A 72089-nucleotide genomic window follows, 5' to 3' on the forward strand; every position below is an offset into this window, starting at 1 on the left:
CATAAATAGTTTGTTACGGGAAAAATAGTCTGCATATATATATATATATATATATATATCCCGACTATTTTTCCCGTAACAATTTTTTTCATCTATCTATCTATCTATATCTATATATATATATAAATATATATATATATGGGTTTTTGAAGTTTCAAAAATCTTCCGTAAAAAGAAAAATGATCAAATTTTTCTTTTTACGGAAAATATTTTTGCAAATATTTTAGCAAAAATATTTGGTAAAAGAAATATAGTAAAAATAATTTAATAACCAAAATATGTCCCTATATAGATATGGGAAAAATAGTTTGCATATATATATATATATATATATATATATATATATATATATATATATATATATATATATATGGGTTTATGGGTTTTAAATCTTCTTAAATAAATAAACAAGAGAAGAAAAATGTGATTAAAAATATTTGGTAAATTACAGAACTAACTAAAATATAATTACAAAATAAATGTAAATGTATATATGTGAAAAACATTTTTATAAACCTAATTAAATGATAAATGAATACACATACACAATACACAAAATTTGACATTAAAAAAGAAACGTAAAAACTCAACTGAATGTGAATGAAAATGAAACGCTGTTGTCATGACTCTGCTCCTGTTCTGTCCCATGTTTTGGTTTCTTCCGCCTCCCTTCCTGTTTCTTTGGCACACGGCTGGAGCCAATCTACCTCTGATCACCCTGATTACAAGAACACCTGGACTCCAGCAACGTGTGCCAGATCGTTGTTCTTCCAGTTCCTGCGTTTCTCCCGTTGTTTCCCTTTCCCGGTCATTGCTCCTCTAGTTCCTGAGATTTGGACTCCTCTTGTTCCCCGTGTCCTCGTTCTCGTGGCTCTCCATGTTTGGTCTCTCGTGCTGTGCGCTAGCTTACTTTCCTCGTTCTTGTGGCTCTCCTTGTTTGGTCTCTCGTGCTGTGCGCTAGCTTACTTTCCTCGTTCTCTTGGCTCTCCTTGTTTGGTCTCTCGTGCTGTGCGCTAGCTTACTTTCCTCGTTCTCGTGGCTCTCCATGTTTGGTCTCTCGTTCTGTGCGCTAGCTTACTTTCCTCGTTCTCGTGGCTCTCCTTGTTTGGTCTCTCGTTCTGTGCGCTAGCTTACTTTCCTCGTTCTCGTGGCTCTCCATGTTTGGTCTCTCGTGCTGTGCGCTAGCTTATTTTGGATTTTTCTATGTTAAACCCTGGTGTCTGAGTTAGTGTTCTGTTTCTCCCAGTTTCCATGTGTTTCCTGTTCTCTTTTGTAGTTTATTCTCGGTTCATTTGTACATTCAGCTTTAGTTACTTTTCTCCCGGTTCGGTGACGCCTTCAGTTGTGATTCTGTTGTTTGTTTTATTATTAAATATTATTTCTAACTTGCTCCTGGCTGTAACTTTCACCACTTGCACTTGGGTCCAGTTCCACGTCCTCAACACGTGGCTTTTGCTCCCTCGTTCCCTTTGATTCGTGACAGCTGTGTTGTCCCACTGGTTCACTCTCCTGCTGTCCCTCTGTGCATGTGTCAGCGCGCGACGTTGAAGCACTCGAATCATCACAGGACAGGCTTGGACTTTGGTGGAAGTGTATTGTGTAAGTGCGGATGTAAACAAACGTCTGACAGCAGCTCGCCAGAGCCACAGAAGCCATGAAAACAACGCTCTACTCCCAGCACAGTTGAGCAGCAATAGAAAACAGCTAGCACGTCGCTCGTCCTCATGAAAGTGGCGGCTTTTGTACAAAAATTAAATACCGTCAGCGCTGGCTACAGTTGAGCCTCCGACGTCGCACCACCAAGACTGAAACGTAAGAATGTGATGACATGTGCAGCACGCAGCGAAACGTCCCTCAGCAACGTAAAATCACCAAAGACACCAAAGCACGACGGGGGAGGAAATCAGAGCGAGAGGGGGGGCGGTACAGTGAGGCAAGTTGCTTCCAGATGTTTCCATCCACAGAATATCATATATATATATTGTTTTTTTTTTTTATCAATAACAGATCATACATTTGATTCTGGTGTCTAGATTTGTACAGTTCCTCCGCCGCGGGACTTTTATCATCTGTGAGACTACAAGACAGCGGTGATCTCTCGTTCGGACCTGTGTCTTCACAGCGTCCGTCCACAAACATCACAGTCGCTTCACCGGAGGCGCAGCTGAGGAGTCCGTCTCAACGCGTCGGGTTTTTGGTCGAGGAGGCAAAAGGTCTCTCAGCAGAGGGAAACAATCGAGGTTTGGAGCGCGACGGCGGCGAGGGCGAGCAGGCGGCCGGCGGCGGGGAGGGAGGCCCGTCCTGACAACTGGTCCTCGCACTCCCCGGGGCCCTGGCAGCTGGCTCGCTCGCACAGGACGCCGCTGAAGCCGGGGGAGCAGTGGCAGCGCTGATGGTGGTGGCATGTGCCGCCGTTCTGACAGCGGAGCATGGCGTTGTCACACACTCGAGCTGCGGAGACAAAGCAGAAAGGGCAGGAGAGACAGGGCGGGTGATTAATAGATGGCTGGGAGAACATCAGCCGACGGGTTCAGGGGGCACAAGCTGCCGCTTCCCTTCTCGTCTGCGTCGCTCCTGAGAGCCCAGCAGACGTTTCCTCTCAGGGTGAGGCCAAGGACGCCGGCGCCGGAGTGAAGATGATGCTCGCGAGGAGAGGAATGTTCAGTCTGGCTTTTTATCCTCAGGTTTCGAGGTGGTCGAAATCCAATAAAGAAAACGCACTCCAGAGATGGCTGAGGCATTAGCAAGGATGGCTCGCCACGCTAACATGGCTAGCATGTCATTTTACTTACGAATAGTCAGTGTCAAGTCATTGGTGTGTTCAAGTTACTGAAGAAGTCGGAACTTGGAGCTGACGTCGCTTCGGAAGTTGACCAAGCTAGCGATAGCTAATGCTAGCACGGTCCTCATTGTAGATTGTATATTTAAATTTAGACTTTAGAATCATTTCAACATTCAAATATAAACAATATTACAGGAGCTCCCCTCATGTTGACACTCCAAGCAGCCATCTTGGATTGCGAACTGGGAATTTCCCAGTTCAGAGGAGGCTTGACTGAATTTAGGTTCCAGACCATCGGAAACTCAAAGTCCACTCTCCAACATAATTTATATTATCAGCCCTTCGAGCACATTTTTCCACACATTTCTATTCACTCTTCCCAGATAACTCTACTTTCAGCAAAGTATAGTCGACAATTCCGTCCAAGAAACAACAGCTGGGATTTAAAATATAAGCGAGACATCTGTTGGTTGATCCGGAAGCTAGATACGTTCTTCGGCTGCCAAAGTTAGCACCTACTTCTGGTACAATATTTTAGTTTGATCACTTTATGAGGCCAGAAAACGGCAGCATCTGAATTATCCAGTGTTATTATATAAAGATAAATATGTGCAACAAAGCAAGGACGGCTTTTGTAAAAAAAATGAAAATAAATAAATAAAAAATTCACTTGGACTGGACTCTATCCCAGCTACGTGTCGTGGGAGCAGGATGTGGGAGGAAACCAGAGTTCCGAGTGGACGCGCCGTGTGCAGCGGGAAGCTTCCCTTGTTTCAGACACCAGAGTGTATCTTCCTTTATTGGACTTTTGTTTTGGAATCTTCTGATTGGCGGAGCGTAAACTAATATCCACACTTTGCGAAGAAAACTCACGACTCAATTATCTGAAGAAGCCGCTGCGCTGGTGGAGGTGAGATCAGAAAGAGGAAATATTTGCCCAGAGATTTCGCTGTAATTGGATCTCCCTCCCTGCATAAGTAGTGATCACATTTGTTCTCCAGTGGACGGGCCCCTGCATGAGGACGGATGCGGCCGAGACAGTCCTCTCCTGTTGGTGGACCAGCATCACCTGAAGGTGGAAGTCTCACTCTTCATAAGTGAAGCTGGAGAAGAACATTTTCAGAGCTCAAGTTTTCTCCAGGAGCCCTGGTTTCCTCCCAAAGTTCGACAATGGACAGAGGTTTACTAACACAAAAGGGTCGAGTGTAAACGGTAGTGAGGAGTCGATGAGGTTTCATGAAACAGTGTCCTGATTTTCAGTGGCCACCAGATGGCGCTGTCTGCTGTAACATGTTTGGACTTGAGCAAGTAGTTCAGTGAAACCAAGAGCGCCATCTAAAGTATCAACCCTGCAGTGCTGTTTCATGATACCTCAGCGACCAGGACTAGCAAGCGGCTAGTGACCTGTCCAGGGGACTCCTCTAGCTGGGATGGAGTCCTGGTATCCACTAGCAAAAACAAAAACTGACTTCATTCTAGCTCGGGAATGCTAGTTGTGGAATCATTTAAGATACAAGGCGGCGTCAAGTTTCACGTCAAGCACTGAAACAGGTTTGAGTCCCAAAGAGACTCGTGAACTCCTCGAGTTTGGGTTGGTGTTTGGTCTAAATGACATAAACAAGATAAAGTGAAATTTATACTGTATACTATCACAAACTTGGTAAGTTAACTGTCGGCGGAAAGTTTGGAAAACACTCTATAAACTAGGAAGGAGCAAAGACACCAGTGAGTATCGACCTTGACAAGACACGAAAAACATCTCCTCAGAACTTGATGAAGTGTTGAAATATTTATTGCAATTTCACGTTCAAAACTGTCTAGTTAAATGGGAGAGTCCAAAATCGCCTCGGTAGAAAAATCGTAGAAAAAAAAAGTAAATATAAACATCGTATCAATTTATTTTAATGAGTATTTCTATTTGCATTTTGCAATTGTGGTTCTGTTCCCTGCTTCTAGCGAGTTTCATCTCTGTTTTGAACTTAGATTTGGTCTCCTTCTGAGCTTCACAGAGTTCTTCCAGCCCAAACACTTCCTAGGTCGGAGTAAAAGACTCGGTTCCTCGTTCTGTCGTAGCAGAAAAGCAGCTAATATGTTAGCATGCGGTTCCGAGGGTTAACCTGGTAGCAGCTCACATCCAGTAGTAGAACCTCCGTATAGTTTGACTTCCAAACGTCAAACATCTTCACACAGGGTTCGTCGTGTCTCGGAAGGACTCGTGGCTGAGGCTGAGATAAATGACCTCACAGGCATCAATGGCACAACAGCCAGCTAGTTAGCTTCGGTTAGCGTTGGCAACTGTGACCGTTCTGAAGCTTCGAGCAGTTGAATCACAACTTACACAACTTACTTTCCAGACTCATCAGGCCGAGACCCATCCTGAGTGAAGCGCCGGCTTCGTCCCTACAATGATTTAATGTGTTTGCAGACGGGTCGATGGCGATCGCATTATAACAGCAAAGATAGCGCCGTCTTCCAGGCACTCCCCTCCTTCCCTCTCGGAGCCCCGCGCCGCTCGGCGGATTCCTCCCTCCGTGACTCCCGCCGAAGGAATAATGAGTCTGGCGACCAGCCACGCCGCTTTTGTTCCCAGTCTGACGTCAAAGCAAATCACGGCATAGAGATTAGCTTTCTCAATCCCGCGGACCAGTGTTCAGTCATCTGAGCTTCCATCAACAAATGTGTCGAACAGTTGATTCTGGATTATCACTAATTCACAGGCTGTGCAAGCGCAGCCTTGTGCGTGAGCGAGTTTTGGGAGGAGGATTTGCCAACAGGACAAGTCGTCTGGTGTGGAGGTGGGTTGTACCTGGATGAGTCTGAAACAGGACTGGCTCTAACCAGAGCACAAGTTTAGTTTTTGCCCTCTGTGACGCAAGTTCAGCGACTCACTCAGGTGTGTGATTCCAAGAGTCGTCGGACTCGAGTCGCGAGTTGAAACTAGCTATAGCAGAATCTTTAATTCTGGTGGAAATGATTCAGTGACGTAACACAACATCTGAACATCAGGCGGCTCAATAAGACTCGGACCCTGGAATCGCTGTGGTTCTGTCGCCCCCTACAGTCCTGGAGTCACGTTGGGAAAACTCCCCCCCACATGGGAGCATGCGGAGGCCTGTAACTCAGACACGTCTAGCAAGCGGCGCCGCGTCAGTTCGACAGTGTCAGCACGTGGATGTAGTGCGGCGGTGGCGCTATAATCATCTTGTCAGTGAGCAGGTCCTCTCAGAGAGAGATGTCAGAGAAGATGGTGAAGATGATGACATCATCGCTGTCAGTGTTTCAGCAGCTGCTGTCATTCTCAGCCATTGTTTGAATGAAAGTAATGGTGAAGTAACAATCATTGATAACTTAAATTATGTTTGATATGTATTGTACCTTTTTCATTTTATAAGGTATTTTATAGAGAATTTTAAATTAAAATATATTTATGAATTTGTATCTTCAGTACAGATTTTTTTTTAGATTAACAATGAATCCGATTACATTATTATTATTGTTATTAATGCTTACTTAATTCAGAATTTGTAAAAAAAAATGTTATAACTTAAAACAACTTTTAATGTATTATTCAATAACTACAATGAATAATGATGTTTGCACTGTGCTTCATAATGAACTATAAAAACCAAAAAAATATATTCACTGCATAATGTATAAGTGATGTCTTTTATTTTATACAAATAAAAATACTTTGGATAAATATTGTTGTTCAAGCAAGTCATTATGTTAATAAAAATGTTTTCTTACTTCCCACAGAGCAGTACTTATTTATTCAGTATGTTATTCATCTGAGTCGATCTCGAAGAAGCGCTGACCTAAGGCTGATGTGGAGGAGTCTCCATGGACCATGATGTTTGCTGATGATATAGTGATCTGTCATTTTGAGGAGTGTGCAGGGTGGAGACAACTTTGATGCCACATCACAGGGATGCAGGGATGAAGCTTTACAGGCCAGTAGAGGTCGCTGTCATGATGTTTTAGTTTAGAGACTGAGGAGGGTCAGAGACGAAGATACTGAGGTTGTCTTTGGAAGTGATTCGAAAGCTCGTGTGGAGACAAAGTTATGGAGGACACATGGTTTGTGGAGACGTGTGGAGTGGGGTTCACTATGAAGGAGGACATGAGTAGGATGAAGGTCGGTGAAGGTGGAGGACCTGAGGTGGGGAATGAGAAGAAGAAAAAGATTTGACTGAACCAATCTTTTTGAAACCCGAAGTCGAGTGTCAAGACGTCCACCGTTCATAATTCTAGACGGCGAGTTACGGTAAAAACAGCTTCAATTAACCATAACAAGCCTCTGGATCTTCTAATGATACGCGCAGAGACAGAGGAGCGTTTCTTCAATTACACCGGATCGATATCTCTTCCCGTGATGTCAGGGTAAGGCGAAACCTGCGCTCCCCGCTCCCCTTCCCTGTTATCATATTAACGCTGCCTTGATCATTAGTCATGACTCCGACAACTGAGCCCCATAGAAATTGTCAGCTTCACCTGCGCCGGCACGTTATCCAACATCTCAGCCAGACGCGAGTCCAAATTGTCTCCTGTCCAACAAAAGTTACCGTGACACCTGAAGTTGGAGCCAAGGAGGAAAGAATGAAATAGTTTTGGGCTTTATTCATATGGTCATCTATACGTCAAGAGCCGTTTCTCACATGCTCATCATTTTTAAAATATCCTGCTCGGTTTGTAAAACTGGACTTGGATCCCTCTGCTTCTGTTTGCTGGACTCTTTCTTAAGTACATGACGGAGAGTGAGAGCTAATTCTCTCTGGGCTCCGGGAGCACTGGTGCAGACGCGCCTTTTCTGATCACTAGACACGATATCTGGGCGCGGATTAACTTGAGATAGTTTTAGATGCATCTGCATAAACCCCTCCCCGGAGCCCCGTCTCTCCCGAGCCCCTGCTCCTCTGTGAAAGTTACGTCCCGAGAGAGTCACGGCGGTAACTAAAAAGAAGGTTTGATCAGAGAGATTAGAGCGACGGAGGACCGGGTGGAGTCTTCCCCGCAGAGTTCCCACAACAAGAGGTCGGTCTTGTCAGTGCCGGGCTGATAGGATGCAGGATGAAAGGCCCAGCTTTAGGGGAACAAGACTCCGTTACCGATCCTCCAAACAGCCGGTCGATAGCAAATGATTATGTAGTGTGGAGCTTAGCGTCATGCGGAAGTTCCGATGGAGGGGAGCTTACCTTGGTTACGGTTGGCAACACCAAGAGACGAGGCATTCGCTCGGTCTGTGTGAACATGCCGAGATGAGAGCAGTTATTCCACTGATGTTGGTTCGGTTTCCATCAGACCAAAGTACAAGAACAAGAGAGTACTTACGCACTGGTCCGTGGTTGCTGGGGATACCTGCAACAAGGAGGAGAATAATCAGCATCAAACCTTGCAGTTCTTTCAGAGCTCCTTGTCAATCGCACTGGGGAACGTTACGATTCAGGGGTTCAAAACTTATGGCGCCAGGGTATAACTGAAGGGGGTTTCCTGGAGAGATGCAGCTGATGGTTCCTTATGGGGTTACCATCCGTCTTGTTCAGTAGCTACGAAGAAAACACTGAAATAAAGTGGAACAATTTTTGCAGTCTGTCCATCTTCCGACTCTTTCTTTTGGTCACTCTTGAACAAGACTGCAAGACGCGTGAGCGCCCCCTACGTGGGGAAGGATCTGTTGTCCATCCTGGATTCATAAAGTGGCTCATACAACATTGATAATAAATTGAGAAATCGGGATGAAGAAAAAAAAAAGATCCTGTCACTTTGCAAACAATATGCCTTTATTCATTTTTGGGGGATTCTTTGGGGGGGCGGGGCCTGGCAGGCGTTCCCAAGGAACTCTCAGGGGGGGCTACAAACTTAATATGTCTGAAGAATATTGTGGCTTTGGATCCACGTGGGCTAAATAGCAGCATCTCTTCTTTATTTACATGTCAAAACCCTTCTAGCTCAGCTCAGTCCAGACTCAATCCCACTCCCATTGATCTGAATGGCAGTTTCCCCCTCTAAATACGTCCATAAAAATGCAAGAGGGAGACAGTCGTGAACCTACTCGGTAACAATCGGGACAAACAGAACAAATTCACGCTCGCTATATCAGATGATTTTACATTTAAAACGTCAATTTAAATTGAATGAATGATGCTGATCAGGAGCTAAAGCTAATACGAACCTACGCGATGATCAAAGAGACGAAATGATGCGAAACACGTCACTGTGTTTGTCAGAAAACAAAGATGTTTTGGTCACCAACACTGCCTTAGCTCAACAAACCCAATCTCCCTTTAGATGGTGGCAGCGGACGTTGCGCTAACAATCGACAGTCAGCGCATGAAAATCCCTTGATTTTCGGAAGCCGGCGGCTTCTGGCACGTCTGAGCACGCAGCCGCGCTCCGGATTCCTCCCAGCCACCCTCTGTGATTATGTTTCAGCAGGCCTTTTCATGTCGTCTGCAACCATTTCTTATTTCATTCTCCATTTGGGGCTGTCACAACAGCTGTTGACAAGCAGATCCCGCTGCGTCAGAGGCGGGACATCACGCCGGCTCTCGCTGGAAGGAAAGGAAGCCGGTGGAGGAAGTGGAAAACATGAGCGGCCCTTTCAAAGCAAAGCACAATCCGCCGCCTGCTCGAACTCTCGACCCTTGAACCCGCGCGGGAACACGAGGCGAGCCCAGGTTCTCGGGGAAAGTGGACTGTCAGGATAATTCTTCTGCTGATTCCTCTTCCGCTCGCCAACCTTTCCTCATCTTTCTTTAAAGAGAAGCCGGAATTCTAATGAGGGTTCGCCCGCTCAGGCGTGGCTAACGCAACCATGCACAATTCCTTGCTCAGATGTGATCCGTTAGATTAATATTATATCGTCTTGTACACTTAAGCGAAGAGTCCACTGTTTTATCAGTGCAGCTGTGTGGAGGGGGTTAAACCCGGCCAGGAGTCTGAGCGACTCCTGTTGTTTTATCCCACAGTTGAAGAGCACGGAGCCCTCCGGTGGTCAGCAGCATCACTACACATAGAAGACTGCTAGCTTAAAGTAGGTCACAAATAGTCACAATAGTGATAAAAAGGCAACGAAAGACGCCATGTAAAAAATGCCTTGAGTTTGGAAAGATGAGGCTTTTGCACAAAGACCATCGCCAACACAAGTGACGTCACGGACCAAAACACTTCTTTATAAAATAAATAAATAGGAAAACTGAGGACGATTTCACTATAATTTCAGTTGGTTTTAATGCAGTTCCAGTTGTTCTATGAAAAACATTTGCTTTTATTTTGGTTGACGAAAATAATTTACAATTGTAGTTTTGTTTTTTTCGGTTACTATAACATTAGCAAACACCAACGTTATCAATCTCATGAAGACAAGTTGAATAAGGAGTGATGCCCAAATGTTTTTTGTCCAGGAACAGTTGGTTTTCTCTGCATTTGTGCTCCGCGCAAAAATAAGAGCCTTGTCCAGAAACTCACCTAAGTCACAAATGCATGGTGTGGAACCCCAGGCTTGTTGGTACTTCTTCTAAGCGCTGTTTTTTAAAATAAATATTGTAATGTCCGGAGGATTCAGGGAACAAAAGCCCGGCACCTCACCACTCTGGCGAGATCTCCAACACACACGCATCCTAAAAATAAACTGGTGTTTTATCTGGGACTTGTGAGCTCAAAGTTGTTTTGGTCACCACGTACAGTGAGTCTGTTGCCTCTCGGGTGTCAAAATAAAAGAACCAGATGGAGCCGGAGTCACAACTCAGGGTCCGCTCCCAAAAAATGGCCGCCTCCGTCCACTAAAAACTTCTACCCCAACTCACTTCTCGGCCTCCGCCTTTCCTCGCAGAATCTCCTCGGCAATATTGGCCGAGGTGAAAGGTGTTTCTCTTATTGTCCCGCCTGAAAGCATCACAAACGGACGCGGGGATATCACGCAGCATAAATCAGGAAAAATGTCCTGCACCTGAGGGACGGTGACGCCTCTCTCATGCGCGCTCCAAAACAAGTGCTAATATTGCTTTTGATAATAAATCGGCTTCATTAGTTGGCAGCAGGTGTGGCCAAGTGTTGGGTTTTTAATAATGGCCTGTCAGTCTCAGCAGCCAGTGCCACACGGCGGGACGCTCAATAACACGGGAGTCACAGGAGGAGAGCCTGCAATATCGCCCCTCCCTCTCCAGCGTAAACCTGCAGATATGTTAGCATCCCTGAATGTATGTTCCCGCACACCAATGAGATTTATCCTGACCCCGAGAACAGGAGACGAACCGGCGTCAGAATCTTGGGATCAACAGCAGCGTCTCTCTCATGTCTGGCAATTGGAGTCTAAGCGAGCATCTGAAGAACCTGCTGTCAAACCCGACAGCCGGCCGCGATGACTGTGAGGCTGAATCAGATGACGAACGCAGGGCCAGAGGACTAGATCTTCCACCATCTGGCCCGGCCTGGCTGTCCACCACCACGGCCCCGATTGGCTGTATTAGATTTATGGAGGCAATGAGCCCCCTGCCTCAGGCGTGGGATTTGATGAATGTGACTCAACTCCCATCCAGGATTATAATGGGGATAATGCAAAAGAGCACCTTCTGCCTGAGATGGCACCAGAACCCTCACAAGTTGCTCTCGCTCCGGCAGGAATCTGTCGTAGGAGTCCAACGAAAATGGGCTTGAATGAGAATGAAAGTGTTTGGTTGCCATGGAGACGCCACTTGACCTAGCGTGGAAGCGAGGAGGAGAAGACGAAGAAGTGATGGAAGTCAGTCAGGAAGGGAGGACGCTGCTGGACCTGGCGCCGGTGAAGAGACACTCTTTCTCCAGCCAGACTGCCCTGGAACAAACCGGAGCGGCGTGGCCCCGCCCATTATTGGCAGTGCCACGAGGAGGAGCGGGGCGTGGGCGTGCGCCATTTGCTACAAATGTCTCATTTCAAAAGAGGAAGGACGCTCAGCAGGACTGTTGTCTTACAACTGTTCTGGCTCAAGTTATTTCAGAACAAGTCATGGGTTGTGTCTCATATAATGTTTCCATATATGGTGACATTGGCGTCCACTGGGGGGCTCCTTGGAGCGGAGAATACGGTTCTCCTGAAAAACTGCATTGCGGACTTGAGGAGTCACTGAGAGTCTTCTGCCTCAAGACACTCACACAGAGCCCCCTAGTGGTCCCCGTGCACCAGACTGTGTCGTGAAAAGGGGGAGGGATGGAAAGGGGGGATGATACAATCTAGTACTCGGAAAGTTTAAGTGTCTCGACGATGGGAGTCGCTCCGACTTTTGGCCAGGTTTAATTCCAGAGGATTCTGTTATTAGCCTATCAGTTTCTGCAATAACAAATAAGTCACTCCCTATACCTTAATCCAGGAAGTCCTTTTTTAGTGACCAAAAACTTTTTTTGGGGTCGGCTGTCAGTGAGTTTGAAGGTCAGGTCAGGCGCAGGAGCGCACACTTCCTGCCACGCTGCCCTTCACGTGATCATCCAAGCGAGTGAGACAAACAGGACCCGAGCCAAGTGAAACAGCATCTGTTTATATCGCACTTGGCAAGCGACCCAGCCAGCCACACCAGCGCGCTCTTGTTTGGCACAACATTAAAGATGAAGAGCTGAAGGGAAGGCGCTGGCTACTCACATATATTGGCGGTTCCTTTGGGTATGGGGAGGTAGGAGCCCACGCTCCAGGCTCTTCCGTGGTAGTGCCTCTTACAGCGGCTGCAGTCTGGTCCCGTGGTGTTGTGCTCGCACTCGCAGCCCAGCTTCCCCTTGTCGAACACGCAGCTGTTGGCGTGCAGGTTGCACTTGCACCTGAGACGAGAGAAGACACGGATCATTCCCAAAATACGAACAGCACAGACGACCACAACCCTGAATGTTGTTATTCCAGCCCCTGAGATGACGTTCCGCAGGTGACATTTAAAAATGTGATCAACCCCGTGGACGTCGGCGACGTGGTGGAATTACCGTCTGATTGCAGCGCTGTCCTTTGGCTCCCTTCATTACGACCCCAGACCCGGAAGAATGATCGGGATTCGAGACGAAATACGCCGATGACTCCATTAATTGATAGGTATCTGTCTTTTCATTATTGTGTGTAAATTGCATTTCCAGTAGAATAGGAGGCTTCAGTGCAGCTGAAAGCTTCAACAGCGATATCATCGGCCGCCGCTTCCTCCAGATGAGATCGGAAACTTTGACGGGCAGGAATAAGCAGCGGCTGTAATTAAACAGGGATATTGTTTTCGGTGTCTGGCTGACGTTTCTATGAGGCTGTGAACGAACGTCTCCTCGCGATTCAGGAGAACATCCCGAGCAGAGCCGGCTGGAGAAGAGCGTCTTCCAGCCTCCGCGAGCATGTGTTTGTTGTTACAGCGGTTTCCTGTTCCATGTAAGGTCCAAATATAATTCTCCGTATTTGATTCAGCTCCCCAGGGGGGCAGAGGTTACAACGCTGCGACCTCAGCATCTTGTGTGGGTGACAGTCCAGGGGCTCTGGGGCCTTCTATTCAATCTGACACCCGAGCGGTCTCCGAGGATTTGCGCGGCTCACGGTTTCATATCGTGGCTCAGTTTGTTATTATGACCTGCTTCCGCGGGAGCTTTTTTTTTCCGCTCTGTGTCTGACGCTACACGAGACGGAAGACGGCGGCGGCAGTCGCGCACGCATCCGTCCTGATTGACTTTTTGGACGTTTCCTCAGCTCCCAGGCTTCATCTGTTTCAGGGAGAAGCCCAAGTCAGACCAGGTTTCTTTATCTTCCCATTCGTCCTGCATTGAACCATCAATCCATCCAGTGTACACAGGAACATTCACTCATCCATCAAGTTAAGTCCAAACACATCCATCCATTCATCATCTGCTTCTTCATCCCTACGCTTCCACTACAACTGTAGGAAAAAAATCAGGACCATCGGGAGGAAACTCCTCTTTACAAAACTGCTCCAGTTCAGCGATATTCGTGGGATGTCCGGTGTGTAATACCACGACGTCTCGATTCTTAACCATAGGGCTGAGACATGGTTGGGCCGCGAGCGCCTCCTAGAGGACTGCCAGAAGTGATTTGTTTGACACCTCGCGAGGGCCAAAACTGTGCCATTATATTGACTTAACAGCAGCAGATTTGAGATAGTTACCAAATATGGAGAAGTAGAGAAGAAAAGAAAAAATGATCAAGAAAGAAAGCCTCCACAAGAGTAAAAAAAACGGTTCATGAAAGCAACTGTCAAAGCAGTTTTTAAAATTAATTCGAAAATTTTATGACAATACCTTCAGTTGCACTTTACTTATATCTATTTTGAAAAATTTAAAAAATATTTTAGGATTTTTAAAAATTGTTTTATTATATTAATTTTATTCAGAATCTTATTCACAACATACAATTTTATCAATTTTCTCAGCAGTTAAGTGTATTTTTATTTTTTTTTACTTTTCTTCTCTAATAAACTTGATCAATAGGACTTGCACCTGGTTCTCCTGATGGTTGGACTTTACAATGACAAATAAATCTTTGCGATGACACGGTTTCATGTCATTTCACAAGGTTTTAAATCAATTACGGGTACGACTTGAATGGGCTCCGGGTCCATTTGTCCTGGAAAAGTTGGGCCCTGAGATCAAAAAGGTGAAGAACCCCTGAGCGAGAGGTCGCGACTCTGGCTGGGCCACTGCAGAATGGGCGTCTTCTTCATTTGAAGCCCTGCTGTCCTCAGTTTACGTCTATGCTCAGGGCGGCTGCCATGTTGCATCACCCATCCATTCGTCCATCTCATGAAGCAGTTTGTCTCCATCTGTTCCCAAAAATTGGGGCATTGAATCTCAATCCTCTAAAAAATTCGAGAGGCAAGCAAAACATTCAAGACTTTTTATATGTGCCCCAAAAGTCAAAGAAAACTCAACAAAGAAGTCACTGAGCAAAGGCACCGCCTCCTTTTCACATTTGAGTTTACAAGCGTCCTGTTTTCCCGGCTGCCTCGCGATAGCCGCCGACATACGGGAGGCAGGGGAGAGCAGGTCACAGCCTGAACCGCGGATCCCCCAAAGTCCTTCACCTTCTAATCAATTAAGTCCCTGCTCTATAAAATTAATGACTGGGTGTAGCTCCTCTGCCGCGCACACAGCGCTAGCTCCCTGAAGTCAGGAGCGGTGAGATTTGACCTTCCGTTTAATTAAAAACCAGAAAAATCTGGATCAACTGGCCCGAGCAGCGAGGTAGCGCGAGACACGGCGGCTCTCTCTTGGGGGGGGGGGCGGATCGCCGGGGTGCCGTGCTTTTGCCAGCGGCATTGTCATATTAAAATCAGGTTGTTTTTCAGCCCCATGTTTGGGGAATAGAAGCCAGGCCCATTGCAGAGACAGATTTTCCGGGGAATGAAGACGGCACCAGCTCGGCGACAGCTTCGTCCTCACCGGTGGGTTTGCTGTTTTACACGCAGGAGAGCACATATATTTTACCCACTTCCTGGGATTACGCGCTCGACTGTTCGCCTCACGAACAGAGCAGGTAATCCGGTGCAATATCCACCCGACGCTACACCAGCGGGAGACAAATGGAGTCTTGTGACGGGCAGAAAATCTCCAGTCAGATTTTCTCAGAAACATCGCTGGCAAGAGATCTAACGTTGAAGTGAAAAATAAAATTCATTCATTCATTCTCCGCAGATCATCACCAGCGACAGGTTGCCACCCCTCAGAGGTAGAGCTGTTGAGGCAGGTCAGGTCCGGCCCGCGGGTCTGGAGTTTGACACCGAAATAAATCAGCTTCACGGCAAGCGTTTTCAGTTATTTTCAAGCGTTTATTTATGAGGAGAATCAAGATGAATTCACTGAATAAATATGATCCAAAAATGACCTGAGCTGTTATTAAATCATCCCGCGTGGGGTCTGGACAAATTTGACCGCCGACAGTTCAACTGGAAACCAGCTGCCATTTTTGTGACCATGAAGTCGGCCGCTTCTCTCGCGTCAATTAAGCTATTCTCTCCCGTGTTTAAACACTTTTCCGCCCCCGGAGCTCATGAAAACATTTGTCCAGCCTGATGTTCCCCGCCGCTCTCTTTAAAGAGGTGATCATTAAAAAAGCTTTTCAGGCTGAGATCAGGCGAAGTGAGCGTTGCGTTTCATCTCTCCAGATTCCTTTCAAGGGCAGAATCCATTTTCATCGCTTTTGTTTGCAGCCTTGTGTTTAAAGGCAGTGGTCAGTAGCCAGTAGGCTGAAGAACATGTTCCACCACTGAGCCTGGCTGAATGGTCCCATGGTTCCTCGGGGCGTCCACCTAGTCTCGTGTACCAGGTCTGCCCGAATCGTAGCTACCAATTGTGCGCCATCTTTCTGTTGCTACCTGAAGCTCAGTGAATCCAGGACAATGTGGTACGGCTCCGTCTCTTGAGGACAAGACCACGGTTGCTCCAGAAAATACATGACCAAAAATCGTTCTCCTCTTTGCAGAGACTGTCGCAAATATTTATGACTGGACCTCGAACTCAGGGACACATGGAGCTCAAAACGCTCCACTGGACGATGAGAAAAAAACAACCGAGTTATTTACACGCTATCTTTTCTCCGTTTCCTCCGGTGTTCCATATCAACATATTCCAACTGTTCCAACTACAAAGGAATGATGTCGAGAGGATTGAAAACGTAGGAAACTCATTCCTGAGGCGGACAGCTAACTCTGATGGACGACCCTCATCCCTCCTCAGAACACTCTGGTTCTCACGTCTCTCCAAAAACTCGCAGATTTGAGAGGAGAGTCTGCCCTCGGGCTGTCCGATTGCGAAACCATCGGCATGCTAGCTTCACCTCGCTATCCTTGGATGACTCTTAACCCGCTTCAGTGGATCAACGTCGCAAAGTTTTTCACCGTTGTTCCATCACGAAGCTAGCGTTGAAGACTCCCACAGACCAGTCCCTCACCAACCTCTGGTCAGAACCTGTGATAAGCTCCCTCGCTGCATAAATACAAGTCGTGGAAAAACTTCCCGCACGATTCACCTGGAAAAACATGCTGCCGCTGACAGCTGGGGAGAACTGACGCTGGAATCTTTTCAAGTTTCAGATGTGTCTCACCAAACCTCCAGCTGACAAAGAAGCCTGACACGCTGCAGCGCCCGCGCTTTAGTCAGTTTATCACGGATCAGCCTCACGTGGAATGCAATCCCTTTGTTTAGAGTCCTGGCAGGTTTTTTTTCTCGAGTCAGTCTAAAGTCAAACACAAATTTAAGTGCAGCAGAAACTTTCCTGCGCGAGGCTGAATGGCCTTTGATTTGACCCCGTCCGTTACTTCAGCTTTAGCTTAACACCACTGAGCTAGCTACTTTGTACTCATTGAGAGTGACAGTGTGAGATTGTCTTTTTAAGCTCCAACAAATCATTGAAACCAAGGTTAGCTCTAAACCAATTACTCACATCCGATACCGATATTACAAGCTTGCGTATCGGCCAATACCAATTCGATATTGTCTACTTGTCACTCAAAAAGTTGTTAGCAAAGTTTAGGGATGTTTAACACTGAGACCATGAAACTTTGATGTTGCTGCTTTAACATTTTTAAATGGAGTTTTTCATGTCATAAATGGAAGTGCAACACGCCAATAACAATGAAACATAAATATGAGGTGAGACCATCCTAAAGTCAAAAAGATTAACGCCATGTCATGCAAAGTGAAATTGAGAATATTTAAGATAAAGCATCAAATGGGTTCTCGAAAAAATCTGATACTGGATCCAATAATTTTGACCTGGATCGAAACCGATTCTGATTCAGGCCGATACCAATAAGTATCTGTTACGTTGAGGCTCACAAATGGTGTGTACTGTACTGTAAGTGGTAAATGCTAGAGAAGCTAAGCCTGCGATTGCGACCACTGTTTAGTCGGATCTTAGTGTTGTTTCATGCGCTGCATGCGCTTGAAAAGTGTTGTAAGACATGAAATACTTGAGGAAAAAGGCAGTAAATGTCACACCTTTGGGACCAACATCACACAGACAACGTGAGAACGCAGTTCTTGAAATTTGGGGATGTGAGGACTATGCTAACTGTAGCCTAGCTCGCAAGTGCTAGTGATATGAAGTTGAGGGAAGAATGAAAAACTATGGAAAACGTCTGGAATTTTTTTCCGGATGAAGAGCGAACAAACCTGCTCTAAACATCTCATTATACGCGACGTATCCGAGTCACCAGGCGTGCAGCTTCACATCAGTCCAGTCACGAGTTGTGACCTCAGTCAAGTCGATCCGAGTGGAATTCATGTCTTCGCGAATGATTATCTTTTGACTCTGGTTGTGTAACCTTGTTTACTCCGCGCAATGAAGCCAAAACGCCTCATTTGTTCTGACTTGTTTGAACGAGGCCAACTGTGTTTATGAATAGTTGTTTGTGTTTCAGTCGCTGCTCAAGTTGGCGATGAATGCATTCGTGCATTCATGACACAGAAGTGGCGGCGTTCCACGGTAATTGGAGGCCCTCCTCCTTACACTCAGATCCAGGACGCCGTGGGTCTGAAAGGAAAAGCGGCAGCGTCTGTGCACGAAGGCAGAGCGGAGACACACAAAAACTTTTACAACGCACTGGCACGTCTTCAACTTCCTGCGTTGGAAGCGGCGTGGAGATTTCGTTGAGAGCCACCTCATTAGAGTGCGCTGCTACCGTGAAATTGAGGCGTCCGATTAGGCCTTGTTTTTGTCTCCGCGTGCTGTAGCCAATTTTGTCATTCTTCCGGGTGTAATGCAATACATCTCCAGCAAATTGTTTGCTCTCCGCTGAAATATAAAGTAGCCCCGCCAGGGCTTCTCCAAATTGTTGCTGAAATATTAGGAGCGGATCATGCAATAATTCTCCCGCCTCCGACGCCGTGTGCACGTGGAGGGGAATTAGAATTTGAATGTCGGGGCCTCGGAAAAGCCGTGATTTGTTTCAATGACAGGGCCAATTACGGCGCTGCAGCGCGGTCGGCGGTATGCGGCACGGTAATGTCTCCCACCGCCTTTCTTCTGGTCCTGCTGGAGGTGGCGCCGCGGCGCTCAGTCAAAACTCAGGTGAGGCATCAGTATGGAAATGAGAGTGGTGATGCCGGTGCAAATACAGAAATCTCAAACATCTGTGTTTGCTGGTGCCCAGCGGGCCGCCGCGGCGAATCCAAGACTGCGGTGATGTTAGCTTAGCTCCTGGACAAATCGGTGCAGGCGGAACGGAATGATTGTGAGCATCAGAGGAGCAGTCACCGCCTCAAGGAATGGCATATCTTCCCAAGCGACTCACCGAGGAGCAGCTGGCGGCAGGTAGGAGGCGCCATCACTAATCTGTCTGCGGCCAAGTCGACTACTTGAACTGCAAGGTTCAGGTACAAAAGTCGAGGTAAAAAACCTTCTTGTTCATCCTCACACACCTCCTTTCTATAGACAGGAAGCAGCCAGACGGAGAAGCAGTTCTCCAACCACAAGTTCCTCTGGTTCCTCTTCTCAGTCAAGCTTCTCCAATTCGCTGATGACACCACCTTGTTTTCAGCTGAGCGCCCTCCACTCTTATGGGTTCTCCACCAGATGAAGAACATCAGCTCCTTTGCTATAAAAGCATTCTCGAGTCATCCGAGGAAAACTCCACCACAGAAAATGTAAGTCGAGTCTGTGTGGTGGCTAATCCATCATCACCTCCTCGATCATTGATCTGACCAGAGAGGAAGCTCAAGTTCCTTCATCTGACTGAAGACGTTCTTCAGCGTTTAACCTTTTTGCGATTCCTCCATTGCAGCACGACCACTGGCTTCACTGAGAAGATCTAGTTTGAGTCTCTGCCGGCTCAACCCTCAGCGAACCAAAGCTCTCAAAGAGCATCTAAAGATGGAAGCTGCCCTGCATATCTGAGAGCTTTCCATCCACAGCCACATTAAACCTTCACCTGGCTCCTTCCCTGAAACAGTCCAGCTAACTCTGTGCGTACTGCTTTTGCCGGCGCTGCCCTGCGGAGGCTGGTGAAGTTGACGTACCTTCTCTGACACCGTACGACAGCCGGCGCCTTAATGAGCGCTAATTAAACGGCGGCGACGCGGCGATGACTGGCAGATCACACCGCAGCGCGTGACAGACATCTGCTGGAAGAGAAGTGAGCCGGCGTGGGCACAACTTGGTAAAGGCAGCGGAGGGAGAGCCGACAGAAGCAGCTCCCGGGGTCACGACCGCGTCGGGTCTGTTGTCCACCGAGCTATCGTCTCCTGCACGTATTAGAGCGCCATATTGCTTCTTATTGAGAGATTTAGTTCTCACTGTTTCGTTGTGAAACTTTAGACTTTCGGTCGAAAACAGCAGCGGCACAGATGGTCTGACGTCACTGTTTGAACGTCCACATCAACTGTAATTGAATTAAAGTCAGCGGCTGACCGACCCCAGGACTTGTTTGCCTGCTGTCAAGTAGAAGCCTCCGTCCATCTGTCACTCCCGACTCTGAGACAGTGTTGACCCTGCGCAAAAGGCCTCTGGATTATTTGGTGTTGGTCATGAGGGGGTCATGTGATCCAGTCGGCTTCTTCATGACTGGTGAGTGGTACGAGGTATTGAACACTGTTATGGGAGCTCCGCTGAGCTAAGAAGCCACTGAATCATTCTATTTTTTTTAGCGTAATTATAATTTCTAAGAGAATATATATTTTTTTATTTCAATAAATGTTCATTTTTCCTCTTCATTGAAACCGATTTCAATCCAAAATAAAATATTTAAATTAAATTAAGCAATTCAATTATGAGCTGTCATATCTGTCATGGCTCCGCTTCCTGGCTCCAAATCCTGGTTTTGGTTTTTTCCCCTCTGTTCCTTTGGCACACGTCTGGAGCCGATTAACCTCTAATGACTGGTCTACAAGAACACCTGGGCTCCAGCAACGTGTGCCAGATCGTTGTCTTTGTTTCCTGCCAGTTCTCCTAGTCCCTGTGTGTTTCTACGTTCCCTGTGATGTTTCCTCTGATTCCTGTGATTTTGGACTCCTCTCGTTCCCCTGTGGTAACTCCTGGTTCTCGTGTCACTCCCTGTGTTTGGCTTCTTGTTCTGTGTGTTAGCTAGCTCGTTTAACTCCTGGTTCTTATTGTTTCGGTCTCTTATGCTAGCTAGCTCATTTAACTCCCGGTTCGGTGACGGTTCTCGTGTCTCTTCCTGTGTTCGGCTTCTTTTGTTCTGTTTGCTAGCTCGTTTAACTCCTGGTTCTCGTATCGCTCCCTCTCTGTTCAGCTTTTTGTTTTGTGTGCAGCTAGCTCGTTTAACTCCTGGTTCTCGTGTCTCTCCCTGTGTTCGGCTTCTCCTGTTCTGTTAGCTAGCTTTTTGGATTTCTCTGTGTTGAACTGAAGTGCCTGAGTTCGTGTTTTCTTCCTGTTTTTTCCGTGTGCTCCCTGGTTTCTTTTGTAGTTTCCTCCCGGTTCGGTGACGCTTTCTGTTTTGACTTTTTACTCATGTTTGTGCACTTCTGTTAGTTTCGTTACTGTTTTTACATTCTGCGTTTGCTCTGTTTCTTCCCGGTTCGGTGACGCTTTCTGTTCTATTTTAGTTTAATTATTAAATATTATTTATAATTCCCTCCTGCCTCCTGTGCCTATAACCACTCGCACTTGGGTCCTACACCACGTCCTCTATACGTGGCTTTATCTCCCTCGTCCCTTCGTACCCGTGACAATATCATCATCATCTTTATAAAATAAGAAAAAAAAATCCCCGTGATCACATCGATTTTTTTAGTGATGAAATTGTGCATTACATATTTATATTAAATATTTTGTTTTTGCTTCTATTGTGCTTGTTCTCTGTTCTTTTATATGTATTATTATAATATTATTACTAACATTTGCTTTTCTAACTCTAGCTTTTCTCGTATAAATGTATTGACGTATTCAATTTTAATGTGACATGGCGTGCAGAAACACACACACACACACATATGTTGTTGTGTGGTTTCTCACGGCCATCACCCTTTCCCCAGCCTCTCCCCCTAAACCTAACCCTCCAAAACACATGGCAAACATGAACCAGGACTCTGAACCAAACTGATACCCGACAGTAATGACCCGGTTATTTTGAAGTCTTCGTCCTTAAATTGAGGTTTCGACCTGTGGGGACCGGCAAAAGATCCCTACGAAGGTGCAAGAGCCCGACAAGGCCAGTGGATTGGTCCCCACCAGGCGGCATGTACAAGTGCACACACACACTCAGGCGGTATTGAACAATTCTGCCGTAGCGTTGTGTGGATTTTCTCCGTACTGAGCAGAAATTCCTCCGCCATGTTTAACTGACGTTAAAGTAAATCCCAGCTGTGACGGACGCCTCACTCGGAGTGAAAGAGAATCCAAGTTGATCTCCTCTATCGTCCCAGAACTGTTACACAACAGCAATTTTATTAAAAAAAAGAAAAAGAAAAACAGCTTTCCAGGCCTCAAAGCCGGTGATAAGGCGATGGCCGGAAAGCCACGGCGGATCTCTGGGAAGTGATGAGGAAAAGCTGACACACAGAGAAAAGAGGGCTGTTTGCCTCACCTCCGCCGCCGCCGGCCTCATTATGCTATCGATTGAAAATGTTATTGTGCGTCGATAAAAAACAAAAACCTTGAACTGCGCGCGCTCTCCCACCTTTCACGTCCGCCCCTCCCTCGGCGCTCGCTTATTGAACTTATTGATCACATGTCTGCTTGTTAATGAAGACCCCGGCGCTGGCGGGCGGCGGCGCGGTCAGAGCTGCGCATCTGTGGGGCGGCAGCGGGGCCTGGGAAGCAGCGGCAGCTAATCCGTACCAGCTCGTGTTCGGCTCCCCTCTGCGCTCCTGTCCCTCCGCTTCACTCAGCCTTTCAGTGTGGACGCAACAGAACTCATTTTAGATCTCAAGCGTTGCTATGGTCCTGTGTTGTGTATTGCAACTGGAGCTCCCACGCATCAGCCGTCCATCACTGTGTGGTCCTCTGCTGCAACTGTCAGAGCGTAAAATGAGCTGCAGCAGCTGAGGAAATCAGTTTTCTTCACAACAAATATTCTAATATTTATACTTGAATATAACATAGCAAATATTTTATTGCAAAATAAATACATAAATAAATTAATGTCAATAATGTACCAAAAATTAAATAAATATAAATAAAAAACTGAAATAAGTTTTCAGGAAAAAAAAAGAAAGCAATAATAAGAGACAATAAATGAAAATAAATACTAGATTCTCTTTATCACCCAGTTTGAATAATGTCATATTTTGTAATGGATGTACTTTGCGTTCTGAAATTGAAGTTGAATTCTCTGCATGTTCCGCTGCAGTTTGTGGAGCATATAATTCCCCAAAAATTCACAAACCAAAATGAGCTTCTGAAGTTTTGGGAAGTAGTAATCTACAAAGTATGTATTAGAAAGAATATTGAGAATGATTAAAATCACAATTAAAATGAGCAAAAAAAAGATTGAAATTAATAAAGAAAAAAACGTGAAAAACTAGATAAAATTTTGCAGTAACACACTCAGTAAAAAGAGTTTCATATTTTATAAAATATCTGAGGAAAGAACTGCGACGTATAATATTAAAGCTGCATCTTTGTTAGCTACCGAGTTTGACTATTAAGCAATTGAAATTGAAATGAAAATATATATTTTTAAATATTTAAAGAAAAAAAAATATCGGTCAAAAAAGACGTAAAATAAGAAAAATAAATAAATAATGCACCCTTGAAATTGAATAAATGATGAGAAATAAAATGAGACAATAATTCTTCAGACTAGACGAGGCTGACTGACATCTGGAGGGAATCCATTTCATCGCTGGCGTGGTTGGAGCTGTTCCGCTGCAGCCAGTGGAGAGTCAAACCTTCTCCATTCTGTTCTGGGATACATTATTTATCGTCGTGTGTCGACCTCTGTTCTGATGTCGCTGAATATTTTACACGAGCGGAGACAAGGAGCTTGACGCTGCTTCCCACCCAGAAGTCAGAGGGTTTCCAGATCAGCAGTGTGGTAATAACATGGTAATAACACAGTGAAACAGTTGGTTCTCAGAGAACTCGGAGCAGCAAGTCACCAGGTCGAGGAGGAGCTGTGCAGGTCGGACGGCTGTGACTCGGGACTGGGGAGATCCAACTCGTCTCCACACTCAGGTTGCCACCACGTCCTCGCCATCCTTGATGTCGCGCCGCGTCCCCACAGGACCAGCATTTAATCAGCGGCAAATGCTCTTAATTGCCTGATTAGTCTCCCACCAATTAGCCGACGCACTAATGGTTTTTAATCTGCCGCTGACGGCGCCTGAATTCCAATTAGTGACGAGCAGTTAAATTCACCCAGGGCTCGTCTGACGGGTCATTAACAAGCTAGCTATCCTCCCGTAAACCAACGGCATCTTCAGACCCTCCACGGAGCAGCCGGCTGGTCTTTACAGTCGCCCAGTGACTCGTTTCCTCGAGTCTTTCCAGTCACACTGTAAATATCTGGGACAAGAAACCCGGGGAGATTCAGCTGGAAAAGACTCTTTTAATCCGAGTAAAGCCAGTAGAACCGTTCACCTTTCCCCTGACTCGGACGCGCTGCTTCTGAGTCCGTTTCAGGGGAACTCTTTTGCTTTGCTTGTTTCCTGTTCATCTTGCAATATCCACTCAAGGTTAAAAAGTGAAACACCTCAAGTTTCTTTGTGACTCAAGGGTTAACGTAGATATGAGTCCTTCAGACCTCGGACCATGTTTAACCGAAGCGGCAGCTTCGGATTTCTGCTTCTAAAGAAGCTAGTTCACAATGAAACGTCATCTTAGCGGCAACATTTATGAAGCTCTATTCTTTACTGACTCAAAAGATCCGATTCACTTTGTTTGAGATGGTACTTTACTCGATTAAGTTCTTCATTAGCTCATCTCTCTGAGGCTTTTATCAAGCCTGTATGAGGGGTGTATTTGGGGCCACGGTGATTCATTAACCCATGAGTCTTTGAAGCTACTCCTCTGTCTTTATGCTGATGTCGGCGTTGAACCCTTCACTGGAGCTCAAAGCATTCAGTCCCTTCCACAGTCAGGTAAAGGACACAATAGCGTCTTTCCACCTACTCACTTCGCCACCACCTGAAAGGAAGCAAACTTTGAAGGCCAAATGGAGTCTAGAACTTTACTGTAATTATAGTCTTTTTTTCGGGGCGAATCTGCTGAGCTCGGAAAAAGGAGTCGCCACCTAAAGCGCCTCTAGTTGCTGAAGGGTGGAACCAACCGATAACATCCTGCTTCACTGATACTTTCACTCCAGAGGAGTGAGTGGAAGAGACCCGATATTTAATAAAAGCTGAGTCATGTTTCGACCGTAAAATTGCTCATTAAATGAGCGGCGACGGTTGAGAGTCTTCTTTTCTGAGACCCAGAATTTCAATGAAAAGGAGGCTGAAAGCGAGGCGGTCTTACCGTCCCTGCACCTTGATGTCCGATATGGCGTAGAAGTATCTGGAGAGGTTGTTCTCGTCCACCATGGTGGCGCCGGTGGCTGGCTTCAGCAGCCTAATCCTCAGGTCGGTGATGGTGAAGAAGTCCCTCAGGTTCTTGGTGGTATCCAGCTGTCCGTACAGAGAAGCCATGTTGTGTAGCCGAGGCCCGGCGAACAGGGCGAAGCGGTCCTTGATCTCGAAGCGCACCGTCTTGTCGTTCTTCCACACGTAGCCTCTGGAGTAGTCCTCGGTGCAGATGATATCCAGCAGGGTGCGCTGCGTGAGGTCGCCCACCGTCTTGGGCTCCATGGTGAATCCGTCCAAGCAGTCGGTGGCGTAGAACTGGTAGGGGGTCCAGGTCCGACCGTAGTCCAGGGACTTCTCCAGGACCATCTGCTCGGGCCGGCCCGACTCGAAGGTCAGCACGATGTCGTCGGTGAGCTCGATGGTCTTGTTCCAGGAGAGCGTGATGTTGACCTGCAGGGGTTTGGGGTACTTCTTCCAGGACGTGGACTGCCAGAAGGTCGTGGGGTTGCGGCCCTCGAAGTCGAACATGAGTTCCGGCGGGTGAGCCAACTCGTCGGTGCTGGCGTCACATTCGTTGTTGCACATGTACGGGTTCTCCTGCGAGGACCAGAGGGTCACTTGGTTAGTCACTGGGCTTCTGAAGTCATGCAACCCTTCATACTTGCAGTAAACTGAACCAACCGCGGCGATTCACATTCCGGTGCGGTGGTCTGCATGCGGTGGGATTAGAATCCCGATGAGCGTCTCTTACGACGGCCTCAAAAGGGACATGCATTTTTCATGGGTGCGTTCTGTGGCGTCGGAGGTTTGAGCGGAGATGGAGCCGCTCTCGATCTGGTGTGTGTGTGTGTGTGTGTGTGTGTGTGCGTCTTTGTGTACTCCGGAGGGGCAGAGGAACGAAAGAGAAACCCAAGAAAGAGAGAGGCAGACGCTCCGATTGACATTCTTCTCACCTCTGCCGGAGGAACAATGAGGTTAAGTGCTGATGAGATTCAGATCAACTGTAAAGTGGTTCGATAATCTGCAATCATCTGACACTCTACACGCAAAATTATCCAAAGGTGAGAAGAAGGCAGCGGCCCTGGGTTATCGCTGCAGTGTTGCCGAGCCGCGCGGAGAGAGATCACCGCCAGGAATACTGATAAGCAGACGCCATTAGCTTTTATTGGAGAACAGTCACTGTCTTTTGTCTTCAAGTGGACGCCTTCGGCGGAAGACGCCGTCGTCGCTCAAAAGCCGAGTTCCAACTCGTCGCTTTAAAAATAAAAAAGCGATAACCTCTGATTCATAACCTCGAGTTTTATCTCCATGGGCGCTTTTTAGAGCAAATCAGATATGGAGTTCATGTATTCATGCTTTATCTTCACTAAGGCGCAAAAAGTAAAACTTTTACGCTGAGAAAGTTAAACCCGGTTCATGGTCCGAGTGACTTGCCGCATCATTCGCTAAAGTACTGGATTCAGAAAAGTTTGGCAATATTTTCAGACTCATGTAAGAGGCAGGTGGACAGATCTGAAGAGCCAGTAGCTTCAGGTGCCACCTTGAGCAACACCTGAATCACCATAAAGCCATCTGACCCTCACTCGAGAGCAAGTGTCCGAGACTATCTCTCAACACTGGAGCCCTCTGCTGGCCACCTATGCAACCACAGATATAAAAACACTTGTCTCTCAATAATGTGCTGACTCATCTCACTAAAACCGGCCGAAACCATGATGTCTGTGGATGATATAGTGGTTTAAAGTAAGGCGGGAACCATTTAAATATTTGTAAAGCACAGAGGTGAGGGAGGTGAAGAGAAGAGTGTGGACAGGGTGGCGATGAGGGACGTGAAAGAGGATGTAGTCTATGATGTATGTTTGGAAACTTTATGAACACCTTAAGTGTCCTTAAGAGTCCTGGTTTTATTTTGTCCTTTGAGTCCTGGTTTTGTTTACCTCCCTCCGTTCTTCCTGTTTCTTTGGCACACGGCTGGAGCCAATCTACCTCTGATCACCCTGATTACAAAAACACCTGGACTCCAGCAACGTGTGCCAGATCGTTCCTTTCTAGTTCCTTGGACTCTCCCATTGTTTCGCGGTGAGTCTTCTGTGTCCCCTGTATTCCTCCTCTAGTTCCTGAGATTTGGACTCGTCTTGTTCCCCGTGGTAACTCCTGGTTCTGGTGGCTCTCCTTGTTTCGGTCTCTCGTTCTGTGCGCTAGCTAGCTAATTTTGATTACTCTGTGTTAAACCCTGGTGCCTGAGTTTAGTGCTTTGTCTCTTGGTGTTTCCTGGTGTGTTTCTTGACTATCTTGGTTCATTGTGTTTTCGTCTCCCCTAGTTCCCTGTGGTTTAAGTTAGTTTTTTCCCGGTTCTGTGACGTTTTCTGTTTGGACTTTTTAACTCATGTTTGTGGACTTCTGCTAGTTTGGTTTCTCCCTTTGGACATTTAGATTTTGCTCTGTTTTCTCCCGGTTCGGTGACGCTTTCAGTTGTGATTCTGTTGTTTTGTTTAATTATTAAATATTATTTCTTACTCGCTCCTGCCTCACTGTAACCTTCACCACTCGCACTTGGGTCCAGCGCCACGTCCTCAATACGTGGCTTTCGCTCCTCGTTCCCTTGACCCGTGACATAAAGCTTCTCACTACTGACCCCCCTTGTTGTAGTTGTGACCACCGCACCCGAGACTGAGACCAAACTCAGTCTATTAGTCATACAAATACATTTCTTTTTTACTGCAAAAGAAACATAATTTTCCGTTTGGTCTCACTCTCTCACCTTTTGTCATTGGCCTTGCTCTCAACTCGGTTTTGGCCCCTCATACTCTCAGATGAACCCATGTCTCACATTCCTCGCTGTCCGTGAAACATCAAGTGAGATTGTCTCAAATCTACTCTGCTTTTCATGGACTGACTTCCTGTCTGACTGACCGCTCTCTCAGTGGTCAGCGACGAAACTACAAGTGCGACGTCATCTATGCCGTGCCATGGCGCTTCTACGATATGTAGCGTGACGCTTCCATTCACCAGGGGTCAGAGCTTGAAGAGTCATGATGAAGATACTGAGCTAGAGAAGTTCACAAATGTGTACATCAGAGGAACATGTGGAGAAGTTTGGAGGTCACAAGTGTTGGAGATCGAAGACCTCCAAAAGAATCTCCATCTTTTTTCTTCACATGAAGAAAGATTAAATCCACGTTCAGTTCATCTTTAACACGGACTACGCTCCTCCGTTGAATGTCCATGCGAAGACAATCCATATCCAATTCTAACCTACCCACGGCTCCGTACGTACGAACACCAGATGACTCCATTTCCACAGCCTCTTCAAGACATTATCTTTAATGTGCTTAGCTTAATTTATTCCCGTGGGAACGGCGATATGATATCAGTGACTTGCTGCTTAGCTTGAGGTGATCACACGGCAATGAGACTGAGCGATTATGGGTCACTGGGCCGCCGCGTACTGTTGCATAATCCAATTAGGATGGCAACAAAGGTTCCGCTACGACGTGCCAACGAGTAAATTACAGCATGCCGGAGAAGTAGGTTGCAGCGAGCTGTAAAAGTCAGATGTCAGGAGCTAAAAGTAGTCGGCTCTCACCTCCAAGAACGCCCACACAGACAGCGAGCTCACAAGGCGTCATCGCCGCGCAGCGGCTTTGAAAGAGAGAGTTTCGTTTGTGCGGCGGGTACAGGCAATGACTCGCATGTGCTAAGTGTTTTCGCTCGCTTCTACAACCGCAAGGTGTGCCGGCAGCAACAAAGCCAGACTCATTCGCCCTGTCAAAGAAACACTTTCCCTCCTTGATGTGACTCAAAAGCAGTTATTTACACTGCCTTTCTGGGAGCTGAATGGTGGGATGGCTGCTCTCTCACTCATGCCAAAGGTGGGACTTTATTTAGAGGAATATTCTGCTGTTTGAGGCTGAAGAGAGGCGGAATACTTCAGGGAGAAGAAGACTGGAAACTGGTTATTCACTTGAATCTTGGGTTGCTAGCCACTTTAGCTTGAGTTTGGAGGGAATGTTTTGAAGCACCTCTACAGTGCAGCTGAGAACAAACATCCCTAAGTGAGTCGGAAACTTTTTGAGAATCGGTGCAGCAGGGGACGGTATCGTTTTACTGCACTACTGTGCGTAAAAGAGAGCTGAGCCAGAAGGCAAACTTGGCCATCCTGTGGTCATTGGCTTTGAGTCATGACGGAAAGAAGGAGATCTCAGAAACCAGTAGTAGTGGCAGGTGTTCTCCTTATAAATAGGCTGTTGAGTTCCGTTACGTGAAGTAACGGGTTTTAGGAACTACGTTATCTTCTGTAATAACCAGTGCCATAGCGCGTTCCTTTGCTAAAATTACCAACGCGTTTTATCGCGACTGTGATTTAGACATGCTCATTACTCTTTACTTCACATTCACAACTCTTTCAAAAGTTTAAAAAGCAGTGTCCACAATACACATCAAAAGCTTCTGTGGTGGACATGAAGACCACATTAGACGCAGCGCGTGTGAAAAAAAATAATGGCTGCAATCGCTGACGGTCCAATATTCTCATTATTTTTTCCTTTGTAAAAGACCAGAGAAATACTGTAGTGGGGTGCAAGCTATGTCGAGGCTCGAAAATACGTCCAAAAGAAGCTATTCCAATCTGGAGAAGAGTTGGAGGAGGTTTGTGCGGATCGGGAAGTTTGGGCTTCCTTGCTCCAAATGCTGCCTCCGCGACCCGACTCCGGATAAGCGGAAGGTGAAGGTGAAGATACAATAAATATGCCAAGTTTCAATATTGTCATTCATTCACTTGCTCTCACACTTCTGTGACGGTTCTAAGATGACTATGTTTGAGCTCCGCTATAATGTACAGTTATAAAAAAGTGACTTTCGCTCGAAGAAGAAGAGCTCAGTAACTAGTAACTGTAACTAAGTTACTAAGTAGTAACTTGCCCAACACTGGTTACGGGGCACCAAACGCAATGTTCTGAGATGAGCTGAAGGAGTGACTCAGGCAGAATAAACAACCATGTTGATTTGAAACTGATGCGCGTAGACATGGGAGCGGAGGATGTTGACACGTTCTGTCCCATGAAGTGTTTCGTCGCCACGCCGTGAACAATAAGAGCTCAGATTCTACAGTAACGGAGGGATGAAAAATTCTCCGACAAGAGGAAGAGAAATGGAAGAGAAGCAGATTCCGTCCGCTTATTTTAGACCCTAGCTTTCTTAACACGTCTTGAGAGGTGGGGGAAGTCGAGTTTGTGGCTAGAAACCAAGTCTATAAAAATGTCTCAACGAGAGACTTTATGTTTCAGGTTTCTAATTGACTTCACTGGGGTCCAATAGTTCCAGTGGATGGGCTTGACGTGACCCCGGGGCCGCCCAGTCCCAGGTGTCCTCCGGATGATGATGGTGATCAGGAGAGAAAGGATCATGACCTTTCATCGGCTCTCCTGTGGAGGGTATTTAACGACAGCAACAACAGTGCCTTATGAAGATCGATATCTCCTCGGGTCAGTTCAGACGCAGGCTTCCGCGTGCCGCCGCCGCCGCCGCCAGGGGCAGGTATTGATAAACAATAATCTCTCTGCGCTCCATCTGACCAGAGAGCGGAGGAGGAGGAGGAACAAAGTGATTCCACTCGGAGCGTGTTTGTCACTTCAACAGGAAGATGGGGAAATGAAAGAATGGCTTAGCGTTCGGATTTGTTGGGAAGAAAAAAGCGAAATTTTCGAACCACAAATCTTGTTCCGGTCGTTCAAGTTTCGCTGCTCCGAACAGGAAGTTAAACCAGGACAGGGATGAAAATGACTCGAGCCTCTATCTTGTTCCGGTGCTGTCGTAAAGTTTGCGTAGCTACTTCCTCCTCAGAGGTTCTGGAGGGCTGCTACCAGAGCAGCTGTTTCCATTCAGCCTGATCACCTGGATGAAGCCCTTGGAGGCGCCTGCCCCTGAGGACACGCCGACTCTCTGTCTCTGAACTGCCTTCTATTGTCACCTGCTGTTTGTCTTTGTGTACCTCTGATCCTTTTTTCCCTCACTCCTGTTTTCTTCCCCTTCGTCCGTGTGAGTTCCACCACCTTGTTAATTTTTGATCTAACCGAGCAGCCGGTGACAGTTTGGAACATCCTGTGCCGACTGTCTTTTTTCATTTGGCTTTGTGTTTTTGGACATGGACCAGCATGAAAAAAAAAAGAATTCTAAACTCGCTCCTGTGCCTTCTTTTTTCCCTTGTTGAATTGCCAGAGCGCAACTTGAGTCACGTGGACTCGTGTTGGGCTCTGTGTTGCCAGGTTTGGTGTCGACGTCTTCTCAGTTCAGAGTAGTCAGTCAGGAGGACCTGTCTTCCCATGGAAACATGTCGAACTACAAGCCAAACAAGACACCCAAAACACGGGCATCTTTTCTCAGACAAACTGCCACTTCCCACTGACAGAGCATTTGAACCCGTAGGTCTCTATTTCTGAGGAGATCTGCCGGCGTTTCTAAGCTTCTCTGTATTTCCACCTTCATGACTGAGAAGTCAGCGCAGCCTGGGCCCCGCTGCTTTGTGTGATATGATCTGTCCGGAGCGGTGGCTGAGAGCAGCAGGTCAGCGGATGGTCACGGCTAATGATGTCTGCTCTCAGCAGCCAATAAGGTCAATCCAATATCAGAGTGTTGAGCGGCAGGAGGGAGTGATAGAGGAGCAGGTTCGGGCCTGGACGGAGGTTGAAAAACAAAAGCAAAGTGGATTCAAATGTGCGCGTGTTTATAAGCCAGAGTTGGCGACGGAGCCACCTCTGTGGTTCTGGCCAACGCACGTCCACCGAGATTGACAAATCCCGTCCTCCTTCTGGGCCTTTTGACACAAGACGTGACTCTGCCGATAAATCCTGTGGCCAGTGACAGATCGCGGTGAGGGATGGGCGCCGGCCGTCCGACTAATCAGTCCAGCTGACGGATTTCTGGACAGATTGGACTCGGGTTTTTCAGTGCGAGATGGAAAGCCTTCTCAATACTAAGCTCTTTCGTAGGCTTATTATCCTCCAGCCTCATTTGCACTCAGTAGAGTCCAGAACAGTAGAATAGTAGGTGAAAGTCTAGAGGCTATAACCATTCAAGCCCCTTACCTCCAGTATCGACACTCGGAATGCTGCTGCGAATCCGAAAAACGTTGAAATACAGTGTCCGATAAATCAGGATTCAACTGTTTAGAGTTTCATAGCAACTATTACTACGTTCTGTCAGGAGCGTGGGAGGGTGTTTAGGTGGTCAGCTAACAAGTCCACGCCACTGGTTTCATGTAACTACCGTAATACCACAATAAATCAGACCAGGAGGAGAAGGAGGGCAACCAGTGAGGTTCATGGATGCGACACAGGAAGAAGATTGAAGTGGCAAGGGAGGATCTAGTGGGGACCAATGTTCCCTCGAAGATGCAAGCGTGCGCAATTGCGCACAGCTGATACGATTTCAGCTCACAAAAACATCTACTCTGCGCAACAAAAATGTATCCTGGATTGAATATAAATTACCACCATTTCCAGACTACAGAGCTTCTTGCCGTCAGCAACTAGAAGAGCTGCTATTTGAATTGAACTATTTGAGCTGGTTGATGTTTAAGACCTGAATTTTATTTTTGTTTTTACTGTAAGTCGCTCGCGGTTGGTCAAAATGTGCGTATGCAGTGAGCCAATAGGGCGGCGGGGAGAGAGAGAAACACGCGAGAGAGAATGGTTGCAGCGCTGTTTCAGACTACAATACACAGAGTGTACACTGTCAGGTGAGGAAATGAAGTGTGGAGACAGTGAAAGAAACCTGTGTTTGCTGAGACAGATGAAAAATTGGAGGGAACATTGGTGGGGACTCCTGCTGGGAGACCAAGCTCCAAAAAGAAAATATGACTGACCCCATTCTGGAGCAAGATATTCGCTCTTCTTTCGTAAAAACTAGAGTAGACTTGTGGGACACAATGGGTTCTAAAGTTTGACAGAGGAACTGGACCAAGATCAGACGGGTGGAGACAGATTTGTGACCACCATTTTTGTCTCATTCATTTCCGCGCGTCGTCTGCCCGGCACTGACTCCCCTCAGAATTCACCTGCGTGCGAATGATTGCTGCCACCGGAACGATATCTCATTCCTTCACACCTGCGGGTTGAGGTGTTGCTGGTTCGATCAACCCTTTACGCGGCTCCGTCTCTCACCTCCTGCTGTAGCAGGTCCAGAATTTGACACATTACAACCAGCGGATTGGCTGTGACTCAGTGTTGAGGGAGTGGATCCAGAGATGACGATGACCAGAGCTGAATCACCGGCCACGAGGGGATCATCAGGGAGTGCGATGAACATCCGCACGTTGAGCTCCTCCATGGATCTGTGGCCCGCCTTCAGCCAGCTACCTTCATGTTCTGCGCGTGGGGATCTGGGTCAGCGCTTTAAAGGGGGCACGTGTTCCTGAACACAGTACTGGGCGCTGATCCCTGCAGCATAAAGCCTGATGGAGGAGTCAGCTGGGATGAGCGGTGGTGAGAAATTGGAAGAGTCAGAGCTTTGGCAGAAATCCAATAGGCCTTTAATGACCTGCAGTCAGGGCTCACGATCCGGACTTTTCATTTTCGTGACCTTCACCGGAGCGAAAGGTGTGAGCAGTTTGACCCCGGTGCTCCTCTGGATCTGGGGTGGAGAATGTCAACCAGCAGATCAACCACGTTCATCTGGTGGGTCAATAAGAGCAGCTCAATGACCTTCAGTGTCTGTTTGCCTTCATCAGGTGAGACTCACATTTGCTCACTCTGGTGTCAAGCCTGTCACCGCCACCAAGGCTTGACATTTAAAATCAGCGCAACTCCACAACGGTTTGTGCGATCTGGACCATTCTAACAGCTCCTGAGAACCGAGGCCTTGCCCTCGTTTCACGGCCTAAACATGGACCAGAGTCACCGGCACGTCTCGGGTTAAAGTGGGATAACTGCCCCTTCATCTTGTCTCTTCTGAGATTATCATCCAGAGACTTCATCCAGATAAACCAAGAGCTAAGCCAAGAGCGGTTGATATTTGAGGGTTTGGGTGGCATGTGCAACTCTCGCTTTCGTTCTGGGAGCAGCAGTTGTGCTTCTGTCATTTAGTTAGACACCATGATCCCGACCAGAGTTTCGTAAGGTCCAATATACTGTATACCAAGCAGCAGCAGTGCAAACATATGTGACTCCATTCAAACACCTATGCATCGACATGCAACGCGGAAGGCTGACTTCAGCATCAACCTTCAAAGTCCACTTGAAAGTGGTGTTGAGATGTTTCTCCCTCCTGCTTCTCTCCCCTTCTGGCCCGGAGGACGATCTTCTGGATCAGTGGTGGGACAGTGTGGAGTGCTGTGTTGAGGGGCAAAGAGGAGTGTGTTGCAAGTTTTGAGTGAGTGCTTATTGTGTTGGAGGAGCTGGAGAAATCTCTGTCAGATCCAAAAATCGATGGCGGAGATTTACCTCCACAGAAGGCTAGACGTGCGTCTGCCCCATGTTTGAGTCACCTAAAGCCATTCAGGAAGCCACACGAGGCCAGTTTCAGTTCAACCACTGTAGCTAAAACACCTGGAAAATGAGTCGCAAATGGCAGAAATGAAAGTGAAAGTTTGTGATTATAAACACATGTGACAGCTCAGGTTCATGCCATTTTAGAGTGTTGTAAAGTTGAAAATCCTTTTCCACTTCAAGTGTAATACAGTGAAAAGGCTTCTACAGGCATCAAATCCACACAAACTAGCAGGTGACTGCGGCCGTGACAGGGATAAAGACTGGGCTTCTCCTGTGGTGTGTGTCACTTCTGATCATTTCCTTCCTTTATTAAGCGCCTAAAACAACATGAACGTGGCTTGGCTCGCTCTGGAGCGATGTGTGTGACGTCCAATTGTTGCTGACAAACTTCTCCCCGAGTCCCCGGTTTGATTTGCCACATGCCGAGCCCCCACCCTCGGAGGCCGAGCCCTCGCTGAAGCCTCTCCTCGGAGCGCCAGTCTGGCCTTTTGAAGTCGCAGATCAACCGCCGGAGCTTCAGCCTCGATTGGGATTCACTGGGCGCCAGCAGACGAGGGGAAACGCGCCCTGCATTAATTAACACCTGGCCTCATTATCTGTCCCATGTGGTGAGCCCCCACCGGGGGAAACGGATGGCTCTCATTCGGGTGCTGCAGGAGCTGCGCTCCAAGCGTTTGCGCCCATACATGTCGACCCGGCGCGTGAGAGCGTTCCGTTGTTTGACTGTTGGTCTGACTGTGTGTGTCCTGCTGCAGTCTGCTCAGCGTCTTCGTGCTCCGGGGCGAGACGCTGTGTGGGATTAGATTCCCTCTGATGTCCGGATTTAATAAAGTGCTTCAGCGCTGCCTTAATGAGAGGATGTTTAATTCTCTTTGTTAGATCTCACTTGAGTCTTTCTGTGGGTGTGCGGGAACCAAAACGTTCAGACGTCTCCACGTCGGTTTTGACCACCGTGTTCTCTCGCTACGTGTGGAATCTTCCTCACGAGATGCGGCTGATGAAAAGAAGGATTTTCGAAGGTCAGCGAAACCTTTCTTATGGACGATACATGGACCACTGATTCTGGAGCCACTTCCTGTCTAGCACCCTTCAAAATAAAACCTCCTAACCTGGATGTCACATTAATGAAAGAGGCGTGAGAATTGCTTTGAAAATATCGAGACAGTGATTCATGAAAACCTTCAGTCAATTTCATTTTCTATAGACACCGTGGACCATCTGAGGATGTTTCAAATTGTACATTGAGACTCATAACATTTCCCTAACTACAGCTGTCCAGGTCCTCTGAAGGTCCAACACCTGGACCTTCTCAGACTCTGCTACCTCACCTCCCGCTTGGTTTCTGCCCAAACGAAACATGACATAGGCTGAAATGTCTCCACAAATAAACCTGGCTTCTTTAACCCTTCACCTGTCAGAGCAGATTTCAAGCTCATAGCTCATAGCAAGGAGGTCAGAACAGTTGCAAGGTTTAAATAATACAAAAACTATACAGTGGTACCTCGGTTCTCGACCACAATCCGTTCCTGACAGCTGTTCGAGAAGCGAGTTGTTGGAAATCTGAATCGATTTATCCCATTACAATGAATGGAAAAAGAAAGAATGCATTCCAAGCCTTAAAATAGTCTTTTGTAGGAGTGAATGTAGAGTGTCTGCTGCAGGTGGCTGTTCCTCTATGTGTGTGGCCGCTGCATGTGGGAGGGGTTGCCGAGTGAGTGAGGTCTCTCCAGAAGGGAAGAGGTGCCCGGTGCGTGTCCAGTTCTGAATGTGCGCTTCTGTGCAGTTTGGCTGTGACAAAGTCATAAACCAAGTCACGCTCTGTCCCAGACTGGCCTCATCCCTGTCCCAGCTCCAGCCCACAACAGGACATCAAACCCTGGAGTGAGCGCTCCAGCACCTCCCCTGTGACACTCTACCACGGTCCAGTGCGGAGACAGGAAAGGTTTGACACCTCAATATGAAGAAAAAACAGCAAGTAAATGGAGCTAACGGGACACGTCTGCATACAGAGGCTGTGTTATACACAATAACAAAGCGCGTCATGGGTCAGCTGGTCGGTCCGTGCATGTTATGTTTTTTCTGGCTTTTTTCAGGGGCGTTCGAGTTCTGGATTTTTGTTCAAAATCAGAAGCAAAAAAATCCTGAAATTTTTGTTTGAACTTCGATTTGTTAGAGGTCCGGGACGTTCGAAAACCGAGGTACCACTGTATGTAGAAAAAATAAATCAGTAGAAATACTGTTTGTTTTGAAAAATAAAAAGACAAAATCTCAGAAAGTAAATTCCCTTCCTGGCGCAGCAGTTAAAGGGTTGAGCCTCCTCACATGGTCGACATCAAACCCGGCGAGAGACTGTAACTGGGCATCTGCGGCTAATGAGTCAGGTTCAAGTGTCCATGGCGACATCAGACATCTGTGACTCGACAAAAGCGCAGCTATTTCCGACAACACACTGCGGTTTGATTCCCAACTATCTCATTCCAGACAGAAGTAATTAAAAACACACAACAATCGGGGCGGACTGCGGCACGAGCGCCTCATAAGCGGCTTTAAAACGCATTAAAATGTGGGACAAAAGAGACTGGAAGTGCATTAAGTGACAATGAGAGGGAGACGGGGGACGCTGACTCCAACAATGAGGGGTCAATGCTGAGGGAAGGGATGAAACCGGGATGGAACCGACGAGAGGGGAGCAAAGTCCCGAGGCTGTTCATCGCCTGACATGACGACTCGCCTCTATCTTTTCCTCTGCACAGTTATTAAAAGCTTTTATTAATTTGAAATGCCAAAGCGAGGAATAAAGCATGAACGAAATGTCAGGCTTGGGCTCAGCGTGATAGAATCACAGCAGCCACTTTCTAGGAAACAAACGTCCTTCCCTCCTCCGGTTTCAGTGCCACCTCTCTCTATTCACCTCTCGTTCTGCAGCCGTCTCATTCACTCTTTCTCAAAGATCAATATGGCCTGACAACATGATGGCTGGGTTTCCTGAGGGGAGGTGGGTCGCAGTTGCATTGCATCTCGCGCTGCCACCGCCTCTTTCTCTGATGTTAAACACCTTCTCTGCAGCTTTGAAGCCAGTCGGAGACGGAAACTTTGGTAGGTGAAGATGATAACCAAGATGAGGAGGCGTTCTCTTGAAATTGTTAATGTACCAAGCTCCCATTACATACGAATATGAGTGATGGTGCCGTCGCAGATCACATGCTTGAATGCGTCTTTACCTTGGTATCGCTGTTCACCAGTATAACCACTAAAACAAACATGGTGACTGTGGAAAAAGTATTGATCATGTGCAGGCAGTGTTGTAGGAGGCGGTGGTCGGTGAGGCCGAGGAATTTCCGCCATTGTTACAGTATGTCGTGTCTCAGTAGAGCTACGTATCAGGTCGTAACAGCAACACTGCCCCCTATGGTTTCTGGTGGTACTGCTCCATTTGCCCTGTATCCGTAAGCTTCGTGGAAACATGCTGAAACACGGAGGAAATGAAGGCAGAAGCCGCCATCTGTAGCTCCCTTCAACCTGACTTTAAATGCAGGACCCAGCGACCAACTCAAGTCATGTGTTGGGGCGCACAGAAGTCTGCTCAAACCTTATTTTAAACAAGCAGGAAAACTACATCACCCCTAAAACTAGTGGTGTCGTAAGCGATATACTTCAACATTCCGTTCCTCAGAAACAAACGAAAACTGAGACAAATAGAAGACATGTTTGATGTTTGATTTGATAGTGAAGAAGTAACTTTATGGTAACAGACTGTGTTTAATATTTTGGCGATTGAGTTTGACTTATTTTACCCGCCTGGTGGTCGAACCTTGAACTTGAACCATCAGCCCAATCATGTTCCTGTACTCTCTTTCAAACCCAAAAAACCTGAAGCACTAAACCTCAAACTTGGCTCAACTCCGAACATAACCCTCGCTGAACCTAGATATCTTGGAGGAAGGAACCTGGACCCTGATGGTGGGTGACTACAAGGCGCCACACACAGGATGATAACAGGGATGTTTTAATGTCCTCTTCACCTCCCTGATCGATCAGACTCACAGGAATCAATAAGAGCATGATGTTAATTTCTGCTCCTGAATCGTCGCAGCCAATACTCCCTCCGATTTCGTGTCTAAAAATGGTTTTCTTACTCAAATATCAACTTTCTGCGACTCTGACAATGAAAAAGAGTCATGAAAATACATAGTTATTAAATGCACACTGTGTCATATCGGACCACAAACGTGAGCCACACGGCAAAAACACAACTACTGAACATAAAACGCTGTTCAAGCGCAATTGAACTGAAAAAAAAAAAATTTGTTGAGAGGATCAAACGTCCACCAGCGAGCATTTCCAGCTCCGTCTGAGTTCAGTGGCGTCTGCTCTCCTGTGCGTCTCTGCTGTCACCTCATGCCGGAGAAGGAACAGGTTCTGGGTCTCACGCCTCTCCAGCTGACAGCAGAGGAGGCAGAGGGAAATTAAAAAGAGCAGAGACGAAAGCAGTGGCAGGTGAGCGATGGAATACATCATCATTCACGCTTCCCCCCCGTGTTGCATGTCATCTCGGTGTCTTGGTACTCAGTGGTGCAGTGATGATGTGCCGGGCAGGTCCGGTTCAGAACCGAGTCAAGGGCAAGTGACAGGAGGCTAAATGCTTCAGCTGTTCCATGTATCCAAACAAAGGGACGGGTGAGTGAGTCTGCCCCGCCACTGAGGAGGGTCACACGGCTCACCGCCGCGCATGACTTCCTCCCCTCACCTCTGAACTGTGTCTGTCATGGGGTGTCTCCCTCCAACGCTCTGACCCCCCCCAAGATTATATATATATATATATATATATATATATATATATATATATATATATATATATATATATTTTTTTTTTTTTTTTTTTTTTTTTTTTTTTTCTGATAGTCATAAACATATTTGTTGTTATCTGGATTTGTATCTGGAATTGCAATTTTTATGCTAAAATGAAACCATACTTCAAATTTATGAAATTAATAAATAATTTTGGTTTTCAAGCCAAGTTTTGTCATATTATTATATATTTATTAGTCGCATTTACTTGTGTATTATTCATACTTTTTATTATTATTTTCCACTTTATTAATCCTTGTAAACTACTTGTGAAAATGATGACCTCATTTTACTTGAAAACACATTTTGTTTTGTTTTATTACATTATAATAAATGCATATATTTGTCTCTTTCATCACTTTTTTTCCTCCACAGAAAATGGGTTTCATTTCTTTTGCTTTATTTCCCCCCTCAGTTGTTAATCTCTTCCACTCAGTTTTCACATCCAGATGAAGGGTATCTTCAAAGCTTTGCTGATTCAGCATCCGCCCGTGAAATAAATAAACAAAGACTTGAGTCAGTTTGAGGCAGAATCAAACTCTAGATGTGGAGCTGAATCACGCACGTGGAAGTGAGAGGAAGCGGCGTGGAGGCAGATCTGTGGCGTGCGTGGGCCCATCCCGCCTCGCTCTCTGCTCACGTTCATTCACTAATATTAGCCGCCGCATCACAGCCGCGTATGAAGCTGTTTGTGCTTCAGTTCCAGGTGCGACAGCTCATATTTGTTCATTCAAAGGAATTATTGTAACACAGTGGCGCCTCGGTTTTCGAACGTCCTGGACTACGAACAAATCGGAGTTCGAACAAAAATTTAGAGATTTTTTTGCTTCGGATTTCGAACTAAAATCCAGAACTCGAACCCCCCCGAAAAAAGGCGGAACGCGCGCGGACCGACCAGCTGACCCACGAGGCGCTTTGTTGTGTATAACACAGCCTCTGTATGCAGACGTGTCCCGTTAGCTCCATTTACTGACTGTTTTTTCTTCATATTGAGGTGTCAAACCTTTCCTGTCTCCGCACTGGACCGTGGTAGAGTGTCACAGGGGAGGTGCTGGAGCGCTCACTCCAGGGTTTGATGTCCTGTTGTGGGCTGGAGCTGGGACAGGGATGAGGCCAGTCTGGGACAGAGCGTGACTTGGTTTATGACTTTGTCACAGCCAAACTGCACAGAAGCACACATTCAGAGCTGGACACGCACCGGGCACCTCTTCACTTCTGGAGAGACGTCACTCACTCACCAACCCCTCCCACATGCAGCGGCCACACACATAGAGGAACAGCCACCTGCAGCAGACGCTCTACATTCACTCCTACAAAAGACTAGTTTAAGGCTTGGAACGCATTCTTTCTTTTTCCATTCATTGTAATAGGAAAAATTGATTCAGGTTTCGAACAAATCGCGTCTCGGCCGTCTGGAATGGATTGTGGTCGAGAACCGAGGTTCCACTGTACATTGCATGTGGTCCCATCTGACGTCCAGCAGGGGCAGTGTAGTTCTTCTTTCAGACATGACTGGTGGCTAAATAGCTAAGCTAACAGCCTGGTTCATGTAAATTAGCTTCATGAAATGGCGCTGTAGTAGAATGAACTGAAAACGTTGGTTTCTAAAACACTCCTCCTGAACTGTGAGAAGTTCTTATGAAGTTAAAACACTATATTTCACTCCTCTACAGTGACAAAACCAAACCAAACCAAAGTAGGGGGACACTCTGGCAGCCATTAGGGTGAGAGGCAGGGGACCCCCTGGACAACCACCCACACTCACACCTACAGTGTATCTGGCTGCCTCTGGACGGTGGGAGGAAACCTGAGTGCTAACCTGGAGTGTGACAGCTGTGTGTTTATCATTCTCCATATAATGTAGCCCTTCACCAAACTCTTGTCGCGCGGCGTAAAACAATCAATTACCCCGGTTAAATTCATTAAAATAAATTCAAATGACAATTTATTCAAATGGGAAGCAGAAAGGCCTCATTACGACCTCCAAATATTCCAGCGAGCCTAACAGCCTTCTTATCTAAAGGTTAGCGTTGTCTCCCGCCAGTCTGCATGCTAATGACCAGATTAGCCGCTTTCGTTCCCCCCCTGCCTTTAACACGCTGGAGAAGCATTCGGGCTAATGTTGAGTGATGGCGAGTGACAGAGCTACAGTCAACTGCGGGGAACAACTGTGATATCAACACACTTTTCAAGAACCCCTGAAGGTGTGCGGCTAAAAATAAAACAAGGCTAACTCCCTCTTCTCCTCTCTGCATCCAGGAAGCGGCACTTTTCTGGTCTGTCCTTCATTCCTGGATGTTTTTCTGTGAAGATTCCGGTCGGCATCCATCAGTAGCTCTGGCGGCTAGCTAAAGGTTTGTTCCAGACTTGTGTCCCCTCATCAGAAACCGCCCCCTGCTGGGCAGCAGCAACCCTGTGGTGAGGTGACAGGACCTGGGAAACATGAACACTTTCCTTCACCTTCATCATCCTCATCAAACCTCCACAGCCTCCTTCATCTTTGGTTCATCCAACATTCTTGGTGCATCACTGTCTCTCCTCACGACAACACATCTGACCACGCTAACTTGCTCTCCAACTTCTCCACGTCCCTCTGATAGACTCATTTCTGATCTTGACCTCCCAATAGCAACCTCTGTAGATTCATCCCTCACTCTGAGTCCATTGTGTTAACTTTGCGTTGTGGTATGTTGCGCTTGCATTGTAATTACATTGTCTTGCGTTGTGTTTAGAATGTGTTCCACATTCCGTTGCTCAGAAACAAACTAAAACTGATGCAAATAGAAGACAGTTGTTGGAGCGACGGCTGTTTGAGTGGTGGTGTCGGAGGCCACCCCCCAAATCATTGATTCTCCGGTGAAAAAGTAAATACAAACTTTCCCAACGGACTGTGTTTGACATTTTGGTGATTATTTAACCCCCCCTGGTGGTCGAACCTTGAACTTGAACCATCAGCCCAATCAGGTTCCAGTACCCTCTTTCAAACCCTTCAATGTTATTGAAGCCTAAAGCTCAAATTTGGCTCAACTCAGAACATGTGACTTTCGCCACATTCGGTTGTATGTATTTGCTTTTGAAAAATTGGATTTTGGCCTCAGTCCTCTTGAAGCTCTTTAGAACAGGTTCCTTTGATACCAAGGTGGGAGCCACACCATCATTGGGCACCCAGTGGCGGGCCGCAGTACTGCATCCTGGTGGCCGCAAATGGCCTGTGGGCCACAGGTTTGAGATCTCTGTCTGACACTGTATTTGTGCAGCTTTTCCTCCTTGTGTTTCACACTGTATGCTTCATGTTTGTGTTGACTTGAGTGGCGTCTCCTCCGTCGACAACAAAGCAAACACGTAACCCTGAGTTCAACACCAACAACACTAACTAGACAACTAGCGACAATGACTTGTCACACATAGATGAGTTAGGAGTTTGACTCCTCCCACCATGGTGAGACAGCTCCTCTACAGAGCAGAGTATTGTCAGACTATGAAGTTCCACTTCAGCAGAAGATTTGCTCGTATTTAAAGTAGCAGAGTTAAAAAACATCCTCCAGCAACAGAGATAAAAAAAGAAGAAAAAAAATCACCACTAAGAGGCAAAGAGAGTCGGGAGTGGGGATCCAACTCTTTTGGCCGCACGCGCTGAAGCTCTCTGGAGGGACGAGGAGATCGGGCCTCTCCACTGCAGGCGACAAAGCGATTGGCTGCGAGAGCGCTCATTTGCATGCGCCTCTCATCTCCCACCAAGTCTCAGGAAGCACCAGTGGATAAGGTCACCAGTGTCAGTCTGTCCGCGCTCCGGCGACGGAACAGATCAAACACGTAGCAGGCGTTTGAGCCGGCGTGTTGGGGGGGTGGTGGTGGTGGGGGTGGGGGGCGCTCTTGATCATGCGGACAATAATGACCTCGCTTCACTGTCAGAAGAAACGGACGTCACGGACGTCTGGCCAAGTAAGACGCCGACAGAGTAGCTCGCCGAGCGCATCTCGCCCGCCTTTGATAGCAGATGAATCGCGTCGGCATTAATTCACGATGAGGAGAAAACCATTCATTAAGCCTCTCATTAAAAACAGCAAGCCGATATTTGATCGGCAGGGACGAGTGGTGTCGGTCCGATGTTCCGCCTCCGTCTCTGTTCCTGGAGCGCAGGAGGAGCTGATGCTTTGAGCCCACAGGTCAATGGATTGACAAAAAAACCCAAATAGTTTCTGGAAATCTTCTTTTTGATCCTGAAATTGAACAACAAATCAATTTTTTTGTGTGTTTGAAGTAATCTGGAAGTAACTATACACCGCTTTTTAGTGAATTTCTCGCCGTTCAAGCCGTTCTTTGTACTCGAACATAGCCTGGTATCATGTTCTATAAAGGCAGGAGGTGAAGAAGACTTATCTCCACATGGTGACAAGGTTTGGTCTGGAATGTTGGAGACAGTTATAGTCGAGAGAGTAATAATAGAAACTAGGTTATAACAGTTTTGGAGTTTTCATTAGTTTTATTCACTTCTGAATTCTTGAGTAGTTTTTGTTTTTGTTCCTTCAACATGGAGTGTTGGAACAAGCTCGAAGATTGAAATAGGTCACAAAATAGTCAGCAGTAGAAACTCAACAAAATACAGTATGTAAAAAAAATGCATTAAGTTTTCGAAAGATGAGGCTTTTTCCCAGCCACCACCATGGTGCTGAGTCAGCGTTGTCAGGTCAGGTCGCCGACACAAGTGACGTCACAGACTGGACAGCTGTCGTGACACCAGCCGAGACAAAGGAGATTTTAAATCGTCTCAAAATGCTTCTTTATGAACTGAATAAAAGACAAAAATGAAGGACAATTTTGCGATAATTTTTGTTTGTTTTGGCTACATGCTGCCTCCGCGACCCGACCACATATAAGCGGCCGAAGAAGGTGAAGGTGAAGGTTTTCATTTTAATATCAGTGAACAAAAAACGATTTTGAATTCATGTTTTGGCTAACTATAATAACCGTGGTATCAGTTTCTACTTTTGAACACTGTGATCACACCGAGATGTTTCGGGAGAATCTACTTTTTCCATCATCGCAGGAATGGGTTGCATAACTGGTCACGTGAAGTTGAAGTACCTGCCACAGGACTTCAACCTTCCGCATCCCTGCCTGGCTCCTTCCGCTCCGAGTGTCATCTAAAAGTTAGACTCTCAGAGGTTTGTTTTCGTGAGGCTTCACGGGACACCACACGGCGGGAGCCCGGCTCCTTTTTTCATCCCACGGTCGCGCTCCACGGCTCGGTGCCATCTGGAGCAGCGGGAATATAAACTTTTTAAAATGCCCTTTTTAATTGGTAAATATTTACATGCAGATGCCGTCCACACGCGGAGATGCAGCCTCTGGGCTCGCATTCCGGCTGCACTGGAGATACCCAACCTGGAGTTGAACTTCAGATAGATATGGATCGTTGTAGAGGGGATTCACGGAGAGCGTCGTGCACCTTATAATGACTTGGTTTAAGGGCAAACATTAAATATTAAATGGCTCCCAATAAAGTTACCTGAACTGAGAAAGGCCTGCAGCTACAGCAACAGTGAGTGTGAGTGTGTATGTGTGTGTGTGTGTGGTCAGGTAGTTGCAGAAGCTTCACACCTTCTTTCAAAAACCGTTGTCACAGGCAAAGACATTTTTTTGTGTTTCTCAATACACTCAGAATGATATTTGTGTGTGTGTGGTCTGATGTTACGGGTCGTCTTCCCCTCCTTTCACCTCCATCTTGCCTGACTGACATCCCCTCGTCCTCTCACTCCAAATCACCATATCATCAGGAAACATCATGGTCCATGCTGTCCCCTCCCAAACCTCTTCTCAGTTCTGATCTCAAAACCTCAAGCCAGTAGACAGTTTCTGTATGGACACTTATAGATGGATGGACGGACGGACGGACGGATGGACAGACAGACAGACAGATAGACAGATAGATAGACAGACAGACCGATGGATGGGTGGATGGATGGATAGATAGATAGATAGATAGAGAGATAGACAGACAGACAGACAGACAGACAGACAGGCAGACAGATAGATAGACAGATAGATAGACAGACAGACAGAATGATAGATAGATAGACACTGCATGTGTGCGGAAACAGGAAAGCAGTAAAGGTCTTTGGATTCATGCATGAATTGCGTTGAAGCCCAAGCGTCCTTGTCCCCCACTCATTTCACCGACCCTCAATGGTCCGTCCCATCCTGGCTGCTGTACCGACACCCGTGTCCTAATGTGTGTGATGTGTGAGCATGAATCTGCTGCGGAGCGACAGCGTGTCGCCTCGCGTGCACCGCTCCACCCCCACCCCCCACCGACCCAGAATGCTGTGTGATCCTGCCTAGAGGCCCATTTGTCTTCATCAGGGGACAGGCGAGGTTGCAACTCACCAAAGCGCAGTACGTTTCTGGCGGATCTCCACACGTGATGTTCGGGGGGTCGAGGGCCACTCGCAGGTACTTTGTCATGTCGGTGGCTTCTGGCTGACAGGCCATGTAGTCCCACGCCAGACCCTCCTCCGTGTAGATCTGAGACTTGCACACATCGTAGTGTCCCCAAGCCGCCGGGTAGTGCTGCATGGCGCCGCCGCACGCGGCGTGCAGAGCGAACAGCAGCGGCCAAAGCATCGTCTCTGGTTTACAATCTCACTTCCCTAATTCAGCTGCGACTCTTTGTGCGACGGGGAACAGCGGCAGCATCTTTCTGTCGTTGGCTTCAGGCGACGATTAGCCTCCATTCAGTTGTTCCCTGGCGAGATATCTTGGCTGATGAGGTGCATCAACAAGTGAGCGCCTTCACAAGTCTGGGCCTTGACAAAGAGGTCAGAGGACGGTCAGATGTGACGCGCGGAGACGCCTCCTCAGATGCTACTGGCTGTCAGATGTATCACTTTGATCCCTTGACAGTTGCGCTCCTTGCCAGAGGAAGCATCCTGAAGGACGGGAGAAAGAACATTTAGGGTGGCGTCTTCACAGATTTCCCAAAATAATAGCGCTGCTCTTATCTAATCCCACGCTCCGAAGGCATGGGATTAGATCATCCCGCCCCGTAGGACCACCCAGTCCTGTCACCGCACAATACTTAACAGTCGTCACTCAGTCAACAGACATTGTTCCATGAAACTCTGGGAAGAAAACGCTGCTTTACACACCAAGCCAAGATGGCGTTTTCTGTCATGAGACTTTAAACTAGGGCTGTGAATACATGCTTAATCTAAAGCAGTTAACTGGAGATAAATCGTAAGCTCTTGTTGAGATAAAATCGTCCTTTCAATTACGTCTAGAACAGATTAAAAATGTGCGATTAATCGCAAGTTAACTCTGCTGTGCGATTAAAGGGGATTCAACAATTGAACCTATCCACAGACCTAATTTTGTTTCGAGACAAAAATGTCAGAAGGTGTTTCAGTGTTAAGCAACTAGCACACTCACACACACACACACACACATATACACGTTTGTATTTCTATCCTAGAAATGGATTGTGGGGACCATCCAAAACACATGGCTAACCTTAACCAGACCTTTGAACCAGATTTAAACCCAAAAGTCATCATCCTCAAATTGTGTCTTAACTTCGAGGGGTCCAACCAAATGTCCCCATACGGTCCTCACAAGGATAGTGTTTTGTCTAGAATTGGTCCCCACAAAGCAGGATAAACTAAGCGCAGGTTTGCACACACCACCTCCTCCTCCAGCAGCCCGACGGTGTCAGAGGAGTCTCTCTATATCGCACATGTTGGGGTCCGAACTGGATCAGTTTTCGATGGTCAACACTCCTGTGGGTTGTGAGGATTCAAAGGTCGATGAGTTTTGCTCTGATTGTCTGACTCACAACAAGCCAAGGGGGCATTTTCCGTGCCGATCACTGAAATATTTATTGGAGCTCTTCACTATTCGTAATCCGGAGTTTAAGTTTAAGATGATTTCACACGCAAATATCTGTGTTACACTTGTATAGAATGGGGTACGGCATTTTTATATCACGCTCTCCAAGCCAGGAGGGCATTTTCCCCGCCCGTCCAAGATTGTCTGCTTTTTTTCCAAGTTGTCATGATCAAGACAGCATGTTTTTGATGACAGGGACTCGTCCGTTGAAGACTCATTTCTCAAAATGATTGGAATAAACACACAACATGGGTGGCACCATCATCCATCAGGAGGAATGGTGGTCCTCCAGCCAGCGAATCTCCTTCTCATTCCGCACTGCAAAGTTTCCACGTCAAAGCCGCGTGGAACTTATTGCCGCTGCCGCTTCCAAACCGAATTTGTTGCCTCCCCCGTGGCTCTAGATGCATTTAGTAAGCATTACGGTAATATTGTTGGACTGAAATGGTCTGCTTGAGAGATGTTGCGGTTCTCGGAGCTCTCAGGAGTCATCCGTCAGACGGTCTGGGTCGACAGCCGGCGCGGCGGAGTCGCAGACCCTCTGCGTTTAGCTGTTAAAGGAGGCAGGAAGCAGATATTTACAGCCAGTCTCGGATGGTGGCTTGAGCCTGAGTTACTGGGTGCCAGAGTGCCCGCAGGTTCCAAGCCTGGGATGGAATTGTGTGGAAGGCACATTCGTCGCTGCCATGTTGTTCCTTAGAAGGTTATTGGCTACAAAATTTGGAGTTTGAGTCCTGCGCCATGGAAGGTGGGATGCTCACATCAGGGTGAACCACTGACTCCGTTTAAGGTGTCCCACTGAAGACCGGGGTTGGACTCCCACGGTCTGTGACACCAGGCCTTGCTCAAGGGCACAACACGATTTTTTTTTTTCCCTCGTCCTCCCACCGTTTCATTCCAGCCGAGACAGCGGCCCCACCCGCAGGCACCTCTCGGTACTTAGACTTGGACGGAGAATTGAAGCACATCACCAGCAATTACTGCTCTTCCTTCTCCTGAACCTGATGTGTCCTCCACTTCAGATGACTCCGGGCTTGAATTTATTCAGAACGCAATGATCATCTGAGCCGCACGGCAATTCTCACCCTTCAAAGCCTGCCTTGTCTGGAGGTTTGCTTTTATTGGAAAAACCTCCTGGAGCTGAGCGGTTACTGAGAGATGCACCTCTGGAGTTTCTATCTTTTTTTTATTTATTTATTTTTTTCATTTAAATATGCCAGCATCAGTCAAAGAGCCCCATAAGAAGTGGACAATTACAAGATTCCATCTCGGAGTCAGGAATGAGCTACGGCGAACAGCAGAAGACATTCATCAAATTTCACAAATATAAATGTCAAAAGCGTCAGGAGATGCGCGGCTCTCAGCTGATGCTCCGTCTCCCTCCGCGACTCCTCTCCCTTTAATAATCCAGAGGTTGAGTTTCATTATAAAAGCAGTCAAATTAGGTGGCGGCGGCGGCAGCAGCAGCTGGGTGGTGGAGGTCTTTCATCGTATTTCTTATTTAATAGGGAGCGTTGAAAGCTAATAAGTGGCAGCGAGTGGAGCCCGCCCTGGGATTATTGGATATAATGCACATGAACCTGCGAGTAATGAAATCTATTTTGATGAAAGACAGATGTCAGGGTGGTTCGGCGAACACCTGCAGACAGCTAGCAGCGCCGCGGCGGGGTGAGAAAAAAGTGCCAAGCAGAGAATGTGAGTAAAATCACAAACGTGATGGAGAGGAAGGTTCGGAGAGCCCTTGTTAAAGAGACTTGTGGATTCATGGGAACATCCGTGGGCTTTGAAAAGCTTTAGTTGGTTCCCCAACAGGAGGTCGCCCTGGTGCGCGGAAATTTCTGGCCAAACCGGAGTCGGGGTGCGGCCTGGCTCCCCAGTGTGGGAATTCAGAAAAGAAGAGTGTCAATTCCAGGACAGAATTCTGCCACAGGCACCCCTCCAATCTCACATTTGGGGGGGGGGGTTTGGGGTTTGGGGCGGGGGGGAGCTTTGAGCTTTGAAGCCAGTCCTCTTGTAGATACACTTGTTCTTCCATGCAAAATAACAGCCTCGCTGTCTTCACAGCGCTGTCTTTATTACACGGACGTGAAAAACAACTTCACTAAAAGACTGCATGAACATGTCCTGTTACTTCATGAGTCACAGCTAACAGCAAGATACTTATTAAAAAACGTGAGATGATGATGTGTATTTTCCAAACCGGTGAGATTTGGAATGGTGTGACTTCAGTAGCGGCGCACACAAGTGAGCCACCTCCTTCTCCCATCTCCTCCTCACTCTGTAACTCCCTTTACTCCACCTCCCTTCCAGAACCCCCCTGTGAGGCCCCCTGGTGTCCGCCTGCATCCCATCCCAGGAGCAGCTCAAGCATGGCGCAGTGTTTAAAAAAAGCAGCAGGCAACCATCTCTCGTGGCTCGTGTTAGTTACAGCTCACACTGAGGATGTTCTCCGTCTACTTATGATCTGCTTAAAAGCAGACACCAGGTCGGTCTGCCCTATTGTTGTGTGCTTGCATTCCTGAGCTGTTGTCGCTAAAATATAGCTGTGTTTAGGTTGAAGAAAATGTATGGATCTTATGGGGCGATCCGCTTGAGCTCGGCACTGGGAAATTCCCAATTACGCCCCCTAGTGACGCCACCTGATGGAGGATATCCTACTCGGAAAGTGGGAGAATCCTCACCATCCCTAGTCCGCAATCCAAGATGGCGTCCCCAAGCGTAAACAGGAAGTAGAAGCGGTGAATCAATGAACTATACCTAAAGAAACACATCAAGTAGTAGCACGTGTGAGAACAGCTCCGTGGACGTCACTACCTTCTTCTCCGTCTTTGATAACTAGAACGCATTTAACTTGGCTGTGACGTCATTCCCAGCTACGACTCCTCACTTCCGTGGTGACTAGAACGCAGCTGACTTAGTTTCAGAGGTCCTTGAGATGTTTTGTAGCGTATCGCTAACATAGCTAAGGTGTTAACACTGTAGAAGAGCAAGGTTGTTTGGGCAGAAACTGCAGGTTAATGTAGCGTTTCTGAAGAAGCCAAATCCATTTATTAGCACAGCGCTAACACGGTTGCGCTGCTGATGTAGCCTCAAATATTAGCGCTTGCTGATCAGTCTTTAGCATCTGTGTTGACAGAACTTCCAAAAGTTTTCACCTGGTTCACGGTTTGGAGGTGCTGATTCAGCTGGTTTAAATTTAGCGAGCGTAGCAATCGCAGCGTGTGAAACCTCGAATCACAGACGCCTTTTCTCACACATCACTCTGCAGCAAATCCGATTTGAATCCAAACTAGAAGGTTGATGTTTTTAATCAAAGTAGCAGACCGACATCAACATGGCTACGGTAATTCAGCCGAAAGCAGTTCCTCGTTGGCACTTTCCAAACGCACACACACACTCTCTCACACACACAGAGCCTGTGTGTGTGAGATGTGTTTGCAGATTTCTGTTGACTCCTGACCAATAACTTTTGTTGGGCGGCCAGTTTGAGCAGACGGACGCTTTGTAGCTGGCTGTCTGTCGCAACAATAAGCGTGCTAATGCTTCCAACCCATTCCGCCGCCAAAACCAGCGCTTCCACGGGGGTCACTCCGGGATCACCTGGCACGCCAAAGCGTTTGCGTCCTGGCGCACGTTCGTCCTCTGATTGTCACTCTCAGTTCTGGCCTCCATCTCTCCTCTATTGTGTGTTGTCGTCCGCTAAGCTACATGATGTAATCGTCCCGCAAGCTTATACCGTGATGTCATCCAACATTATTATGTGCCCGTTTCTGTCAACCATCGAACCGTTTTAAATGCGTTTCAACCTGCTTCACTGCAACAGGCGTCCAATAGGGGGCGCTCTTTCTCTGCACTTCAACTACTTTAGCAGAAATTCTTTATATTTCTGTTTCAGCGGTCAAAAGATCACGAAAACCGCTACAACTGAAAGTGGCTGCCACTTGAAATCACTGGAAATTTAGCAATGTGAAAACAACTGGGAAATGGTTTGGAAAAATGTAGCACAGCGCAAACTGATGTTGAATTAAATAATTGAATATAATTATGTTATGAAGCACTTCATTCCGTTTCCTCTTATTTCCTAAATTGTATAAACATCATGGAATCTTTTTTTTTATTTTTATTTTTTATTTGTGTTTTGGAATGCCATCAGGAATTAAAGAATATAGCCAGAAAACACTAGCAAAAAACTCTCTTTTTTCCGTCCATTGCTTTCGACGAAAACTGAAAGGCATGTTAAACTATTTGTTCAACCACATTTCTTTGATGTATAAGGCATTTCTCCTTTCGTAGAGCAGCGCATTAGCAGTTTCAGCTCCACAGTTAGGTTCACATTGATCGTACACTGAAGCTCCATAACGGAAAGCTGCCTTCTGAATTCCCATTCACAGCGTTCCCTCTCATTCAGAGATAAACACAACGCGTGCTTGTTGTTGTGCAACACCAACCCCGCTGTGCATTATTTAAACTCCGGAATGACTCACTTAACTTGTCTGTTTAAATCCTCTTTAACTGACTGCCACATCTGCGGCAGAATATGCAAAAGGAGCTCGCGTTTTGCGCAGAAGACGCGCGTATTTTTGCGCACAATTCCACTGGTGCAACAGGTTTAAACGCATTTTCTATTCAACTATTGTCGATTATTGATGCCATGGAAGAGAAGTCGGTGCGTAAAAGCAGCTCATTCTCATTTGTCGAGTCCTGGATGTTTCACAAGGCGCTTCTTATTGCGGAATCCACGCGAGTAAATATGAGATACTCACGTTAAAACCGTGCTCCTGCGAGTCAACAAGTCACAAAGGCAAGGAAGACTTCTTCTTTTCCTTCCTTTAGGAGGAGATTGACGCACAAAACCAAGAGTGACGGTCGCTGTTGGGCTTGTCCGCGAACTTCCTCTCGGTGAAAGCAGCGTTTATTCCAGAGGAATTGTTGCGGATGGCCGCGGCGGTGGCTTTACGCAGCGCGCGGAGGAGATTCCGTCGAGGGTGAGGCGTCAGTTGTTTTGAATCCCGGCGAACTTGATCTGAAGCCTCTCATATCGCCAAACCGCGTAACGAGGCTTTGGAGATGGGATAAAAGTTGCGCTCGAAACGAAAGGTCGCGTTGAAATGTCGACTCGCACGGCAGAAATTACGCATCAGTTTTGTCAGAACCGCTCCTTAAAATGCGAGGCGCGGTCAAACTTACCTGAAGACGTCAAAGTGAGCCCTCAAATGCAGAAGCCAAAACGTACAGATCCTCGGGCGGATGGCGTAATTCGGAGGGATAAAGGTGGAAGAGTCAGCGCAGGCAGGTGCGTCTCCTGGGCTTCCTCGGTGCGCAGTCATAGATGTCACCCTCTGCTCTGCTGGGTGCCGAGCTGCGCAGCGCAGAGCCGCGCTGACAGGTCGCCGGGAACACGCATTTTAATTCTGCTCTAATGCCAACTGCCGGAGCTTGTGGGATCAGAACATGACCGCACCTCGCTGAAAGTCATCACTGATCCAACTTGTGGTCGAAACGGAGATAGGCGAGCAGGGAAAAAAACCGAGCAACACCTCTCGCTTAATGCATTATTAAGAAGTATTGACACCTTATATGAAAGGGATTCAGAAGGAGTCGAGGATGGTTCAGCACCACGGACAGCTCCACATTCGTTCACGCTCTTGTGCGATGGACATATTTCATATTCTTCAACCGGGAATAAATCAATCTTCTTTATTCTTTTAATCCAACCATTGTGTTGGGCGTAAACTGACTTTTTCTCTCACATAAATAAACACTTTAAATGTGGGGAAAAGTCTCGCGATGACAGGTAGATGAGGTGTTGGAGCAATAAAGGAGTGTTATTCTGACTCGAAGGCTGTTGCTCTGCACCACAGACTCTCGTCTGAATGCTCTTTTTCAACCCTAAAAACATGGTCTGTAACTCAAGTGCTAATCTTGCATCTCCAGTTTCTCATTTTCTTTCAGGCTAAATCTAGATGAACTGAGAATGCGGAAGTTTTAACGTCTTCTTCCTCCTGTAATGAGTCAAATGGGAGTGTCCCAGCTACTCGGGGCGAGAGGCAGGGACAGGTCAGCGGCCCATCACAGTACTACACTCAACTTGGACTGCAGCTGGAATTGAACCTCTGACCTTATTCCTGGACTAAAGTTTGCTCACCATCACTTTCTGAGATTTTGGACACTTTATGAGCACAATATCATTTTTCAAAGTCATTTTTAATGGGGGAAAATGTTCTCTCACAGACAGGGATTTTATTACAATTTCATTCATTTCTCCACATGAATTTAATCCCACATCATTTGTTTTCCATCACCAATATTCTTGTCCTGAAGAAAATGAAACTAGATATTTAAAAAAGCAGGATGTTATGGTGTCGCTGACTTAAAAATTGGACATTTATTTACATAAAATGATTTATTAAATGTAAATATTACACTGAATTTGTATTACTCCCTCAATTTCTTTAGTTAAAAAACACATTTGAAATATTATTACAATATTTTCCCATCACACTATTTGCATTTACGAGCCCAGTTTGAATTGAATGTGGCGGTTTAAAAGCCAGGATCCTCTCTTCTCAGTTAGAGGTTATCAGTGATCCAACCTCTTGACCTTGATGGATGTCCTGGAGTTGGGAAGTGTCGCATCAATATTTGATGGCAGCGCTGAGCTTAATGTTGTTGATCTTCCTGCTCGCCCACCGCTGGTCAGTCTGCAGGGTCAGATGAAGAGGATCCAGCGAGCCTGATCACAGGCCAGGGATTCCTCCGAAGAGAGAGCAGCCTGACGCGGGGAGCCCGCGGAGATGGAGCCTGCCCTCTCACCTTCCCCACATCCGCTCCCTCCCCGCCGGCGGGAGACGGAGGGCTCTGCTGTTTGATTCGGCTCCCGGGGGTCTATCGATTGTTCCAAAGTGGAGTCCACCTGCCACGGCTTTAATCATCGCTGACCCCACCTGCATGCGGGGGGACTGCAGCGCTGCGTGCGCGGGCACGTGCGTGCGCGGGGCTCCACTCTCCGGATCCCTCCCTCTCAGGAACATCACAGCAGTTTCTGATCCACTCGGAATTCATCTTTGTGTTTCATCAGATTTCCCTCAAGAGGTGCGGCACGCCGAGGGCACCAACTCAAGGCTGCCACATGAATTCCATTTATTCCAAATCCTTCCTTAAGCCAAAGCCTTTAATTATGGCAGGCAATTACAGGAGCTATTAATAATATATGTCCTCTAAATTACCCACAACATCTTCTTTTAACGTCGGCTAATGGGCTGATTTAGCTTTGTTTATTCCAATAGGTGTTTATATGCTTCGGTCGAGGAAAAAATATTGAGCAAACAGAAGGAGGCGAGTTCATGCCGACTCCCATGATGCACTGCAACAGGCGAAGCCTTGACTAAGGAAATCCAAGCCTTAAAACGCCGGAAAGACCAGAGCAGTTCACGCCGCGTGACGTAGCGGGTTTATGTTCCCGCTGGATTGTGCTGCTTCCTGGATGTTAGCGGAGCGATGAGTTATAGAATGTATCGGTGTGAATCAAGTGCATTGGCTTTTCGGAGTTTACCTCTGGACCATGTGATCCGTTCCTAGCGTCGAGACGTTTGTGTGTGTTGCCAATGTAGTGTTTATTTTATTCACCTCGTCGGCCATTTCTGTTCCGGTTTTGAACTCGCCTTTGGATTATTTTACGTTTTTTCTAAGGACTTCAAACGTTTCCGCTTGTTTTCCTGACTGTCCCTGAACGCCACACGTGCATGAATATCGTCCATTCAGGACATGAATCTTTAACTTCACCACCCTTCTCATGGTGGGAGTTGGCCAACTTTGATGTTTGACTCCTTCCAGAGTCACCAAGCCAAGATGGCTGCCGTGACCAAACAAGATTTTCCCTCATTAACGGCGGCTGGGAAACTGTGTGTGACGCCAGCGTGGAATAACAATGCCTCTGATTTCCTTTGTATCTGAGCAAAACACAAGAGCACGGAGCGTCTCTCTGGACCGATGACTCAAACCGAGCACCTTCTGTGGTAAAAGTGAAAAAGAAACCCAGAGAGTGGGCGGATTCCATTGTGCGTCTGCCAAGCGCGCGGCCCCTCGGCCGCCCCGCGGAACCAGGGCACGGGAACATCTGGACTCTGGCACCTTTGGTCCCGAGAGAAGCGGGCAGTGCGCCAACCACTCCGGGCTAGCGCTGTATTTCACCAGGTGATGGATGGCACGAGTTGTTTTTAACTCCGGGAATAAATGTAGAAACACAACACAGACAATGAACCGGAGATGAAGATGCTGAGGATGTTAGCGCACGATCAGAAATGAGTGTATCAGAGGGAGAAGTTTGGAGGCAAAGTTAGGGAGGAGAAGAGAGACAGAGTTGGACCAAGAATGTTGAAGCCTTATAGAGGTGACCTTGATGATGGTCAGAGATGAAGACATATCTGATGCTTGTCAACAAAGTCCTGTTACGTCCAAGCATCGTATATCCAAAATGATTTGCTGTTTCCGATACATACAGTGTTCCCTTTATAGGGGACATACAGTATAAGGAATGGCTTCAAAGCTACGGTGGCCCTGAAGGACAATGGAAAAAAAAGGCATGTTCAAACTCCATCTTCATGCTTCAGTGTACAGTGTCTCTCAGAGGACATGGAAAACTCTTGGAAGAGATTCTGAAATACTGAAGACGTATTTCCTTTTGCGTTAAATGGAGGTTCCATAAGTCATTGAAGTCGTGGTGAGCATTTTCAAATCTGGCGAAATAAACAATCTAAGGGCCCATTCATCCTTCTTTCCATCCAAACTTACCCATCCGTTTCAAAGCATGTTACCGTCACTGATCACATGCATCCATGCTTCTTTACGTTGCTGTTCACCAATATATCCACCAGGGGGAGCAGCCCAGAGTCCGACGGTGATGACCACAAAATACTCAAACACAAACATGGAGACTGTGGAAGAAGCATTGATCATGTAGCTCTTGCACAAAAGAGGAAAACAAGGCAGCGTTGTAGGAGGCGATGGTCGGTGAGGCTAATAAATATATCGCCACTGGAGGACGGAGAATTTCCGCCATTGTTAGGTCTTCTTCGTGTATCTTCAGAGCTAGAGCTGTATCCGTGAGGTTTATGGAAATGTGAAGGAAATGAAGGCAGTTTCCGTCCGGATCCGGATCCATGTGTAACATTGAGCATACATCTGACACGCTATTTTTTTGTAAGCAACAACCTCTACTTGTTTTGTAATGTATCGGGTAGTAACAGCAATACTGCTGTCATCATTCCGCTTTTATTTGGGTCCCTTGAGTCCTGTTTTGCTTTCCTGTCTTCCTGTTCCTCTGGCACACGGCTGGAGCCGATCAACCCTTGATCACCTGTGTATAAGAGCACCTGGACTCTAGCAGCGTGTGCCAGATGGACTCCTCTTGTTCCCCTGATAAATTGGCTCTCCTCGTCTGTTTGCTTTCTGTGTGCTCGCTAGCTTATTGTGATTACTTTGTCTGAATCCCTGGTGCCTGAGTTCGTGTTTTGTTTCTTCCTCGGTTTCCGCCTGTTTCCTGGTTTGTTTTGTGATTGACTCTCTGTTCATTGTGGTTTTTGTCTCTCTGTTTACAGATTTAAGTTTGAGTCTTAAGTTTGACGCTTTCTGTTGGACTCTTATTCATGTGTACGGACCTCTGCTGGTTTTGGCGACCCTTTGATTTTGGACAATCTGACTTTGCTTTGTTTCCCCCGGTTCAGTGACGCTTTCTGTTGTGGTTTCATTGTTGTCACTGATTATAATATTGTACTTGACTCGCTCCTGCCTCCTGTGACTTTCATCACTGCACTTGGGTCCCACTCCACTTCTCGACTCGTAACAACTGCCCCCATGGTTTTTTTACTGCTCCATTTGGAAACATGCAGAAATACAGAGAATGGGCCTTTAAAGTGAACCATGTATAATATCCCATCAATATTTTGTAGTTGTGATTCAGTTTGTTTCTGTTCTCGTTTTCATTTGACCTTCAGGGCCACCGTACAAAGCCTTTAAGAGACCGCCCCACGTGCTGATGAACGTTCCCGCGCTGTCCCTTCCTTTGACATGTCGAGGAGTTTCACCATCCCCACAAACATCTTCCCCTCACCTTCAACTTTCGGAAGACTTTTAGCACAGCCTGGCATCATAAAACCTGAAACGGAAGAACAATTGTACGCACAAAAACAACACCACAGAGCTAAGCTGTCCATGATAGCTAGCCTCAGGTAGGAGCTGAGCCAAACTGAACTGACTTTCATGTCACCAGTCAGTGCTACACCCTGTACGAAATCACACACAAGAAGAACCTGAATCAAAGAGTTGAGACTCCATTTCCTTTGATCTATGACATGTTTGAGACAGCAGTTGACCAAAACTACAACAACCCCAAGGTCTCACCACAAAGCGCCTCACCAGCTCTGAAAATAAAAAGCCATATCTCCAGCTTAGAAGGAAGCAGTTCTGCTTTTCCTTTGTCGAAGTTTGACTTTGATAGCTTCCACTTCTGCCTCGCATATCTACAAGTCAGCCTCTTGACATTTATTAGGTAGAGCATGCCAAAAAGTCCACACGTTCCCTCAGGTTCTCGCGCTTGCTCTTGACAAGACCTGCAGAAAAGGAACAGACAGAGAGTGGATTTCAGGTGCATAAACAGCCGCTGGTGTGTCGGCTTCATATTTATAATTACCGCTGTTTAGTAGCAGACATGTGCCAGGATGACATTTGGTGGGTGTTTTTTTTTCCTTCTTCTTCTTCTTCGGCGTCGTCACGGCTTGTTTTTGATTGTCCCGAGACAGAAAAGAAAAATCATTAAAAGTGAGTGGCTGATCCAAGATTCGTGTTCCTTGGCTCCGCCGTCTTGAAGTCTTTCCACCACTGGTCTTTTTTACAAAAGGAAGACGAGCGATGGAACACGTCCCAGAATCAATTATCTAAAAAATGAGATTGCTTTACAAAGCCAGCGAGTGGCTCTCAGGAGCGAGTCGGCGGAGCGGATCCGACCAACACGGGGCGCCGGTTCACACGCTTTAGCTCCGACAACGTAGCCGCCGTCCTCAATTCAAATTCCAGAAAGCCATTGCGTCTTCGTGCATCCTTCCATTTCACCAGGCCGTGCCACGTGTGGCGGTTTTCCCGCATGTTCTGCCTTATTAATCACCCCGACTATCAATTAAAGCTGCGCAGCCCGAGCGCAGTGAGTTTCTCTCATGCATCACGCCATTTGTGTCTGTCATGTTTCGGCACGCTTCATTATTTGCAACATGGGCCGCTGACAGCTGACAAGACGGGCGCTGACCCGCTAATGGACTTTTGATTGAGGGCAGCATATTTGGATGTCGAGGCTCGTGGCTAATGTCGGAGGCGCGGCCGCAGAATGCCGATCGGGCAGGTGAGGCGGCGGGAGCCGAGAATTAAAGGAGAGCTTTGTGAGGACATGCTCGACTAACCGCTCACTCTGCCGTGTCTGATCTGCTTTGCCTCGCGGTTGTGGCGGGGTGATAAAAGGCCGCAGGGATCCCCATGAAGTCAGCGGGAAAGCCGCCGTCGTGTCCGGAGGGAGGAGGTGGAATCTTCAAAACTTCAGCGTGGGAACGGAGATTACACACACGGAGGCTTCATTTGCACTTTGAAATTCAAATGGTTGGTTGCTGACGTCTGAATTTTAGGGCAGTTGTTTTAAACGGTGTGGTTCTCGCAGGAACTACCGTAACGTGGTCGCAGGTGAGAGCGTAGAGTCTGTCTTTTGGCTCAGCTCTTTCTTCTCTACAGACACCTCACTATCCTCCTCCAAGATACTTGAACTCCTCGACCTTGGGAAGGATCTCCTGGCCCAACGTGGACTGGACCCTTTCCCAACTGAAGGTCTCAGTCTACTGGAGACAGCTGTGACAGTGGAACCAATGCTCACTGGAAACCGAACTAACCTAACAAAATTAAAGCGAAAAAAAGCCTCTTAAGCATCCAAATTCTGCCTCCGGATGGGTCCACTTGCACTGCAGCACACCCCTGGACCACTTCATAATCTGACCCACAGGCAGACAGACTTCTAAGTCATACACACCCCTTAAAGCTGTCTGAAGTTAGGGCTGAATATCTTCACGCTTGGCGGCACTATGTTACAGGGACTCAGATATTCATTGTCGTTCAGTTTGATTCGAATAGTTGAAAGATTCCAAGTTACCGGTCTCTACAGCAAGTAAGCAGAGCAGGAAAGAGGCAGCAGAAAGTGAAAGTGGACCTTTTAGATTATATCGACGCACCAATGGGGTCGAGATCTTGCGCTCCTTTTTAACCAAAATAGGACATTAACACTTATCGGAACCTTTTTCTTGTTATATTAAATACATTCGCAAATATCCATTTTATTTCCTTTAATCCCAAAACATTGTCGACTTGGGAATTCAGGGATTTAAACCTGCGTCACCAAGCACACAAATTAAAAAGCATTCCACTGACAATCAGCTCTTATCCAACAATGTGGTTCATCTACATTAAAGCCCCGCCCACATCAGAGGAACCCGAAGTTAGCAGGCGCCTTCCTTTGTCAACTTTTCAGAATCTGTCCTCCATGTTCCTCTCCTGCCGTATTTTTGGAGCCGCAGCTACTGTACCGTGCAGCAGCAGCAGTGCGCCTTCATCCACACGCTTTGTTTGTTTCCATACTGCCCCTGATGTCGACTGTTTTTTTTTTAATTCCACCCACACTCGCAGGCTCAAACGCTCACGTATCTGTAAACAGCAGCATCGACGGCAGGATCCCTGTCAAACATTCCCTCCGCTCTCCTTGAAGTCACCTTTCTCATTGTGAAAACGCAGCGGAGCTTCATTTAGGTGTTGGTGAGGTGGGCAGGGTGGGGACTGCATTATTTATGATGAGGCAAACCACCCGCAAACGATAGGCACAAAACAGGCAGGAAAACAGGCAGGAAAACATCCCCCACTTTTTCGGAGCGGTGCCATCAAACACAGATTTTTTTTTTTCCCACCTTTTTTTTTGCGTTTACTCACATGGCTGCCGGCGGTGACAAAATATCCCTGGCTGGAGGAGCGATGGTCCTCAGGGGGCACGTGGGGATACATTCCTTCAAATGTTGGAGTCGAGACCTCGGCGGCTGATTTGCGAGGACCAGCGCGAGAGTGGCGATCATGAAATCATGATAAACACTTCCTGAGATGAACACGGACACCGCTATCTCCCGCCATCATCGGGTTTCTGCGAACGCTGTGGCGGGATTAAGACAGAACATGGCGAAGGTTTTGCTGGGAAATAAAAGTGTTGCGCAAGCGAATGTGTCGCATAAAACAAACACACCCTTTCACAATGTTTCAAAAATCCTAACAGATTTTTTTGTATTAGTTATTTATCTATTTATTTGCTTGTTTAATAATTACAATTGTTTGCCTTAAAATAAATGTATTCTTGCTTCAAAATATCAGCAATGATAATAGAAAAACAATAGAAGAAGAAGTAGAAGAAGCTTGAGGAGCACCTGAAGAAGAGCCACTCGCTGTTTCACTGGACCAGCAGGTGGTTTTCTTCCTCCAGCGCATGATGCCGCGAGGCTTACAAAGGAAGCCACGAGCCCGGAGAGCACCTCCAGGCCAAGTATTAAAAAATAGATATTGTCTTAGAGCCATTCAATATTTGATTTGTGTTTTTGCTTTGGTGTTTTTTTCTGATTTGTAAAAATAGTTTTTTCGATTTCACTGACCTTCAGATCGACTCTAAAGGTATGCGAGTTAGAGGTCCTTGTCCCGCGACTCCCACCCGCGAGGTTGACGGCAACAACATCGACGTCCCAGGTCAGTCTGCAGGGGGCGGGGCTAAAGTGACTGGAGCATCAGCATGGTGGATAGAAGAATTTTTACGCTGTGGAAGTCTATTAAATCTTGGACCCATCAGTCGCGAATGCTAGCCACCACTACAATCCGCTCCTCCTTCCTGCAACCGATTTTTCAACTTGAGCGTTTGATGCTACGGATGTCGCCTCTCAACACTTTTTTTGTTTTTTTTTCACTTTATTTACTTCATCAGAATCAGAATCAGATAATAATAAAAATAAAATAAAATAGCTTCAAAGCAATTGCTAAGTTTACTAAGCTAATAAATTCACCCACTCTGTACTTGGTGCTCAAGACGTTTCCTTAGAGGCTACGTCTGAATGGCTCTTCACGGAATCTCAGTCTCGGATTTCCGAAAACAGGTGACCCTCTTTCTTAGCCCGGAAATGCTAATGCTAAATGTAGCGCCTTAATCATAACTGCTGTCATCACAGGAAAGACTGTGTTATACGTTCAAGAGTCATGTAAAGAGTCAAACATGGGCAGCAGTTTCACGATCAAGAAAAAGACAACTGATCTCTGCAAAGTTTTCGGTGAAATAAAAGTAGATTCTGCGCTAGAAATGCTTGAACTGTCGATTGTCAATATCCAAATGGTTCAGAGCGGCGCAGGAGGCTCAGTGGCAGCGTCCACGTTATGGAGCATGAATAAGACATGAGGACGGATTGTTTGGGTGCAGATCAGGCTTTGTGAAGAGTGGGAGGGAAGAGAAGGGGCGGAGGGCAGCGCTCCGCGGGCCGGGTCAGCCGAGAAACCCTCACTTCTCCCTCAGTATGCAAGGCAGGTGCTGGGACCCAGCCAAACATCTTAAATATTTAACGGCCGGCACCTGCAGTTTTTCTCTCTTTCTTTTCAATAATGGAGGACGGCCGTCAACGCTGCGATGTTTCTGCATGTGCGAGAGTGATGCGTGATGTGAGAGGAGTTTAGCCAGCGACAAGCGGCGGGAGATTGATTATTGATCACATGATCAAGCTCAGACTTCATCACGGCGCTGAGTGACAAGACAGAGGCAGAGACTACGGTGTCCTCCATGAGAAGAACCAACTGTCTACAGGTGGTGTGACTTGGGAGCAAAGAGAGATCATTGACAATCGCGGGGCAAATTCATGAGCACTGAGTCCACAGGTTTCTGACGTCTATCTTACAAGGAAGAAGAAGTATGGCTATATTTTGTAGAAGTCTCTTTTACTACCACCTGTTCTCATGACATAACTGGAGTCATTTGTGAGAGGTGGTGTCGAGACCAGATAACCCAAGACCAAGTCGAGTGTGAGACCAATGGGGGACGAGACCAAGACCAAGACCAAGACTAAGACCAAGACCGACACCGTGATAGCATTTCAGTCTCGACTTTTCTTTTGCCGAAAAAAATAAATGTGTGTCAATTGTTGGACTTATGCGTCTGGATTCCTGGTTCGGCTTGGTTTTGGTCTTGATCTCGCCCCCCTCAGTCTCTGTTTTGATGGTCTCGACTAGTGATGGGTAGATGAGGTTTCATGAAACAGTGCCCTGATTCTCAGTGGCCACCAGGTGGCACTGCCTGTTGTAAAATGTTTGGACTTGAACAACTAATTCAATGAAACCTCACATCATTTTTATACCAAGAGCGCCATCTGTCTGCCTCTGAAAATTAGGACACTGTTTCATAAAACCTGCAGTTCTGTTTCATGATACCTCACTTACCCATCACTAGTTTTGACTATATGATTAGCGTAAGATGAACCATTTTTTTGTGCCCGGATTTGATTGTTTTTGTTTCCGTTGTCTCCGGAATCCAGATTTAACAAAAAGGAAGCCCAACTTGTGGTCCTACCCACTAAAGGAAGACCTGCTGAAGGTCACTGAAGGAGTGAGCAAACATGCTGAATAGAAACGCTGAAACAATGTCTGGGGGTCAGTGGGTTGCCATGATTTAGTATGGAAGCATTTGCTTGCCTCAGACGTGAGTTGCTCCATCTGTTGGCCATGTTTGACTTCCTCACCTGGTCACCTCAGATGTTCCTCGAAAAAACCCTCTCCATTCACCTCATCCGAGAACTGGATCAGTTCATGAGGTTGGTCCTTTATCTGGTGTCTCTTTACCTGCTGATGGTGTGATAGTCCAGGCTGGAGTTCAGCTATTGTGGGTTCATGGCTTGACTCAGGGAGTGATGGAACAAAGTCCGAGTTTCCTCGGGACCTTGGAAGAGCTGGAGGTGTTGTCTTCTCACGTGACTGTGACTCCTCGTAATGAAACGCACAAGACTTACTAAAGCCAAGGAGACTTTCTGCCACTTTAAAAAGACAAAAGCACATCAACGTATCAACTTCAAGTGGCGCCCAAACCCACTCCGCTGGCACGTTTAGAAGGACGGCGATGTGATGTCGAGCCACTTTGCCGCTTCATTGCTGTGTGTTTTGCTTAGTTACACGACTACAGGCTTCGCATTAGACAAATAGTTTGTTGATCTTTCCATTTGCCGAATTGACTTCAATCCCCAAAATGGATTTGGGTATTTCTCTGGAGGCCCAGGGTTGGCCTCATTTTATGATCAAAAGAGTTGCCTGTCCCTGTCTGGGACTGATCTTGGATTAAATAGCTACCTTTGATGAGTCACTTAGGAAAATTACGACCGTGTCCCCGGAAGATTAGTCTCCCTGCTGTTTTCCAAAATAAAAAAAGGGAAGGAAAATCCCCTGGTGCGCAGCGTCCTGGTCAGTGGACGCAGGACGGCGGCCAGAATCAGTCTTGAATAGATCTGTGCAGCTTTGAAGCCTCGGTGACTGAGTCCAGTGCAGTGACGCAGACTCACTTGCAGCGTCAGAGAGCAACCAACAATGCTGAACAAAGACAGGGTTGCCAGAGAAAATCCCAGCACTGGACTCAGGAAGAGTCAAGTGTGGCAAATCCAACACACAGAGCCAGCAACTCGATATACACAATATAAGGACCAGATTTTTTTCCCCTATATTCCTGATATGTCATTCTATTTAAGATTTTTTTTTTCACCCACTTATAGCACTTTACTGAAATATGTTGACATATGTTTACATTTTCTAAAATCTTAAAAAATCTATATAATAATAATAATAAAATCATTAATTTATACATAAATATATAATATAATAAAAACTAAAAGAAAAAGAATCAGGCAGTTTGAATTTTAAACAGAGAAAGAAACCTAAATAGAAACACATTACTTAAAAAAAATATAAATTCAATTGTTATTTTTTTTTATTGTTGTAGCATCCCAGTGTCTGATTTTCATTATCTATTGCTAAAATCATTTAAATAAATAACACATATTTAGAGTATGTGTGTCTTTTTGTGATGTTTTTCTAGAATGGATAGTTCTTCTTCTTTTTATTATTGTTATTATTATTATTATTTGGTTGGTGCTGTGGTCTCAGAGCAAGAAGGTTGAAGGTTTGAATCCCTTCTGTGTGCAGTTTTTCTGTCCTTACTTGCACGAGCATCCTCTAAGCACTCTGGTTTCCTCCCGTTGTTCAAAAGCAGGCATTTCAATGGGCGAGTGGTGGTCTGTATGTGTCCTGTCCAGGGTGTCCCTCACCTGTTGGCTCCTCCCTCCCTGACCATGAGGACCAGATCAAATCAACAAGACAGTAGCTCCTGATCAAAGCTTTGAATAGAAAGTCAAATGAAAGTAAACATGCCAAAATGTGTCGAACAGTCGTGGCATTTCTTAATAAGCAAACTCAGAATAATCTTCCTTCCCTTGAAAAATATCACGTTACAATAAAAGTGTTTACAAAAGCCACAAAAGCCCAATTCCATTACAGGTTTTCCTTCTCCGATCAATCTCCTCTGAACCGGAGGGTCACAGCAGGTGTGGGAGCTTCTAAGTGTTTTGCTCAACACAAATTAAATAGTGCCGTTCCCCCTCTCCCTCTTGGATGCCTTTGATCAAAAGCTTAAAAACGGGGACGACAAAAACAGCAAAGTGCTGCTGTTGGTTTGGGAGAAGTGCAGGACGCTATAAACAAACAGCAGAAGAGCTGGTGATTCGGGAGAAACGCAGGAAGACTTCCCAACGTTTCACAGCCGCGGCGATGCTGTCGCTCCTTAGAGAGCTTCTGAGAACTAGTGTCTCCTGATGCAGGACTTGCTTTGATCCTCGATAGACTGTTTCAGAAGTGCAGATGGGGTTGATATTTTCTGGGGTGTCTCCTGGAGTTCATGGAGGAGTCCATGTCCAACCAGAGCCAGAGAAACATGCCAAACATCTGAGTGATATTTGGGCATCTACATTTATTGACATGATCGAGATTCAATAACCAAGTGAAGTTCAGGTATTAGAGTCCTGTACGATATTGGACCCAAAGCTAGAAGGTAGAAGTGAGCTAAGTTTAGTGTAGAGACGTCACAGACCAGATCATGACGTGAATCCAAGTGGACTGGAGTCGCTCGGTCGGTTCACCGGGTTTCACTTCCTGACAAATGCAACGCTAAAAATAGCTTTCTTCAGTTTGTTCATAAAGCCAGTCCACAAAGACATGGTTGTTTCAGAGACTGCTCATTCCGACACAGTTCTTGAATCACTGCCGCTCTGGATTCTGCATTCGTACAAGGTTAGGCTTAACTGGGAGGGCGCTACAGTTCTCCTCCGGAACAACACGCCTCAAACTCACTGGTATCCTGGAACCATTTGTTTTCCTCCAACAGAACCCCATTATGTCGACAAGTGTGTGTGTATTGACCGAGGTATTTTGGTGTTTTTTCGTACTGATGATGGGAAACAAGTGTGAAGGCTTTACTTATAATCTCCATTTAACATCCCGCGTGAACTCCCACTGGTGCCAAAGCCAGTTGCGGCTGTGGTCCGCTGCCGACAGGCTGCAGAAGTGGCTGTGTTCCATCCGTCGCCTTCACTCCATTGTGTGTCCTCCTCTGAAGAATGAAGACAGAAACCCACCTGCTCTCTCTCCTCTGTCCTTCACTGACTGCGAGTCCCTTGGCCTAGAAAAACGAGCCTGCGATATTTCCACCGCCGCAGATAAGCAAACACAAGTCACAATGGTGAGCATGAAGCGATAGGAAGAATCAGTGCGTTTGAATGGTCATTTAAATGAGCTGTCTGCTGCCTGCCGTGGAAGACACACCATACGCATGTGTAATGAGTCGCTGGTGGGAGTCTGTCTGGCCGGACTGACGTCGCCGGTCACACGCCCGGGGCTGGTCTTCACACTGTTTTCATGTCGCGCGTCAGGATGAGTGAAAATGCACCAGCATTCACGGCATCAAACAAGTCTTTAGACCAGCGGCACATGGCCAGAGTGGGACTCAGGCAGACTGTTACTTGACTTGACGTAGAGACTTGACTTGACCATGACTTTGACCTGATGAGAGAAGACAAGACGTGATGCGAGAGGAAACGATGAGTAGACAAGATGTTGACGAGACAAGATCGAGCCAAACTTTACAAGACGATGACTTGACCAGAGAAGATGGGACTCGACCAGACTGTTACTTGACTTGACGTATAGACTTGACTTGACCATGACTTTGACCTGATGAGAGAAGACAAGACGTGATGCGAGTGGAAACGATGACTAGACAAGATGTTGACGAGACAAGATCGAGCCAAACTTTACAAAGACGATGACTTCACCAGAGAAGATGGGACTCAACCAGACAGTTACTTGACATAGAGACTTGACTATGACTTGACTTGATGAGAGAAGACAAGATGTTGTGATGCGAGGCGTAACAATGACTAGACAAGATGTTGACGAGACAAGATCGAGCCAAACTTTACAAGACGATGACTTGACCAGAGAAGATGGGACTCGACCAGACTGTTACTTGACTTGACGTATAGACTTGACTTGACCATGACTTTGACCTGATGAGAGAAGACAAGACGTGATGCGAGAGGAAACGATGACTAGACAAGATGTTGACGAGACAAGATCGAGCCAAACTTTACAAGATGATGACTTCACCAGTGAAGATGGGACTTAACCAGACAGTTACTTGACATAGAGACTTAACTATGACTTGACTTGACTTGACAAGAGGAGAAGAGACGTTACAGACCAGACATGCAGTGGTTTGACCTGAAGCTCTCGGTGGAGCTCTGGAGCTCTGAGGATTTTGTCTGTTAGACTCAGAACAAGATGGAGATGCTGTGCTGGGACGAATAGGCTGAACGTCTGAGGGACCAGGTTTGGAACAGGAGCGGGCTTAAAACTGCCTGTAGGGCTTCTGATGGCTGGGAGGTGGATGTCAGACGACCCATCCTCACTGTCCCAACCGGGTCTTCCATTGGTTTCAGTTCTGATGTTTTAACAGTGGATTGTCAAGGGAATTGTTCTGGGCTGAAGAGGATGGTTGGAATGGATCTACTGTGCCCCTCACCCAACTCAAAGCAGGCGTAGCTTGTACCTCATGGTAAGGGCACGGACAAGGGTGAAGAAACTCCAGTCACCTGTGGAGAGTTTTATTGCAAACAAGAAAAGACTGTCACACGGGCGACACCGCACCCCAGCCCTCTCCACAACCTCGCCTTTAAACAAGTCCTCCTCCTCCACCTCCTTCCAAAGCCGCCGTCAGACGCCGCAGCAGCTGCACCATCAGCGCTCAGAAGCCATTAAAACATAAGCACTGACAAATCAACTGTTGGACGAGAGGTCAGGAAAGCGCATCGCCCATGACAAGTGTCTGCTCGGCATAATTGGATCCTGCTTCATGAGCGGCCGGCTTCCGCCGAGGGAGGCGGACGCCTGCCTGCAGTGGATCTGCCTGCGGGCTTTCTTAAGAGGCCATTACTTTCCTGTGCGCAAAGAGCACGGCACACATTATACCGACAGCTCTCATTTCACACGGCTTATAAAAACCAAAGACGCGCTCTTGTTATGATGCCGCGCGCTCTATCTGTTGTCATTATGAACCCGAGAGATGGACCGCAGCGCCTGCCGTAACACCATCACCAGGCCCGGGAGACGGTTGTTTATGTGCCGAGGCGCTGTGCTTTACACACCTGTCTCCTCCGCGTCCCACCTCCGACTGCTTGGCAGCTGGAACGGCTGGTGGGTGGAATCAGAGTGTGAGGCAGCACGGATGGATGGTAGGTGTGAGGAGCGCTGTGCACTCACATCACCGGAGCTGCTGAAAGCTACTTCATAAACAGAACTTCATTACAGGACGCTGACATCACTCGGGCTTCATGTTGACTTCTGGGCTAAACAGGTAAATATGCTCCTGAATAGCGATGAGAGCAGCAGAGCATGGCCTTGAAATGATGGCCGCTGGATGTTTACCCCGGAGACACAGTTGAACAGTTCAGTAGTGAACCGTAGCCGAGCAGCGAGGATGAACACGCGCTCTGACGGGGTGAGTGGAAACCATAACCCCCTCGGCCGCGCCGCCAGACAGCCTCCCGCTGTTCGCCTTCACTCCGCCGACAAAGCTCTTGTTTTCCATACGTTTGGGAGGAAAACTTTTTTTTTCAGCGACAGGACCGTAGGTCGGTCGGACTGATCTCCAGTCCTGGATGAGAACTGAGGTTGGACGGAACAGCAGCGCCATCATCCCCACCACCTCCAGTCTCCACAGGTCCTTTCCTTACTTTTTCCCTTTTGGTTCACCAGAATTCCCACCAGGACTGGTGACACATGCGACACCGCATTGACTGACAAGTGATTTTGGGAGGGAACGGTGGGAACATGGACGACAGTGTGAAGCAGTTTGTCGACAGAAACAACAACAAACATGCTGCTTTTAAACCACAATCAACTTCAAAAAGAAGTTGCTTATTATATGCTGAATCAACACTGAAACAGTCAGAAGAACGAAGACTTAAAAAGAAGTAGATGGAAAACTGTCCAACACCAGCATCAATCAGGCCGCTGCTTCAAAAACATTAAAATAAACCCACCTTTCGTCTAGATATTGTTTCAGCATTTTATTGAAATGAATAAACAAGATCAAAAATATTCAGGAATATACCTGCGAAAATGTCAAGTCCATTTCTTGGTTTAAAGACGTTCAAAACAAAAGTAGAAAAGTTAAGGTTTAGGACCCAGAAGTAGAAGACAGAGGATGGGACTCGACCAGACTGTTACTTGACGTGACGTGTAGACTTGACGTGACCATGACTTGACTTGATGAGAGAAGACAAGATGTTGTGATGCGAGGTGAAACAATGACTAGACAAGATGTTGACAAGACAAGATCGAGCCAAACTTTACAAGACGATGACTTGAGCAGAGAAGATGGGACTCGACCAGACTGTTACTTGACTTGATGTAGAGACTTGACTTGACCATGACTTGACTTGATGAGAGAAGACAAGATGTTGTGATGCGAGGCAAAACGATGACTAGACAAGATGTTGATGAGACAAGATCGAGCCAAACTTTACAAGACTATGACTTGACCAGAGAAGATGGGACTCGACCAGACTGTTACTTGACGTGACGTAGAGACTTCACTTGGCCATAACTTAACTTGATGAGAGAAGACAAGATGTTGTGATGCGAGGTGAAACGATGACGAGACAAGATGTTGACAAGACAAGATCGAGCCAAACTTTACAAGAAGATGACTTGAGCAGAGAAGATGGGACTCGATCAGACTGTTACTTGACGTGACGTAGAGACTTGACTTGACCATGATTTGACTTGATGAGAGAAGACAAGATGTTGTGATGCGAGGCGAAACAATGACTAGACAAGATGTTGTGATGCGAGGTGAAACGATGACGAGACAAGATGTTGACAAGACAAGATCAAGCCAAACTTTACAAGACGATGACTTGACCAGAGAAGATGGGACTCAACCAGACAGTTACTTGACTTGATGTACAGACTTGACATGACAATGACATGAACTGATGAGAAAAGACAAGATGTTGTAATGCGAGATGAAATGAAGACTAGACATGATGTTGACTAGACAAGATCGAGCCAAACTTTACAAGACGATGACTTGACCAGAGAAGATGGGGCTCGACCAACTCTTACTTGATGTGACGTAGAGACTTGACTTGATCATGACTTTACTTTATGAGAGAAGACAAGATGTTGTGATGTGAGATGAAATGACGACTAGACAAGATGATGCAACAACATCGAGCCAAACTTTACAAGACAATGACCTGACCTGAGAAGATGGGACACGACCAGACTGTTAGTAGACTTGACATGTAGACTTGACCATGACTTGACTTGCCGAGAGGGGAAGAGACGTGATGATGACTAGACGAGACGTGACAAGATTTGGCTTAACTCGATAAGACGATGACTTGACTGCGACTAGACTTGACCAGTGAAGACAGGACTCTACCCGACTCTTACTTCTACTATTTTGACCGACTTCACGATCATATAAACTCGCACTAGCCTTCCTGCACAAGTGGCTGTCTGGAAACTTCGACGCAAAGACGACTCACATTTTTGTTCAGCACACACAGGCAGTGAGGCGGAACTTTAAATGGCCCTCACCAGAGCCAGTGCCTTATAATAAAGGCTTTACAGTAAAGAGCAAGATGACACGCAGAGTAATGCACTGCTCTGGAGCTCCTGTCACAATGAGCGAAAGCTCAGCGGAGCGGCAGGAGAGAGGACCGGAGGGGACGCGGGGAAGGAGGACTGGGGCTAAGTGTGATGCGGAGACAGGCGCTGACCTGGTGGGAAAGGTACACACCATCTCAGTTCATGAATTGGCTCCAGATGGAAACTGGCAAGTGGGAAAAGCGGAAGAGAATTGTATCGACAAGCGGAGGCCGGGCAGGCCCTGAGCGAGGCCATTAGCCCTGTTCCCGGGCCACCAGGGAGCGCTCCGTCAGTCTGAGAATTCACTTCACCTGAGTGTTGATGGGAGCGCGCACAGGCGGCGGCATCACAATGGAGGTGTTGATGAGAAAAGCTCTGCGAGGTAAAAACAGATTGGGATAATGCTCTTATTTCACTGCTCATCTCCCTGTTTTAATGAGATTATTATGCAGCTCGATTACCCAAATGACTTGTTTGGTTCTGCTTTAACTTTACTTCCCGCCATCTATTGTATCTGCCGGCCACTTTCTGATGAAGCCCAGGGCCAAATTTCAACTCTCAAGTCCGTAAAGCGGACACACTATGAACAGTTGTTGGTTTATTAGGAAGAAATACAGCCCGTCCCTCCCCTCCTCCAGAGACCATCTGCAGATGTTCCTTCAGCAGAGCTGTTCCTTAAGGAGAGATCACAAGACTTGTTGAGGGCGTTTGTCATTCCGCCTTTGACCTGTGGCCCCAGAAGTGCTTCATATCACGGTTTTAAAACCCCCAACATTTCTCGTCTTTACAGTCTGTTATCTTCACCACTGCTTCATGCAGACCTCCATTTCTGTCATCGCACATCAGGGTCTGCTGCAAGAGGTCCCCCTCCCCCAGTCTCACCTCCACCTTCACACATCTCGCCTCTCCACCTGTCCAGATGGTTTGGGCAGATGGAGAGGAGAGATGGTGTTGGAGCAAGAAGGTTGCAGATGAAGATCATGATGAAGGTGTGACTGGGGGAGGATCAGAAGAGGTGAAGGTGAAGGACCTTTTGGCATCTGGCCTCCAGACTTCAGATCACACAATGACAACCTCAGCATCTTCATCTCTGACTCTTCTAAGGAAGCAACCCAGAAGAGTCGATCAGAGGCCTGGACAGGAGCGAAGAACATGATGGTCTATCCTGAGCCAGGAGACATGGAAGCTAACAACCTCATTCATCTAGAACCTCTGGAATCAAGCCCAAGGTGGGCTTGATTCCAGAGCACCACACTCAACCATTAAAGTCTAAAGAGAAACACAGGCAGGACCCTTCAGTTCCATGAAGGTAGATGTCCAAAGGTGACAGGCCCCAGATGCAGGAGATCAGG

General features: G+C 46.9%; 1 protein-coding gene across 2 annotated transcripts; it reads right to left on the reverse strand.

Moving 5' to 3' along the window:
- Positions 1-461: 461 nt before the first annotated feature.
- Positions 462-52847, reverse strand: LOC128769939 (netrin-G1-like). Of its 2 annotated transcripts, none has more exons than XM_053884061.1 (7): positions 52585-52847; positions 45901-46442; positions 25134-25777; positions 12390-12562; positions 8111-8137; positions 7975-8019; positions 462-2451 (listed from the first exon to the last, which is right to left on the reverse strand). In XM_053884061.1, exons 2-7 carry the CDS (start codon positions 46135-46137, stop codon positions 2219-2221), a joined length of 1359 nt encoding a protein of 452 aa, XP_053740036.1. In that variant the 5' UTR covers positions 46138-46442; positions 52585-52847; the 3' UTR covers positions 462-2218. The 2 variants fall into 2 exon arrangements, with proteins under 2 accessions (XP_053740036.1, XP_053740037.1); XM_053884062.1 differs by lacking the exon at positions 52585-52847 and adding an exon at positions 52161-52364.
- Positions 52848-72089: the final 19242 nt, after the last annotated feature.

Source organism: Synchiropus splendidus, chromosome 13 (assembly GCF_027744825.2).
Source record: "Synchiropus splendidus isolate RoL2022-P1 chromosome 13, RoL_Sspl_1.0, whole genome shotgun sequence".
NCBI lineage: Eukaryota > Metazoa > Chordata > Actinopteri > Syngnathiformes > Callionymidae > Synchiropus > Synchiropus splendidus.

Bases quoted from the DNA above. Each gene is read 5' to 3' on its own strand.
- LOC128769939 (XM_053884061.1), bottom strand. From the start codon at position 46,137: ATGCTTTGGCCGCTGCTGTTCGCTCTGCACGCCGCGTGCGGCGGCGCC. The intron at 25,778-45,900 runs GTGAGTTGCAAC...TGGTCCTCGCAG, and splicing joins CAGAAACGTACTGCGCTTTG to GAGAACCCGTACATGTGCAA. The intron at 8,020-8,110 runs GTAAGTACTCTC...ATGTTCACACAG, and splicing joins CAGCAACCACGGACCAGTGC to ACCGAGCGAATGCCTCGTCT.